General features: G+C 37.6%; 1 non-coding gene across 1 annotated transcript; it reads left to right on the forward strand.

Moving 5' to 3' along the window:
- Positions 1-39,895: 39,895 nt before the first annotated feature.
- On the forward strand, positions 39,896-40,051 carry LOC126947238 (U1 spliceosomal RNA). The gene has a single exon (XR_007722974.1). It is a non-coding gene; the product is annotated as a U1 spliceosomal RNA (small nuclear RNA).
- Positions 40,052-72,089: the final 32,038 nt, after the last annotated feature.

Consider the following 72,089-nt stretch of genomic DNA (forward strand, 5'->3'; position numbering starts at 1 on the left):
GCCAGCCTTCTTGCTTCTTCAGCGAATGTTTACAAAAGCAAAATCAAAATAGCAACTCATGATAAACTTGGAAGGTACATAAAGTAAGCTCTGTCTTATATTTTGCCCGTCTGTGTAGTCGGTAACAGCACTGTCATGCACTTGTTCTTTGAGTTCCCTTCTGTCTGTCCTCCTGCTGAATGAGCTCCATGCTGCTTCCCCATTTGTGACTTTTCATATAGGGGTGAGTGTGGGGATGCATGTTATCTCCCTCACAAACACACGGACAAATCCAGACCCACACCCACACCCACACCCACACACGCGTGCGCGAACCACCCACACCAAAATGCACACACACACATTTGCGCCACCCTTTTTTTGGTGCTGCTGCTGCCTCAATGTTTGTGCTGAACAAAGTAACAATCACTTCTTTTGGCAAACTTGAGCTGTGAAACTTAGCCTAGCTATAATTCATGATATTATTATTTACTTTATTCAATTTTCAACAGCCGATGCTTTCTCCTGTCACCTTCTCTGGAGAATTATTGCCAGTGCATCTAGTTTTTCACAGCTTTCATATCATTCCTCCTTGACTTTGTTATCCAGTTTTTCTATCTGAATCTGTTTCGCATCTCTTTGCTAAAGCGGGATCAAATATTATCTTCGGAAGACTAGATAGTGAATCTTGTTGGCTCTGTGGGATATCCTAGTTGCAGATACTTAACTCTGCCATTGAAGAGTGAGAGCAGCTTAGATGGTAGTGCGAAAGAGGGCAAGGCTATAGTCCCCCACCTCACATGATATTTTAAATTCTACATCAGGCCCAGAGTACTCTATCTGCCATCCTTCCACACCCATAACCCTCCAATTCTAAAGTTAAACCCGTGAGCTGGGCTTTGATTTTCTTTATAAAATGTGTCATTCATTAGCAGGTACACATCATGTTTCTTCCAATTTCATTCTGTGTATGTGAATCAGCAGAAGGCCCAGTGAGGCTTGATGAGACTTGCCTTCTAACCCACCTCAGATATATCTTCCAGGAGTTAAAGTAACTCCTTGTTTACTCGGTTTCCACCCCATGTTGAGAATTTTACTAGTCACCACATCTCAGATTGCATTTGGCCCTCCACGTTATTCTAGATTATATTAATTGAGCATGTCCTGTCAGTCAGATGGCTGTGCTGGGTTCTTTACCTTAATGTGCTACAAAGTTACCACTCTTCCATAAAGGAGAAAACCAATAATAGAGTAAGGGCTCCCTCTGGTCACATTGGAAGTAAGTAGCAGAGCTCCATGGAACCTAACTTCCTTTGATTTCAAATCTTTTATGTTAAAAACACACACTTGGCTGGGCGCGGTGGCTCAAGCCTGTAATCCCAGCACTTTGGGAGGCCGAGACGGGAGGATCACGAGGTCAGGAGATCGAGACTATCCTGGCTAACCCGGTGAAACCCTGTCTCTACTGAAAAGAAAAGAAAACACACACACACACACACACACACACACACAGACACACACACACTGGGGAGTTACCATTGAGTATATCCATCCACATTCCCAACCATCCACTATTCATCTATATTGCAATTCTCTGTGTTAGAAGCCATGGAATCGCTTATATTTTTCCCCAGTTTCTCAAAGGTTCATTTCTTTTTTGAATTTGTCAAAGTTTCCTTTTATTCTTTCTTTCCTATTTTGTTATTCATTTATTTTTTGAGTCAGGATATTTCAGCTTACTGTTGTATGAGGTAATTCTCCCATCTGCCTCTGGAGTAGGTGGGACTACATGCACACACCACCATTCCCAGAAAGTTTTAGTATTTTTGTGGAGATGTATTTTTGTAGAGAAATATTTCTTCTGTCAGTCTGCTGCCTTGGCTGGTCTCAAGCTCCTGAGCTCAAGCAGGTTGACTGCCTCAGTCCTCCAAAGTGCTGGGAATAAAGGCATGAGCCATTACACCTACCCCAATCTATTAAACTTCATTGCAAGATCTCTCAGTGCCTCCGAATGTCTTACTTCATGGATTATTTCTTTCATCTTTTACAGAATACAAGACTTCCTTTCTTATAAATTAGTGTGTCAAGAGTCATATCATAACCTCTTTTATTTGCAAGGAGATATATATATATATATATATATATATATAGAGAGAGAGAGAGAGAGAGAGAGAGAGAGAGAGAGAGAGAGAGAGAGAACAGATAGTTCAGGTAGAAAGAAGACAAATAGAGCACAAAGTGCTACATTGCCTCTCTTTTCTATGTAAGTGACGTGAATGAGAGCTGGTTTTAGCTTCCCCCAATGGATGCCTTGTGGAACTTTCTAAGGCAAGCTAATTAATTTCTTGATCTTCTCACCACTCTGTATGGTTCTTAACTAACCATCTACCTCTATTAGATCTTCTAAGTGTCAGTGCTGGTGCTAACTGCTCCAGTCCAAGTGAAGCCTAGCTTAATCCACCAGACACACAGAGTCCATGGAGTGGAATGTGCCATACTTTCAAATCACGAGAATGGTGTCTGCGATTTTGTGTTGCAGGTCTTCTAGTTTTCTTATGGAAATACATAGGATTCTACAAGAAATATCAGAGTTTTATCATTTGTTTATTCCAGAAGTCACACATCTTCACTAGCATGCGGGAAACCGTGACAAGCTTACTGGCATATTCCAGGTTTAAGTTAGAAAGCAAAGCAAAAGAAGAATGTTACACTTCCCATTAGTCATCTTTGAATTTCAATATTGACTTCTAAAAATATACACTATTTTATATCATTAGGAGCCACATATTGAAGACCATGTCTAGGAGCTTCTGCTTTGTAATTGTTGGCCACCAAGATAATCCAGTTTTTGAGATGGAGTTTTTGCCAGCTGAGAAGGCAGAATCCAAAAGGCATGTGGAAGTTTACATTTCATAAGAATTTTTATTCTATCGTAATAATATTGTGTAATGTGATTTCGTAACTGGAAGACATGGACAGAGGAGGTAAATGAAATCCAACACAATTAAATGAGACTTGCTCTGGAGTCCCAGAGACAGATAGAAGTCAACCAGGGAATAAGCTGGGAGTTGGTTTTTTTATACTTTAATTCAGCCCAGACTAGCATGACCTCGGACTTTCCCATGATATTCAGTATACTGTGTCATCTACCATGAATTGTTGCTGCTTAAGCATTTAAAAACCTAGTCCCCCACCTATAGCAAGTTGCAGTCTTGAAACGTCATCTGTGAGTGTTCAGGCAGTTTTCATGAATCATATTTTTCAATAGGACTAACTGGGTTTCACTCATTAAAACTCAGGCTGTTTTCATGAATCATATTTTTCATCAGGAGTTATGGGGTTAAAAAACGACCCTCAGTGACCCTCAGCGGCACTTCCTGGCTGGCTCATACATGCATGCTTTCCTGCCCAGTGAGCAGCTTGGCAATCCACAGGAAGTTCAAAAGCAGCGCCAGAGGTGACCACACCCAAATTTCTTGACAAGAATGTTTCCAGAAACCAGGCTTGGCTGTAGAACATGTTGTCATTCAGAGTAAACAGGCCCACAGATTTTTGATATGAGAAGAGCCCAGTCCATTCCAATTTACATTTCTAATATATTGCTGGCACATTTGCACTATTTCTCTCAAGCACCCAAGTCAGCTTTAATCATCTTTGAGGAATTGATAATTGTAAGTTATTTGCAAAGTATAATGTTTACGTGTGGGATATTTTTTAACTATTCAGGACTTGTCACCAAAATATGATAGACAGGATTATGTGCCAGGTGTTGTTGTGACATTATTTTTTCATATTATGAGAATACTACTGATTAAAACTTATTTTGAGTACTTGTAGCAGTCTTGCTTTTTGGGATGCATCTACTTGTATATAATTTCTGTGCACTCCACTGGCCCTGTGGTGGACAACGGAACACATAAAAATAATTTGTTGCATACAAATTTTAATTATTTGTTGATTTTAATTATTGATTAAAATAATTTGATTTTAATTATTGATTTTAATTATTTCTCCTGGTACAATTCACTTTGCCAAGGCATTTTCACAATTTGCTCCAAATCTTTCAGGATTGATCATCATTGTAAAAGAAACCACTGCTTGATCAAGACAAAAAAATCCATTTATGTAATGATTCATTTAGGTTTATCATGACTACATGAGTGAAGTAAAACATGCTTTAGATGTCTGAGGGATTTTCGAGCAATGGGCCACATTCCTCCAGCCCAGGATTGGGAACAGCTTCCTCGGCAAGGGAGGACATCTGTTTTCTGTGGTCGTTGTAATGAAGTATCAAAAATTTAGTGGCTTTGGACAGCAAAAATTTATTTCCACGTTAATGAGGGCCACTTTCTAAAATCAGGTGTCAGTGGTGCCATGCTTCCTATGCCAGTCTTAAGGAATGAATCTGTTCAGATTCTCTCCCAGCTTCTGGAAGTGGCCTGGCTTATTGCAGTGTAACTACAGTCTTCCTATGTCATGTTTCTCCCTGTGTGCATCTCCAAATGTTCCTTTCTTTTCTAAATACACAAGTGGTTTTATTAGGTGCCTACCCTCTTCTAAAATGACCTCATCTGAAATAACTACATCTACATGCAACCTCTCTTTCCAAATGAGGCCACATTCTGTGATACTGTCACCTAGGTTATCAACAAAGGAATTCTGGAAAGAATACACTTCAACCCGTACCTGAGGTGTTATTTTAAAACTTAATTTTTAAAGAAAATTATGCATAATGTGAAAAGAGATCTGTTGTATATCTCTTGAAAATTAGAAACAAAGCAAAGTCAAACTTTTTTTTTTTTTTTTTCCTGCACAAGGAAACCATCTAGAGAGTTTACAGAATGAAATGTCGGCATTTTTCATGCCATGTGGATATGTTAATCTGTTGTTGCTCACAATGTCCTTTATGACAACTGTCCTCATCTGCACCAGTCCATAGCTCATACTGCTCTCAACCTCATAGATGAGAACATGTGGCTTTTAAATCACATGTACTTGAAAAGCGTGGCCAAGTCCAAGTGTTTTGTGTCAGTATTGATTACTGCAAGGCATACCTTTACCTTTTTAGTAAAGATAATTAACTAAAGTTCAGGTTCACCAACTAGAAAAACATAGGACATAGAGGCCAGGCTCTGAGACTGTACAGGTCATAATTTGTATGAATGTAAAGGTTTCCATTTATGGGGCTACTTTTGCTTTATTAGGGGAGAAAATATTTTGTTGAACAGCTGATTTTTACCCTAAGTCTCATACACACCAAAAAGTTTATATGAATCATGTCACGGATAGTTTTACTTTATTTTGTAGTTATATTTTCACTTAGAATGCTTATGTATTCTTTCTGATAAAACTAAGCTATTTTAAGTCCAGTTAATGTATTCAACTCTTCCATCACAAATACACCATGTGTGACTAATGTAAACAATATTGTATTAATGAATTGGTTGCTTTTTGTTTTTTATTTCTAAGAATAATACTGCCTTAATTATGTCACATATGAGGTTTATTATGCTTCATGGCATAAGGCAAGAAGATGGAATGAATCACTTCTTTACAGATGTTTATGATTTACACATACAAGTCAGGCATGTTCTAAAATTTTTAAAATCTGGTGGTAGAAAAAAGATTTGATCTTTGTCAGGAAACTGGCCTTTTGAAGTAACTCCCTTAGGCTGCACAGTTTACCTTTCAGATCGCCTTTTCTCAGCAGAACTATCCCTGTCAACTCCCTTGGCAAGAAGTCTTCACAGCCAGTTGAATAGGTATTTAGGAACACAACTTACAATAGTAATTTGTAGACTATTGTGAAGGCAAATTGTTTTTATGTTTTTCCCCTTAGTGTTCTAGTTGATTTTATTAGGGAACCCTAAAAAGAGAAAGGAAGCAGCCCATATAAGCGAAAACTAATTAAAAATGTAATTTGAAATGGTTCCATCAACTTTCAAATGAGTTGCTTTGATATTAATAGAGATCATGAATTAGCTGGAATTGAATTTTCTATGATCAAATGGTCTTTCAAGAAGACTGATGCCACTCCTTTATTTGGTTTGCTTATTTGTGATTTTATTGTTGTTACTGTTGTTGTTGTTGTTGTTGTTGTTGTTGTTATGAAGTCTCGCCCTGTTGCCCAGACTGGAGTGCAATGGCATGATCTTGGCTCACTGCAACATTTTCCTCCCAGGTTCAAATGACTCTCCTCCCTCAGAGTCTGGAGTAGCTGGGTCTACAGGCCACAACACCTTGTGTGCTAGATTTTTGTATTTTTAGTAGAGATGGGGTTTCACCAGTGTTAGCCATACTGCTTTTAATTCCTGATCTCAGGTTATTTACCTGCCTCTGCTTTCCAAAGCCCTCAGATTACAGGTGTGAGCCATGTTGACTGTCTCAGGTAGTTGATTTTAATGTGACAATCCAAAAATAAATGTCAGAGTCAAGATTTGGTCAATAGATTTAAAACTAGCATATTCTGCATTTGGGACTGAAACATACATTCACATTAATTCATGTATACATTTAAAGATGTTTGCAAAGTGTATGGGCAGTATACATGGCTTACTAAAGAAGTCAAGAAAACACTTGTGCAGTGCTGAATGTCGCGTATATGCTTCTGCCAGTGGCTAGGAGTAGTGGTCCTGCTGATTACTTCCTTTCCCTCAGAGAGTAAGCCGTTGAAACTCATACTTGTAAAAAGTTGTAAGGCAGTTTTTAGAGTTTTCAAAGAAAAGCCAGGATTACATTAACATTTGTGTTCAGCCTTTCAGATGTGTCAAATACTTTTTTTTTTTTTTTTTTTGACAGAAGCTTCCTCAGTCACCCAGGCTGGAGTGCAGTGGCTCAATGTCACTCACTGCAAGCTCCACCTCCCAGATTCATGCCATTCTCCTGCCTCAGCCTCCCGTTTAGCTGGGACAACAGGCTCCTGCCACCACACCTGTCTAATTTGTATTTTTAAATTTTTGTGTTTTTAGTAGAAATAGGATTTCACCATGTTGGTCAGGATGATCTCAGTCTCCTGACCTCATGATCCACCCGCCTTGGCTTCCTAAAGTTCTGGGAATAGAGGCATGAGCCACTGCACCTAATCCAAAGGCACCTATTTAGAGCAATAAAAATATTCTGCAGACCACGAATACACATTCAAATCAGTGTAGGTACTTTGGTCACAGCAGTTGCTTTACTTTTATTATATACTGGAATTCTCAGTCATACTTGTTTTGTGGGTGAAGGGAAGGTGGAGGAAGTCACAGAACTTTTATAAAATGTCTGGAATTGGCCCGGGCATGGTGGCTCATACCTGTAATCTCAGCATTTGGGGAGGCCAAGGTGATACACCAGAGGAGGCTGGGAATACTCTCTTTGTTTCTGTAATAAGATCTTACTGTAAAATAGTAAATTGAAAATCAGGTTATACAACCTGTGCTAATGGTGAACACTTGAACAATTTTGTTTCAATCTGAATTAACTTTAAGCAAGTCCTTCTAAGTTTTGTCTTGTGTCCTTGTGTGAAATAGCTCCCATCATTTTTACCCCATTTATTTGATTTTTAACATAAAGATGTTTGGTCCAGATTGTGGTACTTTAATATTCATTTTTAAAATGCTACCCACCACAGCTGTGTTTGTTCTATTTCTCCGATTGGTAGTGTGCAAACCAATAGGATGTCTCAACCTATTATACAGCACTCATATTGAAACAAACTAAATCCCAGAGCCATGGGTGCAGAAAAAGGTAAGGTTCATATAGAAATCTGGGGGTAATTTCCGTAAGCATGTTTTTTTTTTTCAATGTGGTTGTTCCTGCCCTCGATAAGCATATAACCCAAGGGTTATGATGAAATCCAGCCAAGAACAGCATGGTAAGTGACAGCAGGAATACATGGCTCAACAGCACAGCAGTGGAATGTTGAAAATAGCCCTTTCTCCAGGCTAAAGAAAGTGAGGTAAGAACTAGTAATCCACATCCTGGGTGTATATTAGTGAAGTTCAGTGCCAAATTTCATGTGTGACCAATTCTTTGAAGGAGTTGGAAGGAAAGTGGTGCATTAAGTGGGACCTCCAATATGGGCTGAAGAGCAAAGTATTGCAGACGTGATGTGAAGAAGAGCACTGGGGCACATGGACAGAACTGTCATCTTGAAGATGAGCACCGCGGCACATGGGTAGAACTCTCAGCTGACAGATACAAGCTGATCACAAGGAAAGACAAGCTGGCAAAGTTAGATGTGGTAGGTGATGTCCCTTGAAGGCTCTTTAATATAAGAGCAATGAAATGAAATCAGGCTCCCCTGAACACATGAATGGTAGCGCTAAGTTGATTATGTGCTTTGGTGCTCCAAAAGTGATCCAGGAAAATGTGCATATGGAGTTTCATCTTCTTGTTATAGCTGGAAACTTCCTAGAATCCTTCCTTTGCCATGGACATAGATACTCTCAACCTCTGTTTTGCCCATGCTGTACTTGTGATCTTTAACTTTTCAGTCACTTCAACACTTCCTGGCTGTCAGTCCAGAGTTTCAGAAAACGGGTGGTCCAGACACCACCTTTCACTGGGTAGCACACTGGTGTGTTGCTCTACTTATCCCTTTACTACTCTACATGACATGTTTATTGTGAGAAAATTTACATGGTGGTGTCATAATATACAAGTGAAAACAGGTTTGTAGAGAAATGTAAATAGTTTTCTTCTAAGACAAGAGATGGTAGGAATGTCTATCTTTAACTAGGAAACTTTCCCCAAAGAAGAAATTTACCAAAAATATTTATTTGATTGGAATGGAATTGTCATTTTGTATCCTCTAGTCAGCACATTGTAATTGTTACATAAGTTATTAAATGCACGCTTATCTATTCGACAAGTTCTGTAGTTAGCCTTTTTCTATAAACTGAAATCACTCTATGGAAAAGCTTCCCATTCATAGCTTGAATCTAGGTGGATATATGACAGACTGTATGGAGCAACTTCTGGGTGGGAACCACCCTTCCTTCAAACACGGAGCACCAACAATGGTTCTTCTGTCCACGGTGTCTCTGCAGCTGCTTCTAACTGCTCCTGATGCCACACTCACCACCTGCTTTGTTCTCCTATCATTTTTATCAAATGTTTCCAGATTTCAATATTGGGTGCAGGCAGGAAGAGAAACGTTTTGCTGTAATTTTTCAAAACTCACCTCCCTATATGATATCCACCACCCCTCACCCAGCATGTCCTTTGATATCCACATCACTCCCCAATTGTGGGTCTAATCCACGTCCAGTCCTAGCTCCAGTCAGCTTCTGTATTATCAGATAGTCACCAACTGCACAGAATATGAACATCCACAAGAGGCCACAATTTGCTTTATCAAGTCTAAGAATTGTGCAAGGATTTTTTTGACACACACATAAAAAATCTTGAGAGCAAATCTCTAAACAATGTTCGTAGTGGAGACACTAAGTAAATACACAGCCTAATAAAGATATCTGTATTTACCCTCTGACAAAGTACAATCCTTAGTATTTCTTCTGAGAGTGACAAAGTTAGCTTGTGTCTTGTGTCAGAAAGGAATGGCTTAACTTCAACTCAGAGACTTTCTACAAGAGTGAAGAAAGTAACACAATTATTAACTATCCCATTAGTGGAATTGTAATTTTGTATCCTCCACAGATTCATTATCCTTGTTAATGCTGTTATCAAATGCAGATTTGTCTTTTCTCCAACTTCAGTAGTTGATCATTTTCTGAAAACTGAACTCTGTCTATGGAAAGACTTTTTCTTCATGGACAGCTCAAATTTAACTGAATGTGTGACAGACTGTATGAAGCAATTCTTGTACTACTGTTGGCCCTCCATCCTGCTGGCACTTGAGAAACATGACCTGTGGTGGTAGAAGTTCGTTAATGGCATAAAAATGATGAGTAGTTATTAGTGAGAATATTTCTAATGATATGTAGAATGAAAATAAAAAGTTTAAGTCATTTTGAAAAGGAAGTAAATTAGATAAGAATGCACTGCAAATACATTATATTCTAATCTTTCATGTCTAATTTTATTGTTTTAGGAAATCATTTTATTTCACCAAGAATACAATGTTAATTGAGCAAAAATCATCTTTATATAAAAAGTAGTTCCCCATTTTTCCCGGAAAAGAAATACAAGTATAAATTCTAGAGTAGTCAAGTTTCTTATTTTACTTCAATTAATTTGTTTATTTATTATACTTTATGCTCTAGGGAACACGTGCACAACATGCAGGTGTTTACAGATGTATACATGTGCTGTGTTGGTGTGTTCCCCCTACTAACTTGTCATTTACATTAGGCATGTCTCCTAATGCTATCCCTCCCTCTACTCCCACCCCAGAACAGACCCCAGTGTGTGATGTTCCCCTTCCTGTATCCATGTGGTCTCACTGTTCAATTCCCACCTATGAGTGAGAACATGTGGTGTTTTGTTGTCTGTTCTTGTGATAGTTTGCTGGCAATGATGGTTTCTAGCTTCATCCATGTCCCTACAAAGGACATGAACTCATCCTTTTTTATGACTGCATAGTATTCTATGGTGTATATGTGCAACATTTTCTTAGTCCAGTCTGTCATTGATGGACATTTGGGTTAGTTCCAAGTCTTTGCTATTGTGAATAGTGCCACAAGAAATATATGGGTGCATGTGTCTTTATAGCAGCATGATTTATAATCCTTTGGGTATATATCCAGTACTGGGATGGCTGGGTCAAATGGTAATTCTAGTTCTAGATTCTTGAGGAATTGCCACACTGTCTTCCACAATGGTTGAACTAGTTTACAGTCACACTAACAGTGTAAAAGTGTACCTGTTTCTCCACATCCTCTCCAGCACCTGTTGTTTCCTGACTTTTCAATGATCACCAATCTAACTGGTGTGAGATGATATCTCATTGTGGTTTTGATTTACATTTCTCTGATGGCTAGTGTTGATGAGCATTTTTTTCATGTCTGTTGGCTTGCATAAAGGTCTTCTTTTGAGAAGTGTCTGTTCATATACTTTGCCCACTTTTTGATGGGGTTGTTTGTTTTTTTCTTGTAAACTTGTTTGAGTTCTTTGTAGGTTCTGGATATTAGTCCTTTGACAGGTAAGTAGATTGCAAGAATTTTCTCCCATTGTGTAGCTTGCCTGTTCACTCTGATGGTAGTTTCTTTTGCTATGCAGAAGCCCCACACTTTTGCTGTGCAGAAGATCCCATTTGTCAATTTTGGCTTTTGTTGACATTGCTTTTGGTGCTTTAGACATGAAGTCCTTGTTCATGCCTATGCTCTGAATGGTATGGCCTAGATATTCTTCTAAGGTTTTTATGGTTTTAGGTCTAACATTTAAATCTCTAATCCATCTTGAATTAATTTTTGTATAAGGTGTAAGGAAGGGACCCAATTTCAGCTTTCTACATATGGCTAACCTGTTTTCCCAGCACCATATATTAAATAGCGAATCTTTCCCCATTTCTTTTTTTATCAGGTTTGTCAAAGATGATGGTTGCAGATGTGTGGCATAACTTCTGAGGGCTCTGTTCTGTTGCATTGCTGTTATCTCTGTTTTGGTACCAGTACCATGCTGTTTTGGTTACTACAGCCTTGTAGTATAGTTTGAAGCCAGGTAGCGTGATATCTCCAGTTTTGTTCTGTTGGCTTAGGATTGTCTTGGCAATGTGAGCTCTTTTTCCTTCCATACGAACTTTAAAGCAGTTTATTCCAGTTCTGTGAAGAAAATCATTGGTAGCTTAATGGGGATGACATTGAATCTATAAATTACCTTGGGCAGTATGGCCGTTTTCATGATATTGATTCTTCCTATCCATGAGCATGGAATGTTCTTCCATTTTTTTGTGTCCTCTTTTACTTCATTGAGCAGTGGTTTGTAGTTCTCCTTGAAGAGGTCCTTCACATCCCTTGTTAGTTGGATTCCTAGGTATTTTATTCTCTTTGAAGCAATTGTGAATGGAAGTTCACTCATGACTTGACTCTCTGTTTGTCTGTTATTGGTTTACAAAAATGCTTGTGATTTTTGCACATTGATTTTGTATCCTGAGACTTTGCTGAAGTTGCTTCTCAGCTTAAGGAGATGTGGCCCTGAGACAATGGAGTTTTCTAAATATACAATCATGTCATCTGCAAACAGGGGCAATTTGACTTCCTCTTTTCCTAATGGAATACAATTTATTTCTTTCTCTTTCGTGATTGCCCTGGCCAGAACTTCCAACACTATGTGGAATACAAATGATGAGAGAGGGTATCCCTGTCTTGTGCCAGTTTTTAAGGGGAATGCTTCCAATTTTTGCCCATTGAGTATGTTATTGGCTGTGGGTTTGACATAAATAGCTCTTATTATTTTGAGAAACATTCCATCTATACCAAATTTATTGAGAGTTTTTAGCATGAAAGGCTGTTGAATTTTGTCCAAGGCCTTTTCTGCATCTATTGAGATAATCATGTGGTTTTTTTCTTTGGTTCTGTTTATAAGCTGGATTACGTTTATTGATTTGAACCAGACTTGCAACCCAGGGATGAAGCCCACTTAATCATGGTGGATAAGCTTTTCTTTTTTCTTTTTTTCATTATATTTTAAGTTCTACAGTACATGGGTACAACGTGCAGGTTTGTTACATGTGTATACTTGTGCCATGTTGGTGTGCTGCACCCATTAACTCATAATTTACATTAGGTATATCTCCTAATGCTATCCGCCCCCCCGCCCAAAAATAGGACCTGGTATGTGATGATCCCCTTCCTGTGTCCAAGTGATCTCATTGTTTGATTCCCACCTATGAGTGAGAACATGAGGTATTTGGTTTTCTGTTCTTGTGATAGTTTGCTGAGAATAATGGTTTCCAGCTGCATCCATGTCTCTACAAAGGACACAAACTCATCCTTTTTTATGGCTGCATGGTATTCCATGGTGTATATGAGGCACATTTTCTTAATCCAGTCTGTCACTGATGGACATTTAGGTTGATTCCAAGTTTTTGCTCTTGTGAAAAGTGCCACAACAAATATATGTGTGCACGTGTCTTTATAGCAGCATGACTTATAAGCCTCTGGGTATGTCCCCAGTAATGAGATGGCTGGGTCAAATGGAATTTCTAGTTCTAGATCCTTGAGGAATTGCCACACTGTTTCCCACAATGGTTGAACTAGTTTACAGTCACACCAACAATGTAAAAATGTTTCTATTTCTCCATATCCTCTCCAGCACCTGTTATTTCCTGATTTTTTAATGATTGCCATTCTAACTGGTGTGAGATGGTATCTCATTGTGGTTTTGATTTGCATTTCTCTGATCGCGAGTGATGATGAGCTTTTTTTTCATGTGTCTGTTGGCTGTATGAATGTCTTCTTTTGAGAAGTTTCTGTTCATGGCCTTTGCCCACTTTTTGATGCTGTTGTTTGTTTTCTTCTTGTAAATTTGATTGAGTTCTTTATAGGTTCTGGATATTAGATTTTGTCAGATGAGTAGATTGCAAAAATTTTCTCCCATTCTGTAGGTTGCCTGTTCACTCTGACGGTAGTTTCTTTTGCTGTCCAGAAGCTCTTTAGTTTAATTAGATCCCATTTGTCAATTTTGGTTTTTGTTGTCATTGTTTTTGCTGTTTTAGACATGAAGTCCTTGCTCATGCCTATGTCCTGAATGGTATACCTAGGTTTTCTTCTAGGGTTTTCATGGTTTTAGGTCTAACATTTAAGTCTCCAATCCATCTTGAATTAATTTTTGTATAAGGATTAAGGAAAGGATCCAATTTCAGCTTTCTACTTGTGGCTAGCCAATTTTCCCAGCACCATTTATTAAATAAGGACTCCTTTCCCCATTTCTTGTTTTTGTCAGGTTTTTCAAAGATCACATATCTGTAGATGTGTGGTATTATTTCTGAGGACTCTGTTCTGTTCCATTGGTCTATATCTCTGTTTTGGTACCAGTACCATGCTGTTTTGGTTACTACAGCCTTGTAGGATAGTTTGAAGTCAGGTAGCATGATGCCTCCAGCTTTGTTCTTTTGGCTTAGGATTGTCTTCGAAATGTAGGGTCATTTGTGGTTCCATATGAACTTTAAAGCAGTTTTTTTTTTTTTTTTTTTTTTTTTTTTCCAATTCTGTGAAGAAAGTCGTTGGTAATTTAATGGGGATGGCACTGAATTTATAAATTACCTTAGGCAGTATGGACATTTTCACAATATTGATTCTTCCTATCCATGAGCATGGTATGTTATTCCATTTGTTTGTGTCCTCTTTTATTTCACTGAGCAGTGGTCTGTAGTTCTCTTTGAAGAGGTCTTTTACATCCCTTGTAGGTTGGATTTCTAGGTATTTTATTCTTTTTGAAGCAATTGTGAATGTGAGTTCATTCATCATTTGGCTCTCTGTTACTGGTGTATAAGAATGCTTGTGATTTTTTCACATTGATTTTGTATCCTGAGACTTTGCTGAAGTTGTTTCTCAGTTTGAGGAGACTTTGGGCTGAGACAATGGGATTATCTAAATATACAATCATGTCATCTGCAAACAGGGACAATTTGAATTCTTCTTATCCTAACTGAATACGCTTTATTTCTTTCTCTTGCCTGATTGCCCTAGCCAGAACATCCAACACTATTGTTGAATAGGAGTAGAGAGAGAGCGTGTCCCTCTCTTGTGCCAGTTTTCCAAGGGAATGCTTCCAGTTTTTCCCCATTCAGTGTGATATTAGCTGTGGGTTTGTCATAAATAGCTCTTATTATATTGAGATATGTTCCATCAATACCAAATTTATTGAGTGTTTTTAGCATTAAGGGCTATTGAATTTTGTTGAAGGGCTTTTCTGCCTCTATTGATATAATCATGTGATTTTTGTCTTTCGTTCTGTTTATTTGCTGGATTATGTTTATTGACCTGCGTATGTTGAACCAGCATTGCATCCCACCAATGAAGCCCACTTGATCATGGTGGATAAGCTTTTTGATGTGCTGCTGGATTTGGTTTGCCAGTATTTTATGTAGGATTTTTGCATCGATGTTCATCAGGGGTATTGGTCTAAAATGCTCTTTTTTTCTTGTATCTCTATCAGGCTTTGGTATCAGGATGATGTTGGCCTCATAAAATGAGTTAGGGAGGATTCCCTCTTTTTCTATTGTTTGGAATAGTTTCAGAAGGAAAGGTATCAACTCCTCCATGTACCTCTGATAGAATTCATCTGTGAATCTGTCTGCTCCTGGACTTTTTTTTGTTGGTAGGCTATTAATTATTGCCTCAATCTCAGGGGCTGCTATTGGTCTATTCAGGGATTCAACTTCTTCCTTGTTTAGTCTTGGGAGAGTGTAGGTGTCCAGGAATTTATCCATTTCTTCTAGGTTTTCTAGTTCATTTGTGTGCGGTTTTTGTAGTATTCTCTGATGATAATTTGTACTTCTGTGGGGTCAGTGGTGATATCCCCTTTTTCATTTTTTCTTGCATCTATTTGATTCTTGTCTCTTTTTTTCTTTGTTAGTCTTGCTAGTGGTCTATCAATTTTGTTGATCTTTTCAAAAATCCAGTTCCTGGACTCACTGAATTTTTGAAGGGATGTTGTATCTCTATTTCCTTCAATTCTGCTCTGATCTTAGTTATTTCTTGCCTTCTGCTAGCTTTTGAATGTGTTTGCTCTTGCTTCTCTAGTTCTTTTAATTGTGATGTTAGGGTGTTAATCTTAGATCATTCCTGCTTTCTCTTGTGAGCATTCAGTGCTATAATTTCCATCTACACACTGCTTTAAACGTGTCCCAGAGATTCTGGTATGTTGTATCTTTTTCTTGTTGGTTTTATAGAACATCGTTATTTTTGCCTTAATTTTGTTATATACCCAGTAGTCATTCAGGAGTAGGTTGTTCAGTTTCCATGTATTTGAGTGGTTTTGATTGAGTTTCTTAATTCTGAGTTCTACTTAGATTTCAGTGTGGTCTGAGAGACACCTTGTTATAATTTCTGTTTTTTTTTTTTTTTACAATTGCTCAGGAGTGCTTTATTTCCAACTCTGTGGTCAGTTTTCGAATAATTACAGTATGGTGCTGAGAAGAATGTATATTCTGTTGATTTGAAGTGGAGAGTTCTGCAGATATCTATTAGGTCCACTTGGTGCAGAATTTGAGTTCAATTCCTATATATCCTTGTTAACATTCTGTCTCATTGAGCTGTCTAATGTTGAGAGTTGGGTATTCAAGTCTCCCATTATTATTGTGTGGGAGTATAAGTGTATTGTAAATCTCTAAGGACTTGCTTTATGTATGTGGGTGCTCCTCTATTGGGTGCATATATATTTAGGATAGTTAGCTCTTCTTGTTGAATTGATCCCTTTACCATTATATAATGGCCTTGTCTTTTTTGATCTTTGTTGGTTTTAAGTGTGTTTTATCAGAGACTAGGATTAAAAACCCTGCCTTTTTTTGTTTTCCATTTGCTTGGTAGATCTTCCTCCATCCCTTTATTTTGAGCCTGTGTGTGTCTCTGAATTAATTTTTGTATAAGGTGTAAGGAAGGGATCCAGTTTCAGCTTTCTACGTATGGCTAACCAGTTTTCCCAGCACCATTTATTAAATAGGGAATCTTTCCCCATTTCTTTTTTTGTCAGGTTTGTCAAAGATGATGGTTGCAGATGTGTGGCATAATTTCTGAGAGCTCTGTTCCGTTGCATTGCTGTTATCTCTGTTTTGGTACCAGTACCATGCTGTTTTGCTTACTGTAACCTTGTAATATAGTTTGAAGTCAGGTAGCATGATATCCCCAGCTTTGTTCTGTTGGCTTAGGATTGTCTTGGCAATGTGAGCTCTTTTTCCTTCCATATGAACTTTAAAGCATTTTTTTTTTTTTTTTTTTTTTTTTTTTTTCCAATTCTGTGAAGAAAACCATTGGTAGCTTAATGGGGATGACATTGAATCTATAAATTACTTTGGGCAGTATGGCCATTTTCATGATATTGATTCTTCCTATCCATGAGCATGAAATGTTCTTCCATATTTTTGTGTCCTCTTTTACTTCGTTGAGCAGTGGTTTGTAGTTCTCCTTGAAGAGGTCCTTCACATCCCTTGTAAGTTGGATTCCTATGTATTTTATTCTCTTTGAAGCAATTGTGAATGGGAGTTCACTCTTCATTTGACTCTCTGTTTGTCTGTTATTGGTTTATAAAAATGCTTGTGATTTTTGCACATTGATTTTGTATCCTGAGACTTTGCTGAAGTTGCTTCTCAGCTTAAGGACATTTGGCCCTGAGATAATGGGATTTTCTAAATACAATCACATATCTACAAACCAGGACAATTTGACTTCCCTTTTTCCTAATGGAATACAATTTATTTCTTTCTCTTTCATGATTGCTCCAGCCAGAACTTCCAACACTATGTGAAATATGAGTGGTGAGAGAGGTATCCCTGTCTTGTGCCAGTTTTTAAGGGGAATGCTTCCAGTTTTTGTCCATTGAGTATGTTATTGGCTGTGGGTTTGACATAAATAGCTCTTACTATTTTGAGAAACATTCCATCAATACTAAATTTATTGAGAGTTTTTAGCATGAAGTGTTGTTGAATTTTGTCCAAGGCCTTTTCTGCATCTATTGAGATAATCATGTGGTTTTCATCTTTGGTTCTCTTTATATGCTGGATAACGTTTACTGATTTCAACCAGACTTGCATCCCAGGGATGAAACCCACTTGATCCTGGTGGGTAAGCTCTTTGATGTGCTGCTGGATTTGGTTTGCCAGTATTTTACTGAGGATGTTTGCATCGATGTTCATCAGGGATATGTTCATCAGGTCTAATATTCTCTTTTTTTGTTGTATCTCTGTCAGGCGTTGGTATCAGGATGATGTTGGCCTCATAAAATGAGTTAGGGTGGATTCCCTCTTTTTTGTTGATTTTAAGATTTTCAGAACAAATGGTACCAGCTACTTCTTGTACCTCTGGAAGAAGTCGGCTGTGAATCCGTCTGGTCTTGGACTTTTTTTGGTTGGTAGGCTACTAATTATTGCCTCAATTTCAGAGCTTATTATTGGTCTATTCAGGGATTGGTCTATTCAGGGATTCAACTTCTTTCTGGTTTAGTCTTGGGAGATTGTATGTGTCAAGGAATTTATCCATTTCTTCTAGGTTTTCTAGTTTATTTTTGTGAGGTGTTTGTAGTATTCTCTGATGACAATTTGTATTTCTGTGAGGTGGGTGGTGATATCTCCTTTATCATTTTTTCTTGCATTTATTTGATTCTTGTCTCTTTTCTTCTTTGTTAGTCTTGCTAGCAGTCTATCAATTTTGTTGATCTTTTCAAAAAACTAACTCCTGGACTCACTGAATTTTTGAAGGGTATTTTGTGTCTCTATCTCCTTCAGTTCTGCTCTGATCTTAGTTATTTCTTGCCTTCTGCTAGCTTTTGAATGTGTTTGCTCTTGCTTCTCTAGTTCTTTTAATTGTGATGGTACTCTGTCAATCTTGGATCATTCCTGCTTTCTCTTGTGGGCATTTAGTGCTATAAATTTCCGTCTACACACTGATTTAAATGTGTCCCAGAGATTCTGGTATGTTGTGTCTTTGTTCTCATTGGTTTCCAAGAACGTCTTTATTTCTGCTTTAATTTCACTTTAATTTCGTTATGTACCCAGTAGTCATTCAGGAGTAGGTTGTTCAGTTTCCATATAGTTGACCAGTTTTGATTGAGTTTCTTAATCCTGAGTTCTAGTTTGATTTCAGTGTGGTCTGAGAGACAGTTTGTTATAATTTCTGTTCTTGTACATTTGCTGAGGAGTGCTTTAGTTCCAACCCTGTGGTCAATTTTCAAATAATTGCCCTATGGTGCTGAGAAGAATGTACATTCTGTTGATTTTGGGTGGAGAGTTCTGCAGACATCTATTAGGTCCACTTAGTGCAGAGTTGAGTTCAATTCCTGTATAACCTTGTTAACATTCTGTCTCACTGAGCTGTCTAATATTGACAGTTGCGTGTTTAGGTCTCCCATCATTATTGTGTGGGAGTCTAAGTCTATTTGTAAGTCTCTAAGGCCATGCTTTATGAATGTGGGTGTTCCTCTATTGGGTGCATATATATTTAGGATAGTTAGCTCTTCTTGTTGCATTGATCCCTTTACCACTATGGAATGGCCTTATTTGTCTCTTTTGATATTTGTTGGTTTAAGGTCTGTTTTATTAGAGGCTAGGATTGCAACCCCTGCCTTTTTTGTTTTCCATTTGCTTGGTTGATCTTCCTCCATCCCCTTATTTTGAGGCTATGTGTCTCTCAGCGTGTGAGATGGGTCTCTGGAACACAGCAAACTGATGGGTCTTGACTCTTTATCCACTTTGTCAGTCTGTGTCTTTTAATTGGAGCATTTATCTTAGTTACATTCAAGGTTAATATTGTCATGTGTGAACCTGATCCTGTCATTATGATGTTAACTGGTTATTTTGCTCATTAGGTGATGCAGTTTCTTCCTTGCATTAATGGTCTTTACATTTTGTCACGTTTTTGCAGTGGCTCGTACTGGTTGTCCTTTCCATGTTTAGTGCTTCCTTCAGGAGCTCTTGTAGAGCAGGCCTGGTGGTGATAAAATCTTTCAACATTGGCTTGTCTGTAAAGGATTTTATTTCTCCTTCACATATGAAACTTAGTTTGGCCGGACGTGAAATTCTGGGTTTAAAATTCTTTTCTTTAAGAATGTTGAATATAGGTCACCACTCTCTTCTGGCTTGTAGTTTCTGCTGAGAGATTCTCTGTTAGTCTGATGGGCTTCCCTTTGTGGGTAACCTGACCTTTCTCTCTGGCTGCCCTTAAGATTTTTTCCTTCATTTCCGCTTTGGTGAATCTGACAATTGTGTGTCCTGGAGTTGCTCTTCTCGAGGAGAATCTTTGTGGCATTCTCTGTATTTCCTGAATATTAATATTGGCCTTCCTTGATAGGTTGGGGAAGTTCTTGTGGACAATATCCCGCTGAGTGTTTTCCAACTTGGTTCCATTCTTCCCGTCACTTTCAGGTACACCAATCTGATGTAGATTTGGTCTTTTCACATATGTCTTGGAGGGTTTGTTCATTTCTTTTTTGTTTGGGTGAAGGAAAAAGGACAAGATGGAGGAAGGTAAACAAGAAGGCACAATCCATGTTGCTTCCGGGTTCTTCCTCACCAACATTCCCGCACGCGGGAAAATGCAGCCCGCCCCGGGAAGATGCAGATCAACCGAGCATGCGCCAGGTGATGTCAATCCGAAGAGATCGAAACTTACCCAGCCAAGGCCAACAGAACGCCCCTATCACGCCCTTATCCTGCCCACTGCCCTCCCCCTTCCAGTACCAATGCATAAAAGTCTGCCACTGGCAGGAGCCAGTGTGACTTCTTCGGCCCCCGCATTTTTGGACCAGAGAACATCACCCGAGAGCGCCGGCGCGACTTCCCTGGCCCCCCACACCTGAGGACCAGAGAACCTCGTCCGAGAGTGTATGCATATTTGCAATAAAAGACTGCCACTTTCTTACGTACTTTGGCCTCATGTTTAATTACTTAGCTCTCCTAAATTAAGTTACATTAAATCAAATTAAAACAGTTGGTGCCGAAACGGGTAAATCAAAACATTTTTACTCTTTTTTTTTTCCTAAACTAATCTTCTCAATTAATTTCATTCATGTGATCTTCAATCATTGATACCCTTTCTTCCAGTTGATCGACTCAGTTACTGAAGCTTGTGCATTTGTCACATAGTTCTTGTGTCACAGTTTTGAGCTCTATCAGATCATTTAAGGACTTCCCTATAACAGTTATTCTAGTTAGCCATCCATCAAATCTTTTTTCAAGGTTTTTAGCTTCTTTGTGTTGGGTTTGAATTTCCTCCTTTAACTTAGACAAGTTTGATTATCTGAAGCCTTCTTCTCTCAACTCATCCAAGTCATTCTCCATCCAGCTTTGTTCCATTGCTGGAAAGGAGCTGCATTCCTTTGGAGGAGGAGAGGCACCTGAGTTTTAGAATTGTCAGCTTTTCTGCATTGCTTTTTCTCCATCTTTGTGGTTTCATCTACCTTTGGTCTTTGGTAATGGTGACATAGAGATGGGGTTTTGGTGTGGATGTCCTTTCTGTTTGTTACTTTTCCTTTTAACCATCGGGACCCTCAGCTGCAGGTCTGTTGGAGTTTCCTGGAGGTCCATTTCAGACCCTCTTTACCTGAGTATCAACACCAGAGGCTGCAGAAGAGTGAATAATGCTGAACAGAAAATGTTGCTGCTTGATCACTCCTGTGGAAACTTCATCTCAGAAGGTATGTGGCCATGTGAAGTGTGAGGTGTCAGTCTGTCCCTACAGGGGGGTGTCTCCCAGTTAGGCTACTTGGGGTCAGGTACCCACCTGAGCAGGTGGTCTGTCCTTTCCCACATCTCAAATTCCATGTTGAGAGAACCACTACTGTCTTCAAAGTTATCAGATAGAGACATTTAAATCTGCAGATGTTTCTAGTGTCTTTCATTTGGCTATGCCCTATCCCTAGAAGTGAAGTCTAAAAAGGCAGGCAGGCTTCATTGAGCTGCAGTGGTCTCCACCCAGTTTGAGCTTCCTGGCCACTTTGTTTACCTACTCAAGCCTCAGCAATGGTGGGTGCCCCACCCCTAGCCTCGCTGCCACTTTGCAGTTAGATCTCAGACTGCTGTGCTAGAAATAAGGGAGACTCCATGGGTGTGGGTCACTCTGAGTCAGGCACTGGATATGATCTCCCAATGTGCCATTCTCTAAGACCTTTGGAAAGCCCAGTATTAGGGTGGGAGTCACCTGATTTTCCAGGTGTTTTGTGTCACAGTTTCCCTTGACTAGGAAAGGGAATTCCCTTCCTCTTTGCACTTCCCAGGTGAGGTGATGCCTCACCCTGCTTTGGTTCTCACTCAGTGGGTTGCACCCACTGTTCCACGTCCACTCTCCAACATGCCCCAGTGAGATGAACCCAGTACCTCTGTTGGAAATGCAGAAATCACCCATCTTCTGTGCCACTCACGCTGGGAGCTGGAGGCTGGAGCTGCTCCTACTTGGCCATCTTGGAACCACCCCCAAGTTTCTTATTTTAATTATAATTAAAGTCTTGATCATCTCATTTATTAGGTCTCTAATTTGTGTATGCAAATCTAAGAAACGTTTTCAGACAACCATTACAATTTATAAATATACGTAGCCATTACTGAGAAAATATATTCCCCCATGAGTGGATGTGTCCCTTCTCCCTCCCACTAATAACACAGTAATATACATTCGTTGAATTTTATTTGTAAGTAACACACTGCCACAAACAATAATTCTCTTCTCCATGTCCTTGTTGATTTTGTGGACATGTGTGAGTTGGTTAGAATTCATCTGCCTTATCATTCAACAGCCAGATGGGCTAGGCTTGGGTTTTCAGTGAAGATTGACCATGCCTTTATGCATCAAGTGATCTGACATATCCTCAGGTGCAAGTATTCTTTGAACCACTTCCTTAAAGCCTGCTGTCACATTTGTGTTATCTTTTACACTGGTCACAAAGGATAGTCACTGTTCTCCCTGCAAAAGCTTCACTTGTTCTCTAAACACCTGCGTTCACTCATGTCAATCTTGGAATCCACAATCACGAAAGGAAAGCTCTAGTGTTCTTCCACGTCTGAATAGTAAATGAACTCTTTCTTCCCGTTACTTGTGTGCTGGAAGCTTTGTGAATTGTTGATACTAAAAGTAAGCAGACAACTGTCAGAAACTCTGTAAAATGTCATCCTCAGGCTTCGGAATCTCTCCTGACCTGCCATGTCACAAATCTGCATGATAAGAAAATGTCAATCCCTTTCAAATACGATTTAAAAATTCCACATCTATTGTATAGAACAGCTGAGTATCAAATTTATTAGTTAGTTATATATCTGCTCATTAGTGAACCCCTCCCAACCCCACCATCTCCAAGGAGAATTACTTTAAAAAGTGATGAATTTTCTGTCACTATTTATCTCAAGAGCTTCAAGAACCCTGGAAAATACAAAAAGTTACCATAACATTCATTTTTAGCTACCTATTCTTCTATATGAGTCCATGAATATCAGCATTTAGCTGAAATAAAACACAAAGCCCCAGGAAATACCTAATAATAAGACTGGGTGTTTACTGGGCACAGAGCCATATGCCAGCTGCTATACTTCCATGATTCTCTAAAACAACTACAAAGGACTCACTCTTCCCCATCCTTAGGTTACATTTGACTGTGAAGCTGGCACTTTAGCTGAAATGTGACATCAAAACTCTTGTTATGATCAGTGAATCTCTGATACACCCCTTTCTGCTCATAGCAAGCTCCCCTAGAGTTTGGTTAGAGATGGAAAGGAGACCAAAGTTTGCATGTTTCTGATACAGCAATATTCATACTTTAGGGAGTATGTTTATGACCAATGTAATGGAAGTTAGTGCTGAGAGAGTAGAAAACTTTATAGTTATATCCAGGACAAAAAGAAGAGCCAGGTTTAGGCTGCACATGTTGGTTAATGCCTGTAATCCCAGCACTTGGGGAGGCCGAGATGGGTGGATTATGAGGTCAGGAGATGGAGACCTACATGAAAAATATGTTTCTATTAAAAATAAAAAATTAGCCAGGTGTGGTGGCATGTGCCTGTAAACCCAGCTACTCAGGAGGCTGAGGCAGGAGAAAACCTTGAACTCAGGAGGAGGAGGTTGCACTGAGCCGAGATCACACCCCTGCAGTCCAATTTGGGTGACAGAGTGAGACTCCATCACAAAGTAGGTTTAGTCTTTTCACATGGTCCTATATTTGTTGGAGACTTTGTTTATTCATTTTTATTAATTTTTCTCTAATCTTTTCTTCATGCTCTATTTCATTAAGTTGATCATCAGTCTCTGACACTCTGTCTTCCACTTGATCGATTTGGCTATTGATACTTGTTTATGTTTCACACAGTCTTTGTTCTATGTTTTTCAGCTCCATTCTGTTATTTATGTTTTTCTTGAAACTGGTTATTTCAGCTAGCAATTTCCCTGATCTTTTTTTTTTTTTTTTTTTTTTTTTTTTTTTTTTTTTTTTTTTTTTTTTTTTTTTTTTTTTTTTTGGAGGTTCTTGTTTTTGGAATTTTCAGCCTGCTTACAGTGCTTCTTTTTTTTATTTTTATTTTTTCCTCTTTGTGCATTTATATACCTTTGCTCTTTGATGTTGGTGACCTTTGATTAGGTTTTGTTTATTTATCTAGTTTGGAAATCCTTTTAGAAGATGCTGATATTATGCTTTTCTTTTATTAGTTTTCCTTGCAACAGTCAGACTCCTCTGCTGCAAGTGTGCTGGAATTTGCTGGAGGTCCACTTCTGACTGTTTTTCCTGTGCATCACTATCAGAAGATGCAGAAAAGCAAAGACTGCTGCCTGTTCCTTCCTCCGAAAGCTTCATCCCAGAGGGGCGCCCACCAGGTGCCAGCCAGAGCACTCCTGTTTGAAGTGTCTGTCGATCCCTGGTGGTAGGAGTTCCCCAGTCAAGAAGCATGGGAATCATTTATCCAGTTGAGGAGGCAGTCCTCTGGAGATCTGCAGCATTCTTCAACAGGCAGGAAGGATTATGTCTGTTGAAGCTACGCCTGGAGTCAGCCTTTCCGCCAGGTGCTTGTTTCATGGAGATGGAAGTTTTATCGGTAAGCCCCTAAGTGGAGCTGCTGCCATTCTTTGAGAGATGCCCTGACAAGAGAGGAGGAATCTAGGCAGACAGTCTGTCTACAGCAGCTTTGCTGAGCTGTGGTGACTTCCCAGTGGCTTTGTTTACACTGTGAAGGGAAAACCACTTAGTCAAGCCTTAGTATTGGTGAGTTCCCTTGTCCCCAACAACCTCAAGCATCCCAAGTTGACTTCAAACTACTGTGCTGGCAACCAGAGTTTCAAGGCAGTGGATTTTAGCTTGTTGGGCTTCATGGGAGTGACATCCACTGTGCTAGACAACTTGGCACTCTGGCTTCTCCCCCCTTTCGAGGGAGTGAATGGTTCTTTCTTTCTGGCATTTCAGGTGCCACTGGGGAAAGAAAATAAAAAATAATCTTTTCAAGCTGGCTCTGTGTCTTCCCAAACCAATTTTTACATTTTTAATCAAAATGTATGTATTTATGTCTTCTTACAATTTTTAATTTTTCCTGTTTTTGTACACTTTACATGAAAATATATGTTTACCACTTTCAATTATGTGTAATAATGTAACTTTTAGCAATTTTTAATGTTAATGTAAAACATATTAATTTTTTTGTTTTACTGTAAATGACAGTAACTCAAAACCTTTCCCTTGGATACAAGTGTGTGATATATTTGTACATTCATGTACTTAATGATTAGCATTTCTAGGAAGTTGGACTTGCTATACAGGTATTTGCAAAACCTCTCTTTTGTTCTAGATGTCCCAAGACAATAGCCAGAGACCTAGAATCCTCTTTCTGAAAGAGGACACTTATGCAGAGAAAGCACTGTATGTCCCCAAGGTTTCCTCTGGCTTAGTCCCATTAGGTATTCAAGGAATTAATTGGAGAGTAGGCCGGACATTCTGTGGTACCAGGAGAAAGCCAGGAAAAGGTAGATTTTACCAGAGGGCTGAATTAGTGTTGTATATTGGATGTTCCAGTTGGAATTGGCAAAGGGACTCAAAGACTGGAGTCACGTGAAGAAGAGAGAGCAAGAGAATGTGTGTGTATTTATGTGTGAGTTTGTGTGTGTGTGTGTGTGTGTGTGTGTGTGTGTCAGAGAGAGAGAGAGAGAGAAAGAGAATGAGAGAAGAGGAAAGAGGGAATCAGTGTTAGGAAGTGAAATATCTATTACTGGTGGTTACAGGTGAATTTCTGAGACTTGAGGTTTTAGAGCCCTGGCCTGAGCCTTCCAGTTCCCTCAGGTCAGTTGTCCTTCTCACATAAATCGCTTGAAGGGTAAAAATGAGAGAAAAGATGGTGCAGATGGCCAGGGACACTCAGGATCCATGAGTTAACTTAGGATAAGCTGCCATTGCTCACAGCTTCCTTGGATCCAAGGGGGCCTATGCCGCCAACACCAGTCCTGGGTTTCAGCACCAGATGTAAGAATTAAAGAAAGAGGAGAGGAACCTGAAGGACGGCTTGACAGGCAACAGGGACAATGAGCCGAGATCATACTTATTTTGAATCAATGTGAGAGAAGTGGCTGGCCAGGTTAAGTCAGAGCCACATTCTGTGAACAGACTAAGAGTTTTTCAGGATTTCGTCTCACAGAGTTTATCAGAGGCTTGGACTGCTTCTGTGTCTCTTTGTTGTGGTTATCTGACAGAGAGGGTTATATGTCTGTTTTCATACATCTTTCTGGAGTTGCAGGCATATCCCCCATGTCTGCATCTAGCTTCCCTATCTTAGTGTACCTGAAAGGAAAGGAATGTGCTTATTATTTGTAGTTAGAAGAGAAGGGAGTTCCTTGAAATGCATGAGGCTAAAAAGAGAACTGGAAGTTAAAGAGGTGTTATTTGTTCAAGATGAAAGTGCTCCTGCGCTCTCGCTTTCTAGTCAGGTAATTGTACAGCTATTAGATTTGTTTTGTTTTGTTTGGAGTAATTATATACTTAGAAGTAAATTCTGTTTGTAAGTTCAAATCAGCAAATTTATATGACTCTACTTGATGTATTTGACAAACACACATGTGTGCTTACATACATTATAACACCTGTGAGTTTTAAAAATTATTTTGTGGTAAGGAAGTGTGGTTTCTCAGCCCTCTGAAAAACAAGATTAAATTATTTTGTGCATTGACTCTTCACAGTTATTTAGGAAGTCCCTAGGTATATGTATTTTTAAATCTACTTTTCTAATGGCTAAATTGAAAGATATTTTAGTAAAAAACTGTAGGATAAAATTAAAATTAGTGATAATATAAATAACTAAATGGCTTATTCTGAAGTTGTAGAAGAGTTGTTGTTGTTTTTGTTGTTTTAATTAGAGCTGCCTACAAAATCCACAACAAAATTTACCACAGCTCTTTATTTTCTCTCTGAAGGAGTAATTGTATTTCATAATTTTCTTTGTGAAATGTTTGCTCTTTATAAGAACAGCTCTCTTTATATTCAAATAGAAGCTGTTTTGTAATGTTGATTCTATTACACCAATGAATACTTATTTTTCACAGAAACGTAACAACTTGAGCAAGAGTGGTCAGTTACTAACGGGAGTACTGAATCGCCTGACTCAGAGCATGGAGATACTGCCACAGGAGGTGAGGCATCTGAAGCTTTAGAGAGGAATGATCCTAGAGAGGAACATATTTATGCCCCGGTTGTTGAGGACAAGGAATTTGAAAAAGAGCTAATGCCTCCTTTATCTGAAGGAAATTCTGATTTGCAGCACATTTTAGAGATGTTACAACAGTTGTTAAAATTGCAAGATACCGCTGCTCCTGTTTCTCCTATCTCTCTGCCATGAGCCTTCCCTGTTACCTTCCCTTCTGCTAAAAGGATTTCCCTTTGCCTCCACCTCCAACCTCTTTGTCTATGTCAGGTCAGGTTTTCTCTGTGCCTCTTCCTCCTGTAGGAGAAAAGAAGGAATCGAAGGAAAAGGATGATTTCGAGGAATTAGATTTATTCCCAATAACACGGGCTGCTTTCAGCCCCAATGCTCAGTTCCCAAACGGTGGCCAGAATGTGACTTTTACAGCCCTACAATTTAAATTTTTGAAAGAAATACTAATTATGGACCTCAGTCACCATTTATTCTTGGCCTTCTCAATTCCTTCTCTTTAGAACATATGATGATTCCTATTGACTGGGAAACATTGGAACAGGCTGTCCTTGATCGCTCGCAATGGCTTCAATTAAAAAGTTGGTGGTGGGAGGAAGCAAGAGTACAAGCTAGAAAAAATGCTACCCGAAATCCCCCAGGACCTACTGAAGAGCAGCTTACAGGTTCAGGACAATACGCCACTCTTAATGCTCAGGCAGGCCTAGATGATATTGCTCTCACTCAGATTAAAGCCTTGTTTATAAAAGCATGGACTAAGGTTGAAATAGCGGGTAAAACTTCTTTGTCTTTTGTAAAGATCCTACAAGGAGCCACTGAGCCATATCCAGATTTTGTAGCCCATCCTCAAGATGCTGTATTAAAGACTGGACATTCAGGCCCTGCTGCTAAAATTCTTTAGGATACTCTGGCTTTTGCAAGTGCTAATCCTGAGTGCTAAAATTGCTGCGTCCTCTAAAAGCTAGTGGAGCTGATTTAGCTGAATACATTTGGGCTTGTGCAGGTGTTGGAGGAGCTATTTACAATGCTCAATTGTTTGCTGGGGCACTTTCTAAGGCTTTAAAATGCAATTCTAAACAAGGTATATGCTATCATTGTGGGAAACTCGGTCATTTTAAAAAGAAATGCTGGAAAAAATTAGGCTCTTCTGCTCTAAAAGAAAAAAGGTTACCATCTGATATGTGTAAACCATGTGGCAAGGGTCAACATTGGACCAAAGAATGCTGTTCAAAAACTGATAAAAGTGGGAATATATTGTCACCCCTCTCGGGAAATGGGAGCTGGGGCCTGCAGTCTTGGGGCCCCAACAACTACAATGCAGGCCTACCCCAATACCCAGTGAGCAGTGGCTTACAACATCAAGGAATGACCTCGAGTCCTCCTTAAAGACATCTTACCCTACCCCAGTTTCTCAGCTTTATGCTGCCACTAAGCAGAGTGCCGCTGCTAACCTAGCTATTGTCCAAACTTATACTTTATCTCCTAATGGAGGATTATATAAGTTGGCTACCGGAGTGCGTGGTCCTTTGCCAAAGGGACATGTAGGACTTTTACTAGGTTGAAGCAGCAGTGCTATGCAGGGGTTAATGGTGGTCCCAGGAATTATTGATCCTGATTTTACTGATGAAATCCTTATTATGGTACAAGTCTCACAATTTATGTGCCTAGAGGCAGGGAAATGTATTGCACAATTGCTTTTATTGTCTTTTTTTTTTCCTTTCTTATCTAGAGATGTGTCTCGTCAACTAGGTTTTGGTAGTACTGGGAAAACTGTTTTCTGGGAAACTTTAGTTTCTAATAAAAAACCTTTATGTTCATTTCAAATTAATGGGATACTTTTTGAGGGATTAGTCGACACAGGAACGGATGTATCTATTATATGTTTGGCTCAATGGCCTGATCATTGGAAAAAGAAACAAGTATCACTTACTCTATCTGGCCTAGGTACTGCTTCTATAGTCTACCAAAGTGTCAAGCCCCTGAGCTGTCTAGGACCTGAAGGACAACAAGGAAAAGTGTTCTTTTATATTGTTCCCATTAATATTAACCTTTGGAACCATGATATTTTACAACAATTTGGTGCCTTCTTAAGCATTCCTCATATTTCCTCAGCTGCCAAAAATATGATGTTCAAAATGGGCTACAAACCTTTAAACTCTTAGCCACTGTCCACAAGCCTCAAATTTTACAATTGAAGTGCAAAACTACAACTGCTGTTTGGGTGGAATACTGGCCATTATCTAAAGAAAAACTTAAGGCTTTAAAGAATTTAGTTAAGGAACAATTGGCCGAGGGGCATATTAAACCAAGTACTTCTGCATGGAATTCCCGTGTTTGTCTCGTCAAAAAAAAAAAAAAAAAAAAAAAAAAAAAAAGGAAAATGGCACTTATTAACTGATCTTAGAACTGTAAATACTTGTATTCAACCTATTGGGACTTTATCCCCTGTAGCAGAAGAAGAATTGTCATTTGTAGAAAATAGAATTAGTGAAGCTCACCTTGATTACATTGCTCCCAATCTTCCACTTTCGTTGTGTCTTTTTCATACTCTCCATTCGCCAACGGCCATTTTACACCAAGATAATAATATTCTAGAGTGGCTGTTTTTGGCTAATAAAGCCATTAAGAAAATTCACCCATATATTGATAAATTGGCTGAATTAATTGTTAAAGGATGACATCGAGCTCGTCAGTTGCTTGGTGCTGACCCTATAAAAATTATTACCCGATTATCTAATCAATACATTGAATCTCTGTTGGAAATTCATAACGGTTGACAAGTGGCTTATGCTGAGTATACTGGTTCTTTTTCTCAGCATTATCCTGGTAATAAATTATTTGCTTTTCTGCAACAATATTCTTTACTGCCATATAATCCTATCTCTTACACTCCAGTTAAAGGTCCCACCTTTTTTACTGATGCTTCAGGCAATGGAAAGGCTGGATACTGGACTTCATACAATTCAAAAATTTCTCACTATCCATTCGAATCAGTACAACAAGGAGAACTTTTTGCCATTCTTATGGTTCTACAAGACTGGCCTCAAACCCCTTGTAATATAGTTAGTAATTCCCATTATGCTGTATATGTAACTAAATATATTTCTCAGATTTCTTTACCATTATTTCCTCAAACTCCTTTACAAAAATTATTTTCTTTATTATTTGTAACTCTTACTTCCCGCACTGCCCCTCTTTTTAACACTCATATTCGTTGTCATTCAGCTTTGCCAGGACCTTTATCTTTTGGCAATAGATTGATTCTTTACTTATTGGCAGTGTCCAGTGGGCTCAGGATGAGCACCAACTACATCATATTAATAGTTTAGGATTACAACGGTGATTTTCTATAACACGCCGTCAAGCCCAAGCTATTGTCAGAGCCTGCCCATCTTGTGCTCCTATTATTGCACCTTTTTTAAGTCCAGGTATTAATCCTCGAGGCATTCAACAAAAATCACATTTGGCAAATGGATGTAACTTATGTTCCTTCCTTTGGTCGTTTAAAATATGTTCATCATACTATTGATACGTGGTCACATTTCCAGTGGGCTACGCCATTACCCTCTGAAAAGGCTAACTCTGTTATTACTCATTTATTTACTTGCTTTGCAGTTATGGGTGTCCCTGCTGAATTAAAAACTGATAATGCCCCTGCTTATTGCTCTCGCAAATTGGCTGCCTTCCTCTCTTTATACCATATTCATCATTCCACTGGTATTCCATTTAACAGTCAAGGTCAAGCAATTATTGAAAGAGCCAATGCTACCTTAAAATTACAACTTTTAAAACTAAAAGGGGGAGATGGGCGAGATTCCCCAAAACATCAAATTCTGAAAGCCCTTTTTACTTTAAATTTTCTCAACCATTGGCGCCAATTACAGCAGTCTGCAGTGGTGAAACATTTTCAACAGCCTTTAGAAAAGCCTCAAAACAGTAATCTATGGGTGTATTATCCTTCATTACAAGGGAAACATTTAAAAGGAAAAGGTTTACAATGGGGCCAAGGCTATGCTCTTGTCTGTAGAGGTACGGAGATGAGTGGTTTCCATCTTGATGGTTGAAACAGTGCCATGGCGAAGAGAAGCCGATCCAAAGAGTTCCTGAAGGAATTCCAGGAGCTAAATCTGAGTGCTCAGAGAACATTCACCTTCGGAACTCGACGTGCGGAGCCACGGACATGGGGACAACTGAAAAGGTAAAGAAGCTGAAGGGGTTGTTCAACAAGCTGGGCAGCCCAAAACCCCACTGACTTTATTCCTGGCTATGCTGGCCATAGTAAATTGTCAGGTAACAGCTGGAGAATTTACATACTGGGCTTATATTCCTTTTCCACCCTTATATCAAGGTGTGGCCTGGGGAGACAGAGAAGTCCCAGTATTTACTAATGATACTGCTTGGATGCCATCACCTTTTTTAAACCAGGATCCTGAATTAAACACTGGGACAGTAAATAGTTCATATCAATTTGGGGTTGAAGGGTTATCTATATGTCTTGGGAGTAGTCCACATTGTCAGCATCTTTCTCATGAGGCTTGGACTGTTCACTATAACCATAGTCACATCTCTGCCTTTGCTATGTTTATTGTGGCTCAAAGTTTTAAGTATAATCATACTGCAGTACTTAATGAAACTCTGCCAAGTACATTATCTTTATGCCCTATCCCTGATGTGTCCAGAGGTGTTTCCCAACTAGAGTGGACTAGATGTAGAAGTAGTGGGCCACGATTTTTGTTAGAAGTATAAGGGAAGAGTAGTAAATACCTTGTTACAGATTGGAGTGTACATGGAGATTTTCAGACTAAATTCAGCCATGTCAACCTTCGTTGGCATAAAGGTAATCACAGCATTTCTGCAGATGACAATGAAACTATTATTTGGCATGATGGTGGTCTATCACCCCCTATGCCACATTGGCTAATACCTCACAAATACAAGGTCATATTTGGAAGTTGCTAGCTGCTGGTTAACCAATGTTCACTTTCACAGGAAACAAGTCCTTAAATCTTACTAATATTGCTAACTATTTCCATATATCTTTGCATCAAAATAGTTCTAGATATGTTATTGCATGTGTAAGAAAGCCTTACTTGTTGTTGACAGGAATTTTTAAATGGGATAATAATACAGCGGTAGTTAACTGTACAAACAATTGTACATTCTTAAGTTGTATAAATACTACTTGGTTGAATGATAATTGGAATGAGTCTCACCGATTTATATATACTAAGAGCCAGAAAAGAAACCTGGCTACCTGTAAACTTAACATGTACTTGGAGTGAATCTACTGGGGTTACTCAAATTTACAAGGTTATGTAAGATCTTATGCACCGCAGTTGGAGGATGGTTGGAATCGTCGTGACCACGGTGATAGGACTTGTAGCAATTGCTTCCACTGCCGCTGTTGCTGGATTAGCTCTACACCAGAGTATACAAAATGCAGAATTTGTGCAGCAATGGCAAGAACAATCATATTTGTTGTGGCAGCAGCAACGAGACATAGATGCTCATTTGACTGAATGAGTGGATAATCTGGAGCAAGTGGTTTCTTGGTTGGGAGATCAGCTAACAGTGTTGAATACCCAAGCTTTGTTGAAATGTGATTGGAACACTACCCAATTTTGTATTACTCCTGTTCCTTTTAAAAGCACTGTACATAATTGGACTGAGATAAAGAGACTTTGAATTGGTCATAATAATCTTTCCGTAGAAATACAAGAATTAACGCAGAACATTTCTGAAACTTTTTGCAATCAGTTACTGTTGCTGACTGGTGCAGATTTGATGACTGGTACTGCACAAAGTTTGACGTCTTTGAACCCTATGAACGCTGTAAAAACTTTGCTGACCTGTTTCTAGTAATGTATTGATTGTTGTTCTTGCCTTTGTCATTTTCACAGTCTGCTGGAGACGGTGCCAAAGGGCAAACACCAAATCCCAGTGAGCCCAACATGTAATGATGGTTTTAAAAGAAATTCAAACTTGTAAATAAGGAAAGGGGAAATGTAGAGGACTACGTGCTCACAAACAGAGTGTTACCGATAAGTCCTGCTCTCGCAAACGAAGCAAGGCATTCCCCAAAAGTCCTGCTCTTGCAAACGAAGCAGGGCATTCCCAATAAGTCCTGCTCTCGCAAATGAAGCAGGGTGTTCCCAATAAGTCCTGCTCTTGCAAACGAAGCAGGGCCTTGGGGGCTTGTTTATGTGTAAACATCCTGAAAATCCAGACAGTCAGGGAAAGGTCAGAAAACCAACAATGTGTCTTGTGACTTGGCAACATTCCACAAACGACTGTATAAAATAAAGCAGAGCGTGCCATTCGAGGCGGCTGCCATGTTTGTCTTGTCTTGTGTTGTCTTGTGTGTTCATTCCTTTGTTTAGGAAACACGCAGACCCCAACACTAAAGTATCAGCGATATTCCATATACATACATAAATATACACCTATATATGTAAATGCATTGCAAATCTGTGTAACTTTAATGTGTTTCATGTATTCTCAAGTTATTGATGCACTTGTTTCATTTTTCTGGTAATCTTTAAGATTAGATATTGTGCCTGATTGAGGTTATTTTTCATTTCATTTTATTTTATTTTTACTTATTTTTATTTTTGAGTTAGAGTCTAGCTCTGTGGCCAGGCTGGCGTACATGGGCATGATCTCAGCTCACTGCAACCCCTGCCTCCTGTGTTCAAATGATTCCTCAGCCTCAGCCTTCCTAGAAGGTGGGACTACAGGTGCACCACCATACTTGATTAATATATATTCGTACTTTACTAGAGATGGGTTTTCGTCATGTTGGCCAAAATGGTCTTCATCTTCTGACCTTGTGTTCTTTGCATCTCAGCCTCCCAAAGTGCTGTGATTACAGACTTGAGTCACCGTGCCCAGCTGATGCTATCTCTTAATGTTGCTTTTGAAAAGTACTGGATGCCAGATCATATCCTACTCTATCTAAATCAGAATTTCTAGAACTTGGAAAAGGAATCCATATCCTTAAGGAATCCCAATTGGTTGTTTTGGTTGCCAGGTTTAAAAATGACTTCTATTAGAAACTCAACATGCATGTATGTTTTTGTTAAAATCAAGTAAAATAAATAAATAAATAAAATCAAGTAAAATAAATTTAGTGATAATGTAAATAAATAATTCATTTAAACTTTTTGTTGATGTTAGCATAAATTAAGAAATGTGACTTTCAGTAAATCTCCCTTAGGGTAGCCTGATTTTTCACACATCAACCTGTTGCACAGTAGTACTAAAGACATTGTCAGAAATGTACAACAAAAATATTTGTAGTGTTTTCAGTCTTAAGGCAACATTTTGAAATTAGTAATTTATGGATATAGTTAAAATTTACTGGTTAAGATCTCAATGATATTGATAAATATTAGGTCATATTTACAATGATTAATTCAGACAATTAGCAGATCATTTTAAGTAACTGGTTAATATCACAAATATTTTACTATCAAAACTATTTTAATTGACAAAGTCCATTATACGTTTATACATTTTAAGGAATACAGACAGTGTGTTTAGGTTTTAGGAATTTCTGAAATTTGAGGAAACTGAGTCAAGATATTTGTATCACATTGTGTACGATTCCCTGTGAGGCCCAGACATTAGCCAAGAATCAAACATACTAATGTTTCTCTGAAGATAAATGAATATTCCCTCTAAGGGTGAAAGGTATCTGAAAGAAGACTAAAATAGTTTCCTTCAATTAAGTCTTTATTACATCAGAAATTGAGTTACATACCAATCTTGTTTTAAAAAGCCTGGCTTAATTGACCTTTTTGATTTCAGATAATGTATTTTTTAAATTATACTTTAAGTTCTATGATACATGTGCACAACATGCAGGTTTGTTATACATGTATACATGTGCCATGTAGGTGTGATGCACCCATTAACTCATCATTTACATTAGGTATATCTCCTAATGCTATCCCTCTCCACTCACACCTCCCCCACCCCCCTCCCCACAATAGGCCCTGGTGTGTGATGTTCCCCTTCCTGTATCCAAGTGGTTTCATTGTTCAATTCCAACCTGTGAGTGAGAACATACAGTGTTCGGTTTTCCTTTCTTGCAAAAGTTTGCTGAGAATGATGGTTTCCAGCTGCATCTGTGTCCCTACAAAGGACACGAACTCATCCTTTTTTATGGTTCCATAGCATTCCATGGTGTATATGTGCCACATTTCCTTAATGCAGTCTGTCACTGATAGACATTTGGTTTGATTCCAAGTCTTTGCTATCATGAATAGTGCTGCAATAAACATATGTATGCCTATGTCTTTATAGCAGAATGATTTATAATCCTTTGGTATATACCCAGTAATGGGATGGCTGGGTTGAAGGGTATTTTGAGTTCTAGATCTTTGAGGAATTGCCACATTGTTTTCCACAATGGTTGAACTAGTTTACAGTCACACCAACAGTGCAAAAGTGTTCCTATTTCTCCACATCCTCTCCAGCACCTGTTGTTTCCTGATTTTAATGATTGCCATTCTAACAGGTGTGAGGTGGCATCTCATTGTGGTTTACATTTGCATTTCTCTGACGATGAGTGATGATGAGCATTTGTTCATGTGTCTGTTGGCTGTATGAATGTCTTCTTTCGAGAAGCGTCTTTTCATATCATTTGCCCACTTTTTGATGATGTTGTTTCTTTCCTTCCTGTAAATTTGTTTGAGTTCTTTGTATGTTCTGGATATTAGACTTTGTCAGATGAGTAGATTGCAAAACATTTCTCACATTCTGTAGGTTGCCTGTTCACTCTGATGGTAGTTTCTTTTGCTGTGCAGAAGCTCTTTAGTTTAATTAAATCCCATTTGTCAATTTTGGCTTCTGTTACCATTGCTTTTGGTGTTTTAGACATGAAGTCCTTGCCCATGCCTGGGTCCTGAATGGTATTACCTAGGTTTTCTTCTAGGGTTTTTATGGTTTTAGGTCTAGGATGCCCTCTCTCACCACTCTTATTCAACTTAGTGTTGAATATTCTGGCTGGGGCAATCAGACAAGAGAAAAAAATAAAGGGTATTCAGTTAGGAAAAGAAGAAGTCAAATTGTCTCTGTTTGCAGATGACATGATTGTATATTTACAAAACCCCATCATCTCAACCCACAATCTCCTTAAGCTGATAAGCAACTTCAGCAAAGTCTCAGGGTACAAAATTAATGTACAAAAATCGCAAGCATTCTTATACACCAGTAGCAGACAAACAGAGAGTCAAATCATGAATGATCTCCCGTTCACAATTCCTTCAAAGAGAATAAAATACCTAGGAATCCAACTTACAAGGGATGTAAAGGACCTCTTCAAGGAGAACTGCAAACCACTGCTCAGTGAAATAAAACAGGACACAAACATATGTAAGAACATACCATGCTCATGGATAGGAAGAATCAATATTGTGAAAATGGCCATGCTGCCCAAGGTAATTTACAGATTCAGTGCCATCCCCATTAAGCTACCAATGACTTTCTTCACAGAATTGGAAAAAAACTGCTTTAAAGTTCATATGGAACCAAAAAAGAGCCTGCATTTCCAAGACAATCCTAAGCCAAAAGAACAAAGCTGGAGGCATCATGGTACCTAACTTCAAACTATACTACAAGGCTACAGTAACCAAAAACGGCATGGTACTGGTACCAAAACAGAGATGTAGACCAATGGAACAGAACAGAGCCCTCAGAAATAATACCACACATCTACGGCCATCTGATCTTTGACAAACCTGACAAAAGCAAGAAATGGGGAAAAGATTCCCTATTTAATAAATGGTGCTGGGAAAATTGGCTAGCCATAAGTGGAAAGCTGAACCTAGATCTTTTCCTTACTCCTTATATGAAAATTAATTCAAGATAAAGTATTTTGAATCTGTCTTAATTACGATTTTGAAAATACAGTACTGAATAAACAGCCCAGGTGTGATACAAAGCCTTGTAATAAAAAAGAAAAAACACAAAGTGCTCTCATGCCTATTTTAGGGAGTACGTGACTTAGATTTGGAAAGGAAAAAGCATCTTGCAGTAGGAAACATGTGCTTTGTTCATTTTTTTTAAAGTAGCTAGTGGGTACAAACTTAATATTGACCTAACTTGGCTTTTTAGCAGTTATGTGAAATATTCAGTGTGACTTAATAAATCATTAGAGGATCACAAAAGGACCCTCTAGTTACATAAATTAGGATTACATAAATTAGTAACATCTCACTGGCTATGACATAGAAAGTTTCACAATAGAACCCAGTAAGGAAGCATTCAAAACTATCTGTGGAAGAAGATAGTAGATAACATTAAGTTATCAGAAACCAATCTGTAGCCTCCAAGTAGATGGTTTAATAAATATGTAAGAAGAGGTTTTTTATTTTTTATTATTTGTTTGTGTGTGTGTGAGAGAGACAGAGAGACAGAGAGAGAGGGAGTCTTGCCCTGTCAACCAGACTGGAGGGCAGGAGTGCAATCTTGGCTCACTGAAACCTCTACCTCCTGGGTTCAAGCAGTTCTCTGTGCCAGCCTTCTGAGTAGCTGGGATTACAAGCGTCCACTACCATGCCTGGCTAATTTTCATATTTTTAGAAGAGATGGGGTTTCACCAGCTTGGCCACAATGGATTTGAGAAAAATGATAGTTTTTTTTTTTAAAATGTGGTTATGTGGTTACAGATTTTTAGCATTCTTCTAGAATTCTTAGTTGTGTCAACTGCAGTAAAATAAGCCTAAGAATTGCACCAGGATTTGTTGCCCAACTCTGCCAGGAGATTCAAAGTTTTATTGCTATGGGATTTTAGAAACAAATCATACTATATATCTGGAAACTCTATACACACATGCCCCCACTACACACACATGCACACAAACACACAAACACAAAGAATTTTCACTCAATAGACATTATAATAAGCACACTGAAAACTTGAAAATACATGAAAGTTAGTATAAAGCTGTAGAACAGAATGATTGAAGGCAAATGATAATGTCAAATTTTAAACAACTGAATATATTTGATTTTAACAATTAAAATTTTCTAATTGCTCTTTCGTCCACCATCCTATATTTCAAGCCAATTAATTAATATTGTACAAATGGCATTGCGTTCCTATCAACGGTATTTAATTTACAACATTTTAAAAATAGTTTGCAGTCATATATTGTTTACTATGCAACTTCTTGTATTTGCTCTAAAGTAAGGCTACATCACATCTAAGCCTCATCTCATCCAAAGAAGTGATTAGAGTTATACAAGTTGGGTTAATGTGAAAAATAGTGGATGTGGCTTAACGTTGGATTTATGTATGAATTTAGTATTCTCCTTGTAAACTTGAAATGTTTTGTGTAACAAACATTTAGCCTATTCAGTGGGCAGTATTCTACAGATATATATCAACATCTGCTGTATACCAAGCACTGTTCAAGGCCTACAGAGCCAAAGATCATATTTATACAAATTATACATGAAAACATTTGATACTATTAATAACGTGACAAATGCCATGATATTCACTTTATTATAATGTTTAAGACAAGAAGATAATGAAATGTGTACTGTGTCACTTCTTTACCTGAAATAATTAGATTAGAAAAATCACCTTTCTCAAATAAATTTATATTATAAATGCTCCTATGGCAGAAACAAAAAAACCTGGTCTCTGATTTGGAATATAATATTATTATATTAAGTAATATTCATGGCACACAGGAAAAAATGTTTACTTGTAATGGTAATGACAAAAAAGACAGAAGTCTTTTTTTTTTTTTTTTTTTTTTTTTTTTTTTTTTCAATTTTTAACATTGACTCCTAAGGACAAAAAACAGTTAGCAGTGTAAATATATTGCAATTTAGCCAATCCTGAAAGGAAATGACTGATCATTATCAAATCAGACAAATTTGATGGTTGTCATTTTAGATTGTTTTACCCATCATGTGGGTTTTCTTACGCTATTCAAATTGAAATAAATTTTGTACCGCCAGTTTATAACACTGTTTTGTAATCACAGGATTCTTGCTTTACATTCTAAAATGTTGTCTGTGAAAAATAAGTGAACACGAAGTAAGTTTGTTTTTCTTTAAAAATTTAGTCTTAAAATGATACTCATCTTTAGTAAAAATAATGAGGAGAGTTGGACATGGTGGTGCATTTCTGCAATCTCAGGTCGTTGGAAGGCTGAAATAGGAGTGTTCCTTGAACCCTGGAGTGTGAGGCCTCATTAAGCTATGAGCTATCATCATGCCGCTGTCCAACCTGGGCCACAGAGCATCACCTTAAGTTTAGAATAAAAAATGGAACTATGCAAAGTAGTATACCATTACTGTTTTTAATTCACTTGTAGTAATACATGGATAGTATATTTAGTCAAAACTTTTAAAGCTCATAGTGCACATAGTAAAATCCCAGAAGACCAAGAATGGGTGTCAGATACAATAGAACGCTCAGAGTCACTATCAAAAATGAGCAATCAGTGCATAAAATGTATGGTAGTTTTATTTAGCAGTTGTTTCATTGTTTGCCGTTGTGTTTTTTCTTAAAATTTTGTAGAAGACTGTCTCAGAATTAAAAAATTTTTTTAGAAAAGAATAATCATGGATGATTGAAATTAACATTTCAAGCGATACTGAAAATTATTCTAAATACCATTGTACTGATAGTTGTATTTAATTTCAAAGGATAATGGAAATCTTTTTTTTTTTTTTTAGAAAAAAAAAAAAAAAAGGATACTTGCCTGCCAGAGGAGACACTGTGATCACGAAGACTTTCCCATGGCAAGGTTGATTTATTGCACTCTGATGTGCTGACCCCTGCGATTTCCCCAAATGTGGGAAACCCAATTGCATAATTTGTGGAAGTGAAGGATTGTGTTTGTGCTTTCACGTGGAAAAAAAAAAAAAGGAAAGAAAAGGAAATTGACTTGTTTAGTGGATATAGAAACTTGAAAGAAGACCACATACTGGAAATAATTCAGTAGGCCTACAAAAATCGGTCTCTTCCAGTACAAAACAATAAAACATCAAATGGTTATTTCTTAGACAGATCAAATAGTGCTAGGGTGACACTTGCAAATGTCTGTGAATTTTGTCTAGAAGAGGGGGCATGGGGAAGTCCCCAAAGGGCAGCAGATAAATCTGGGGAAAAGATAAGTAATTTTTAAATGTGTAAGCCAATGTTTATGCATTAATATTGCCTTTTAAAACACTTATTTTATTAAATGGTTAGCATTGGTTTGTTTGGTCTTAAAAAGTAAGTTTCCTTTTGGAAGTGACCTGTGTGAAATGGTCCAGAAAATATGCAGCTAAAATAATTCAGCTTTATTCCCTGAATTATAAATCATTTGTAGGAATTGTAAAGATGTTAAAGATGCCAACTTTTTTGCATTTGTTCAAAGTTTATTCTAAATGAAGAAAATTATACATATAAGGTATAAAGTTAGTTTTATCATCAAATTATCAATCATTTTAAATATTTAGAATTGAAAGCCAGATGGCCAAGATGCCTTAAATGAGCATAAGTCCTCTCCAATAGATGATGCTCCATTATATCCTCATCCAACAGGCTTTATGTATCAACAGGTAAAAATAAATAAATAAATAAATAAATAAATAAAGCTTTTATTTTTATTTTTCAAACTTATTTTAGTCTTTTCTTTATGGTCTTCAATTATCATTTTCTTATATATTTTGTAATACATCAGCTGTGACTGCAAATAAAGAAAAAATTACCTAGGACAGCTTTGGGAAGATGATCAGAAGAATAGTTTCAGTGTGGTCAGCCTCAGCCTCTCAAAGTGCTGGGATTATAAGTGGTGAGCCATGGCACCCAGTCAGACTAATCATTTGAAAGCTTTACTTGTGCTGTAATACTTAGTATGATTTCTCACCAAATTCATGTAGCCAAGGGATGGAATTACCTAAATTAGAGCAGTTGCCCAGAGTAACAGCTGTATTGCTCAGAAACCTTATTTTTATAATCAGAAAAAATATAAAACAGGGGAAAAATGTACAAAACAAGCAGATTTTAATTCTATATGTTCTTCACTTTTAATGTTTGATAGTTTAATTTCTTGTTGAGATAGAGAATACTTACATATTTTTAATAGAAATTTTAAAATATTAAAACCAATATACACAACTTTTGTATGTCACAAGGTGTGGAGCATGATCGATTGTAGTTATTGTGCTGGGGGCAGTTCTGTGGTAGAATTTATTAAGTGATAATTCTAAAACTTGGCTTCATCTAATTCTCATGAAGTGCATATTATCAGAATCCACAGCACTTTGAAGTACCATTGCACCAATATTTCTGACTACTTTGCTAGCCCATCAAAATGTTCCTTGAAAGCAGTAAGTCTCCTAGTTTATTTCTATATTATTTTAAAGCTTTTGTTCTCAGATGCCGGGCTTACTGAAGATATAAGTGCCTTCTGATTTTAAATAATTGATATATATTTTTTTCATTTGATGTAACATCTCTATGCCCATTGTTGGAAACAATAGGATATGAAGTGCATTGCACAGTGTGAGGAGCAGGAATTCATTTGTTTGAACTGGTTAGAATATGTTTTTATCTTTTTATAGTATGTAAGATTTAGCATTGAACAGTATGAATGCAAAATGCAGTCAAGTTCGATAAATACACTCTCAGGGCTACTGATATTGGTACATTGTAATGCAACTATGTTATGGGGCTTCCTATTTGACCTATTATTATTTGCAGTCTAATTTCTCTTCTGGCTTAGACTTAGATTTTTTAATTTCTGTTCCACAGAAAGTAAAAGAGAAATATGTGTTCCATAGAAAGTATAAGAGAACATCCTAGCTAACACAGTGAAACCTCGTCTCTACTAAGAAATACAAAAAACTAGAGGGGCGAGGTGGCCGGCGCCTGTAGTCCCAGCTACTTAGGAGGCTGAGGCAGGAGAATGGCATAAACCCAGGAGGTGGAGCTTGCTGTGAGCTGAGATCCGGCCACTGCACTCCAGCCTGGGCGACAGAGCAAGACTCTGACTCAAAAAATAAATAAATAAATAAATTAACAAAAAGAAAGTATAAGAGAAGGGAGCGGAGCAAGATGGCCAAATAGGAACAGCTCCAGTCTCCAACTCCCAGCCTGAGCGACACAGAAGACAGGTGATTTCTGCATTTTCAACTGAGGTACTGGGTTCATCTCAGTAGGGAGTGCGGGACAATCGGTGCTGGTCAGCTGCTGCAGCCCGACCAGCCAGAGCTGAAGCAGGGGGAGGCATGGCCTCACCTGGGAAGCCCAAGGGCGAACGGAATCCCTTTTCCTTGCCAGGGGAACTGAGATACACAACACCTGGAAAATCGGGTAACTCCCACCCCAATACTGCGCTCTACCAAGGATCTTAGCAAACAGGCACACCAGGAGATTATATCCCACACCTGGCCAGGAGGGTCCCATGCCCAGGGAGCCTCCCTCATTGCTAGCACAGCAGTCTGCGATCTCAGGCAAGGCAGCAGCGAGGCTGGGGGAGGGGTGCCCACCATTGCTGAGGCCTAAGTAGATAAACAAAGTGGCTAGGAAGCTGGCCCTGAGTGGAGCTCATAGCAGCTCAAGGAGTCCTGCCTGTCTCTGTAGACTCCACCTCTGTGGCCAGGGCACAGCTAAACAACAACAACAACAACAACAACAACAACAGGCAGCTGAAACCTTTGCAGATGCAAACGACTCCGTCTGAAAGCTTTGAAGAGAGCAGTGGATCTCCCAACAGGGAGGTTGAGATCTGAGAAGGGACAGACTGCCTGCTCAATAGGGTCCCTGACCCCTGAGTAGCTTAACTAGGAGACATCCCCCACTAGGGGCAGACTGCACCCCACACCTCACATGGTGGAATACACCCCTGAGAGGAAGCTTTCAAAGCAAGAATCAGACAGGTACACTCGCTGTTCAGCAATATTCTATCTTCTGCAGCCTCTGCTGCTGATACCCAGGCAAACAGCATCTGGAGTGGACCTCAAGCAATCTCCAACAGACCTACAGCTGAGGGTCCTGACTGTTAGAAGGAAAACTAACAAACATGAAGGACACCCACACCAAAACCCCATCAGTACATCTCCATCATCAAAGACCAGAGGCAGATAAAACCACAAAGATGGGGAAAAAGCAGGACCAAAAAGCTGTAAATTCAAAAAATAAGAGCACATCACGCCCTGCAAAGGAACACAGCTGATCGCCAGCAACGGATCAAAGCTGGCTGGAGAATGACTTTGATAAGATGAGAGAAGAAGTCTCCAGTCCATCAAACTTCTCAGAGCTAAAGGAGGAATTACATACCCAGTGCAAAAAAACTAAAAATCTTGAAAAAACAGTGGAAGAATTGATAACTAGAATAATTAATGCAGAAAAGGCCATAAACGAATTGACAGAGATGAAAACCATGACACGAGAAATACGTGACAAACGCACAAGCTTCAGTAACCAACTCAATCAACTGGAAGAAAGAATATCAGCAATTGAGGATCAAATGAATGAAATGAAGTGAGAAGAGAAATCTAAAGAAAAAAGAAGAAAAAGAAATGAACAAAGCCTGCAAGAAGTATGGGAATATGTAAAAAGACCAAATCTATGTCTGATTGGGGTGCCTAAAAGTGAGGGGGAAAATGGAACCAAGTTGGAAAACACTCTTCAGGATATCATCCAGGAGAACTTCTCCAACCTACTAGGGCAGGCCAACATTCAAATTCAGGAAATACAGAAAACGCCACATAGATACTCCTCGAGAAGAGCAACTCCAAGACACATAATTGCCAGATTCACCAAAGTTGAAATGAAGGAAAAAATCTTAAGGACAGCCAGAGAGAAAGGTTGGGTTATCCACAAAGGGAAGCCCATCAGACTAACAGCAGATCTCTCGGCAGAAACTATGCAAGCCAGAAGAGAGTGGGGGCGAATATTCAACATTCTTAAAGAAAAGAATTTTAAACCCAGAATTTCATATCCAGCCAAACTAAGTTTCATAAGTGAAGGAGAAATAAAATCCTTTACAGATAAGCAAATGCTTAGAGATTTTTTCACCACCAGGCCTGCCCTACAAGAGACCCTGAAGGAAGCACTAAACATGGAAAGGAACAACCGGTACCAGCCACTGCAAAATCATGCCAAAATGTAAAGACCATCGAGGCTAGGAAGAAACTGCATCAACTAACGAGCAAAATAACCAGTTAATATCATAATGGCAGGATCAAGTTCACACATAAAAATATTAACCTTAAATATAAATGGACTAAATGGTCCAATTAAAAGACATCGAATGGCAAACTGGATAAAGAGTCAAGACCCATCAGTTTGCTGTATTCAGGAGACCCATCTCACATGCAGAGACATACATAGGCTCAAAATAAAGGGATGGAGCAAGATCTACCAAGCAAATGGAGAATTAAAAAAAGCAGGGATTGCAATACTAGTCTCTGATAAAACAGACTTTAAACCATCAAAGATCAAAAGACACAAAGAAGGCCATTAAAAATGGTAAAGGGATCAATTCAACAGAAAGAGCTAACTATCCTAAATATATATGCACCCAATACAGGAGCACCCAGATTCATAAAGCAAGTCCTTAGAGACTTACAAAGAGACTTAGACTCCCTTACAATATTAATGGGAGACTTCAACACCCCACTGTCAACATTAGACAGATCAACGCGACAGAAAGTTAATAAGGATATCCAGGAATTGAACTCATCTCTGCAGCAAGCAGACCTAATAGACATCTACAGAACTCTCCACCCCAAATCAACAGATTATACATTCTACACAGCACCACAACACACTTACTCCAAAATTGACCACAAAATTGGAAGTAAACCACTCCTCAGCAAATGTACAAGAACAGAAAATATAACAGACAAACTGTCTCTCAGACCACAGCGCAATCAAACTAGAACTCAGGACTAAGAAACTTAATCAAAACCGCTCAACTACATGGAAACTGAATAACCTGCTCCTAAATGACTACTGGGTACATAACGAAATGAACGGTACATAACGAAATGAAGGCAGAAATAAAGATGTTCTTTGAAACCAATGAGAACAAAGATACAACATACCAGAATCTCCGGGACACATTTAAAGTAGTGTTTAGAGGGAAATTTATAGCATTAAATGACCACAAGAGAAAGCTGGAAAGATCTAAAATTGACACTCTAACATCGCAATTAAAGGAACTAGAGAAGCAAGAGCAAACCATTCCAAAGCTAGCAGAAGGCAAGAAATAGCTAAGATCAGAGCAGAACTGAAGGAGATAGAGACACAAAAATCCCTCCAAAAATTCAATGAATCCAGGAGTTGGTTTTTTGAAAAGATCAACAAAATTGATAGACCGCTAGCAAGACTAATAAAGAAGAAAAGAGAGAAGAATCAAATAGATGCAATAAAAAATGATAAAGGGAATATCACCACCGACCCCACAGAAATACAAACTACCATCAGAGAATACTATAAACACCTCTACACAAATGAACTGGAAAATCTAGAAGAAATGGATAATTTCCTGGACACTTACACTCTCCCAAGACTAAACCAGGAAGAAGCTGAATTTCTGAATAGACCAATAGCAGGCTCTGAAATTGAGGCAATAATTAATAGCCTACCAACTAAAAAAAGTCCAGGATCAGATGGATCCACAGCTGAATCCTACCAGAGGTACAAGGAGGAGCTGGTACCATTCATTCTGAAACTATTCCAATCAATAGAAAAAGAAGGAATCCTCCCTAACTCATTTTATGAGGCCAACATCATCCTGATACCAAAGCCTGGCAGAGACACAACACAAAAGAAAAATTTTAGACCAATATTCCTGATGAACATTGATGCAAAAATCCTCCATAAAATACTGGCAAACCGGAACCAGCAGCACATCAAAAACCTTATCCACCATGATCAAGTGTGCTTCATCCCTGGGACGCAAGGCAGGTTCAACATATGCAAATCAATAAACATAATCCAGCATATAAACAGAACCAAAGACAAGAACCACAAGATTAACTCAATAGATGCAGAAAAGGTCTTTGACAAAATTCAACAGCCCTTCATGCTAAAAAAGTTCAATAAATTTGGTATTGATGGAACATATCTCAAAATAATAAGAGCTTTTTATGACAAACCCACAGCCAATATCATACTGAATGGGAAAAAACTGGAAGCATTCCCTTGGAAAACTGGCACAAGACAGGGATGCCCTCTCTCACCACTCCTATTCAACATAGTGTTGGAAGTTCTGGCTAGGGCAATCAGGCAAGAGAAAGATATCAAGGGTATTCAGTTAGGAAAAGAAGAAGTCAAATTGTCTCTCTTTGCAGATGACATGATTGTATATTTAGAAAACCCCATTGCCTCAGCCCAAAATCTCTTTAAGCTGATAAGCAACTTCAGCAAAGTCTCAGGATACAAAATCAATGTGCAAAAATCACAAGCATTCTTGTACACCAGTAACAAACAAACATAGAGCCAAATCATGAATGAACTCCCATTCTCAACAGCTTCAAAGCAAATGAAATACCTAGGAATCCAACTTACAAGGGATGTAATGGAACTCTTCAAGGAGAACTACAAGCCACTGCTAAGTGAAATAAAAGAGGACACAAACAAATGGAAGAACATTCCATGCTCATGGACAGGAAGAATCAATATCGTGAAAATGGCCATACTGCCCAAGGTAATTTACAGATTCAATGCCATCCCCATCAAGCTACCAATGACTTGCTTCACAGAATTGGAAAAAACTGCTTTAAAGTTCTTATGGAACCAAAAAAGAGCCTGCATTGTCAGGATAATCCTAAGTCAAAAGAACAAAGCTGGAGGCATCACGCTACCTGACTTCCAACTATGCTACAAGGCTACAGTAACCAAATCAGCATGGTACTGGTACCAAAACAGAGATATAGACCAATGGAACAGAACAGAGCCCTCAGAAATAAGACCACACATCTACAGCCATCTGAACTTTGACACAACCTGACAAAAACAAGAAATGGGGAAAGGAGTCCCTATTTAATAAATGGTGCTGGGAAAATTGACTAGCCATAAGTAGAAAGCTGAAACTGGATCCTTTCCTTACTCCTTATACAAAAATTAATTCAAGATGGATTAGAGACTTAAATGTTAGACCTAATACCATAAAAACCCTAGAGGAAAACCTAGGTAGTACCATTCAGGACATAGGCATGTGCAAGGACTTCATGTCTAAAACACCAAAAGCAACGGCAGCAAAAGCCGAAATTGACAAATGGGATCTAATTAAACTAAAGAGCTTCTGTACAGTGAAAGAAACTACCATCAGAGTGAACAGGCAACCTACAGAATGGGAGAAAATTTTTGCAATCTATTCATCAGACAAAGAGCTAATATCCAGAACCTACAAAGAACTCAAACAAATTTACAAGAAAAAAACAAACAACCCCATCAAAAAGTGGGCAAAGGATATGAACAGACAGTTCTCAAAAGAAGATATTCATACAGCCAACAGATGCATGAAAAAATGCTCATCATCACTGGCCATCAGAGAAATGCAAATCAAAACCATAATGAGATACCATCTCACACCAGTTAGAATGGCGATCATTAAAAAGTCAGGAAGCCGGGCGCGGTGGCTGAAGCCTGTAATCCCAGCACTTTGGGAGGCCGAGACGGGCGGATCACGAGCTCAGGAGATCGAGACCATCCTGGCTAACATGGTGAAACCCCGTCTCTACTAAAAAATACAAAAAACTAGCCGGGCGAGGTGGCGGGCGCTTGTAGTCCCAGCTACTCGGGAGGCTGAGGCAGGAGAATGGCCTAAACCTGGGAGGCGGAGCTTGCAGTGAGCTGAGATCCGGCTACTGCACTCCAGCCTGGGTGACAGAGCGAGACTCCGTCTCAAAAAAAAAAAAAAAAAAAAGTCAGGAAACAACAAGTGCTGGAGAGGATGTGGAGAAGTAGGAACACTTTCACACTGTTGGTGGGATTGTAAACTAGTTCAACCATTATGGAAAACAGTATGGCGATTCCTCAAGGATCTAGAACTAGATGTACCAATATGACCCAGCCATCCCATTACTGGGCATATACCCAAAAGATTATAAATCATGCTGCTATAAAGACACATGCACACGTATGTTTATTGCGGCACTATTCACAATAGCAAAGACTTGGAATCAACCCAAATGTCCATCAGTGACAGACTGGATTAAGAAAATGTGGCACGTATACACCATGGAATACTATGCAGCCATAAGAAAGGATGAGTTTGTGTCCTTTGTAGGACATGGATGCAGCTGGAAACCATCATTCTCAGCAAACTATCGCAAGAACAGAAAACCAAACACCGCATGTTCTCACTCATAGGTGGGAACTGAACAATGAGATCACTTGGACTCGGGAAGGGGAACATCACACACCGGGGCCTATCATGGGGAGGGGGGAGGGACTGCATTGGGAGTTATACCTGATGTAAATGACTAGGTGATGGGTGCTGATGAGTTGATGGGTGCAACACGCCAACATGGCACAAGTATACATATGTAACAAACCTGCACATTATGCACATGTACCCTAGAACTTAAAGTATAATAATAATAATAATAATAGTAATAATAATAATAAAGAAAGTATAAGAGAAATATACGTTAATCCTATCTCTGCATTAGTGTTGCACCTCTATTAGGATGCCACCTCAAATGAATACATCATGATGTCTGTTTTAATAACCTCCTAATCATCCTGGAGATGATTCTTCAAATTGGAATCAACATGCCCTTCTTTAATGTACCTTTTATGTTTTTATTATTAAGCAGATGCCAGGATGTGACTCAGCCTATTGAAAGCCCCTGTGTCACATGCTGGAATCTGCTTGAAAGTGCAGTTTTCTATTGCTCATGTGGCTGGGACATTCATTACTTTTTACTACTCATGAATTAAAACAATTGCCTTCATAAAATAATGGTTCAATGTTTTTATTTTATTTTTTCTATTAAAAATAGAAAAAAATAGCATGCAGTTTAATCATTGTGCTAATTTGCTCATTATATCTTCAACTGGTCTTTTCTCTTCTAGTCTCTATGAAAGTCTGCCAACAGGACAGTGTTCATCCACCTTGAAACTGCCGTTCGTCAACCATGGAGGTTGCTGTTGTCATTGCCCACACTAGGATCCAGTAATTCCTGAGGTGGTTCCAAACTTGAGGCGGGAAAATACGAGAGTACCAGCTCTTGAACAGGATGAGCACCTCCTTGCAATTCCTTGGTAATATTTTACTCTATAAAGCCATTTTTTAGGTTATTTTGGAAGTCTTCTGAGCACTTCCTCATTAGACTGTTTCCTTAATTTTCTCAACACATTATAGATATTGCGAGTTTTGTAATTATTTTATCACCTTCAGCCAAAGAAGCTGTCACAACACGAAGGCAAGACAAGCTAGTAATTATCATCCTAATGGCACACATTGTTTCATGGCATCCAGGCGTGCCCTGGACCACAATTTCCAGCTAATGCTGAAGAGGGGCATGTGTGGGTTTTCTGCCATGGCCTCTGTTGGCCCAAGAACATGTTGCAAGTACTTCTAAAGTCAGAATGTGGATCACAAAGTCCCAATATGCAAAGAGAAAGAGCTTTTTACAATTCAAAAATGACCAGCTGTAGTGAAATTTAATATCATTTACATGATAAAATCAGAATTAGTAACACTCAGTAAATACACCTATTAACCATAGTTGTGGAAGGAAGGCGAGCATAGACAGAAGCTCCAAAAGTCAAAACATGATTGTAGCCATAGAGCAAAATACAGTTGGTTTACCCATTTCTAAGGGGTTTGTGTATGCTTTTCATTGTGTCTTAAGTTTGTCATGAAGAAATAAACAATACCCAGTTCCTGTCCTGGAGAAGTTCATTGTATGGAAAAAAGAACTATGCAGATATACATGCCACAGTACGGTGCCGAGACAACATAAAGCACAAGCAACCAAGTACAAAGTTAAGGTACCTAATTTGAAATTTTATATTCTGTCTGTTTCATTTGCTTCCTGCTGTTGCAATTAATCATCTCTATATGTGCTAAATTCAACACCCTGTGAGTAACATGGGTTATAGTACCGGAACTTACATTCCAATTTTTTTCTCTTCCAATAGTGTCTGTTAACCAAGTATTGGTGAACATCCTGTCTGAAGACTCCACTAAAAGTAATGCCACTCCGACTGCGATGCTTGGATGCCCTAATATACTGGATCTAGGAAAGAGAAAGAAAGTGTGGGTTTTGTAATGTCTGTAAACGATAACTGCTGAGACTCTAGTAGCTGAAAGACAAACTATTTCTGTCCACTGAAAGGAAAAAAATGAAGAAATTGTAGGAAAATCATTTACTACAGTTAAACTATTCTGATTTTTAAATTTAGCTTCTGTCAATATCTATACAAAAAATGTAAAATAATAATAAAGAGCTTGAGTGTAAACATTACCAAAATTTAGGTATTCCACATTCCCTTATTTTGAGGTATATCCTAAATAGGTGATCTACCACTGTAAGTTAACTTATTTACTGCTTTATTTTCAAACGAATACTTTTCATAGGCAGTTTGGTGATAATTGTTAACTAATTTTTTACAAGTTCACTTAACATAATTTGAAGAACAAATTTGTTTATTTAGCAGAAAAAGCTCTCATTTGAGAAAAATATAAAGAGAATTTTAAAAATGAGCACAGTTTATGAAACACAGATAATATAAATATGTCAGTCACAGTATCTCAGAGATTTTAGCCATATTGTGAAAATGTACTTCCCACATAATTCTTTTAAAGTGCAATAATTTCAGAGAGAAAAACAGTAGCTGCTATCAGAAACTTCAAAGTAACAGTAATTAATAATTAGAATTTACCTCACTATTCTGCTTCTCATCTTCAAAAAATCATTGTCTATATTTTTACCTATGCATTTAATTGCAAGAATACTGTTTCTGGCAGGGAGAAAAAAAAAAATATATATATATATACACACACACACACACAGCTGCTGGATCAGAGAATTCATGTGATAAGTAGCACCAGTATTTCTGAGTCCCACAAATCTTTCTGGTGGGTGAGATCTAACACAGAGCAGATATTTCCACTCAAAAAGTGCTTCACAACCTGAGATAAAAGAAAAAAATAATGCTTGTACTATGAAAATTCTGCCCACTCTTATTTCCAGGAAATGACAAATTAATATTAACAACAACTCATTTATCCACACAGTTATTTTGAAAGAGTACTTTAAGTTTTCGTATTAACAACAAATTGAGTGACCATTACAGATTTGTAACTTCAGAACCCTTAGGTCCATATTTTAATGACATTACATCTGTTTGTTTAATTAAAGTGTTTAAAAATCTCATTTGAATACAAATATTAACTATGTCAATTCAATTGTTAAATAATCATAAAAGGTATTTTTAAAAAGGAGCTCTTCTAGCTAGATAGATCGCACCAGACAAATAAAGTTCTGACCTTGTAAGCAGTGAGTTTAGCTAGAAACTCCTACAATGTACTAGAAAATATACTCACACAGAGAAAAACATAAACAAATATAATTTCACATTTATCAGTTAAAGATCGATACAGGATGCAGTTGATACTTGCATTCTTAACCCAAAGTTTTCTCTTGAAATAAACTAAATATTGTTATCATTTTTAATTTCCTTATATTACCTCCCAACCTGCGTTTCAGTTCTGCGTAAGATTTGAATATTGGTAATTACTCTGTTGGACTGATATGAATATTGAGAAGTAATAAAATGCACTCAAAAGTTCTCCTCTCACATTACGATTTTTAAAGTCATACCACTCTTAGAATGTAACTACAATAACATTAAGCAGCTTCAAGGTTTGGGTTATAAAAGTCCTTTTATTGTATACATGCTAAATACATACTTTTTGTGCCATTAAATTTGGCTTCTTGTTACTCTGAGGTTTCAGTATTTTTTACCATGTGATTCAATAAAACCTACTTTGGTTACCAAGACAAAATATAGGGGAGTACTTAAGAAATGCATGTTTTTTTAAGCTAGTATTTTCTGACATAAATGGTTTTAAATATATACTGGACAGCTACAAAAATGTTAAACTAGTTGATCAAAAACAAACAAAAGAAGAGTCAATTCTTTCTAAATGATAAAGCAGACTTTCAAAGTAAACTACTATTAGTGAAGAAAAACAGCTTTACAATTTAAAAAACTCACTAGTTACTGCTTTTTCTATGAAATATATTGCATTCAAACAGTCTACTATCTTTTTGAGGTTCTCTGCACAGCCAATAGCTGGTGCTAAAAGTAGATCAAAACCAGGATTGATGGTAATGGGAGAGCTATAGACTGGAAGAGCAGTCTCTGCTAGCAGTTCTTTACTTCTTATAAATTACAGATAAACTTTTGATTCAGGGAAGATAACAACATCAATTAATTCATAGTAAGTTAGAAAAAGAATTCACATATTATTAGCAGAAAACGTGTTAAGAAAAATATGTCTTTTCAAGAAAACACTTTTATGTTTATTTGACATAATTAAACATCTCATTGTATCTTGAAGCAATTTTGCATTTTGTTCCAAAGAAAAATCATTAAAAAAACCTGAGAACAATCAATAAACATAATTCATTTCCAAAATTAGATTTTTGAAGAAAAGTTTAAAACCTGAGAACATTACCCAAGAGAAAAATAACATTCTAAATTAATATACTTTTAGTTACATACTAATGGAAATAAATTTATCTTCAATAAAAAGAAAATATAATAAAATTATGTTGTTTTATTGAATTATGAAACATATAAAGAAGCTCATCAAAAATATGATATAAACATAGGTTTTTGCAAGATGGATTTTTTTAAATTAGAAATTCAATTAAGGGGCAGGGATGGTGCCTCACCCTTGTAATTCCAACACTGTTGGAGGGCAAGGCACGCAGTAAACTTGAAGCCAGGAACTTGAGACAGGCCTGGACAATATGGTGAAACCCCATCAGGTGTGGTGGTACTCACCTGTAGTTTCAGCTAATCAAGAAGCTGAGGCAGAATAATCACTTGAAACTGGAAAGCAGGGGGTTGCTGTGTGCCAAGGCTGCACTGCTGTACCCAATTCAAAGAGACAGCATGAGATTCCTTTATAAAAATAAAATAAATTTAATCAATTAAGAATTGATATGTACTACTTACTTATTTTTCAATGCAGTTTGTGCAACTCTGAATTGTAATTACAAAAATGTTTTAAAGTGCAGCATACGTTTCAAAGTTAGTATAACCTCAATTTTACACAAAGAAAGCTTTTTATTGTCACTTAATGTATTCAGTTTTGTTTTATATTAAGTTAGGGTACATACGCAGGACATACCAGTTTATTTCATAGGTAAAATTGTTCCGTGATTGTTCACGGCATCTAGGAACCCATCACTTACGCATTCAGTCCCACATAGATTGGCTATTTACCCTGAAGCTCTTTTGTTTCCCTGCCCCCTGACAGACGAAGTTGAATGCTGTTCCTCTCCCTGTGTCTATGTGTCTTTAATGTTCAGTGTGAACATCTAATGATTGTGAACATGCAGTATTTGTTTTTTTTGTTTGTTTGTTTCTGCATTAGTTTGCTAATGATGGCTTCCAGCTTCATCCATCTCCTGTCAGAGAACATGATCTCCTTCCTTTGAATGACTGCATGTTATTTCATTATGTATAGGTGCCTTGCTTTCTTTATCCAGTCTGTTACTGAAGGGCATTTGACTTAATTCCATGTCTTTGCTACTGTGATTAGTGCTATAATAAACACACACATGCATGTATTATTAAAATAGATTGACTTATTTTGAAGGGGAGCTATATACGCAGGAATGAAATTGCTGAGTCCAATAGTATTTCTTGTTCTCAATATCTGATGAATTACTACACACTTTTCCACAATGTCTGTACTGATTTACATTCCAAACAACAGTGTAAAGCATTCCTAGGGCTGAACTAACTCACCACCATCTGTCGTACCCTGGATTTTTAGTAATCTGCATTTTGACTGGCCTCAGATGATATCTCATTGTGGTTTGGGTTTACATTTCCCTAAAAATTAGTGATGTTGACCTTTTTGAGATGAACGGTTTCTGAAATGAAAGACCCATAACACTTTTCTTACCTCACTGTGGCCTCTTTATATCTGCTAATCAGCATGCATTTCACGTGTGTTTTAACATTACCCTGCAAAAGAAAATGTATTATAGGCTCGACTTATTAGATAGAGAAAATGACAGGATGTTAGAACAGCAGAAAGTTAGAGAAAAAATGAGATCTCATATAAAATTTCTGCAATCTTTTCTTTGAGATGCAGTTACACTTTTGTCATGCAAGCTGGAGTGCAATGGTGCAATCTCAGCTCACTGCAACCTCTGCCTCCCGGATTCAAGCAGTTCTCCTACCTCAGCCTCCCGAGTATCTGAGATTACTGGTGCCTGCCACCGAGTATCTGAGATTACTGGTGCCTGCCACCCACACCCAGCTAATTTTTAAAATTATTATTATTGTCACATCCAATCTAGAGCTAAGCATATGAAAAGATAATTAGGTATCAGAAAAATGAAAATCAAACCACAATAAGATACAAACTTTTATTGAATAGGATGTCCTGTAATCAGAATGAAATGACAGATATTTGTGAATACATGGAAAAATTGAGAACCTCATCCATTTGCTAGTGGGAACATAAAGTGAGGTTGTTTCTTTAGAAAACATTCTAGGAGTTTCTCAAATAATTGGATGCACATTTAGCATATTTCCCCAAAATTAAGGTGTGTTTATGAGAATTTGTAGAGGAATATTTGTAGTAGCATTACTCACAACATAAATGTTTCCATCTGCTCCTGATGTGGAGGTGGACCTAGGCCAATGGTAACCTTGTAGTTCATTTGCATCATACATTCCCTTACCATATATCTGACATAATTGATGCAAATCCATATATTCTACAATGAAACTACCAAGATAAAGAATTTGGAGAAAATTCTGAAACTTTTTTGCCTCAGTATGCTTGGCTTAATAATAGAACATAGTAGCAAGCCTTTTACAGAAATCTCAAGCTTAGGAAATTCCAGCATTTTAAAGAAAATAACCTCTGCCTCAGAAGGAAGCATTAGTTTTATCTTTCATAGGTGTTTGTTATACATTTTCCCTTGAAGATAATCTACAACAGAAGGCTGGAAGTCACAAGGAGCTTCACATTGTATGAGTCCATTTGTATTAAGTGTCTGTAATAGACAAATCTATAGTGACAGAAAATGGCATATTGGATGTCAAGGGCTCTAGGAAATGGGGAAGCAGGAATTGAATGGTAATGTGTGCAGAAGTGTTTTTTTTTTAAGTGATGGATATCTTCTGCATTTAAAAAGTGGTGATGTCTGTACATCTTTGTGAACACCTTGAAAATCACGGAGTGTGTATGTTAAAACTGCTAATTGTGATAGTTTGTGAGTTATCTCTCAATTAAAAAGCTGTTGAAACCTTGGTCAAAATTTTGAGCCCTGCAAGCCTTAGCGGGAATGTATATGCAAGTTAAACACACAGACAAAAGTACTGAATGGACCCCAGTTACATAAAGTGGCAGGGAAGTGAAAAACTGAAAAACAATACAAGCTAAACTCAAAATTGGAATTCAGCATGAAAGAATGCTTTCTCTATTCTACATAGCGAAACTGCGGAAATGACGATGTAGTTGGGATGATGCTTTACTTATAAATAATGCCTATAAATGTGCCCCTAAAATTAAACATTTTTTTATAAGGAAGCAAAACTCAGAATCTAGAAAGAAGGTGGCAATACCAGCATTAAATTATAAATTGTTCAGCGTACACCTGAAGAATTTAATTTACCTTTTAATTATTGTTATATATAAATAGAAGCAGACAGAATTATCTAGTTTGATTTAAAAAAACCACCAGGATAAATAATTTAGACTAATTACTTAACCATTTACTGCTTCAGTCTTCACAGTTTAATAAGAAGACTGAATAATAAGTCTGTTATAGAAATCATGTCTGTGAACCTTTTAGAATGAAGATCACACCAGGTATCATTTTAACTTCAGCAATTAGGGTGACACTGATGACCTTTGAGAAAGGAATATGACTTCAGTGTTTTGGGATAAAACCTGAGACAGAATATGGAAAGGAAATAGATAATAGAAATTCTCTGTGGAAATTAAAAGCAGAGAAAAAGATTAATACCAAAAGACACAGTTTTGTTGTGGATCGTAAAATATGGAGTTTTTCATACATGTGTGATTAGGAAATCAGAGCAGTGTAAAAGAGAATAAAATAAATTACATGAAAGAGGAAAGGATGATCAATCATATTGATGGGTTGGGTACAGAAGGATGCATTTTAAAATATGATAAAAGTTTTGTCTTTGAATAAATAAGTGCATATAGATAAATGTGTGATTTAGATCTGACTAACAACAGAATTTGAGAAATATAATACTCTGTCGGATAAAACTTAACAAATAGGAGGAAAGGATATTTATGGTAAGTTATGAGAATAAAAGCACTCCAAATAAGTTCAGGAAATGAACATCTTATCAAATGAAAATAGCATAGGTAACTTCTTGATTCCTAACCTCCACTTTTTTAAACTACTACTTCTATTTTCCAATTGATATATTTTAACAAACAACCAACATCTCCTGGGGAAATATTATGTTTTCTCTCTGGTAATTTGCATTAGATTCTTATATATTTCATGCCCTTTTATTATATTAACAGTAGTTGTAGTCAGAAAAGGTTTCTGTCTAATTATTTTCCAATATTTACTTGATTTAAAAATAGCGTTGCCTTTTATCTTCCTTCTTATTCATTTTTGTTGAATATTGCTTTCCACACATTGACCTTCATAGTATATCAGTAATTTTCTCTGGCAGTTTGTCTAGAAAGAACCTAATGTGAGCTATTTCATGCCCACCTCCCCCAGCAAAGTGGAATTTAGATCTTCTATAACCATGCAAAGTCTGGATTTCATATCTTTTTAAATTGAAACTTTACTTATTAATAACTTTATAGCATTAAATCAAGCCAAGAAACTACTTTAAATGCAAAACGACCAATATCTAACCATAAGCAGAACTTAAAGGGTTCTCCATTTTGTATTCCTTTCTCAATCAGAAACACCTGAGAGAGAGTTTTTTTAGTGTCATCATGGTTAGACTTGGCTTAGACCTTCTACTGTTTTGTTTTACTTGATGTCAGCAGCAGACATCAGCTGAAGGGCACAAAAAGAAAACTTATGAGAAATAGACACCTTTTTTCATGCTGCTTGAAGACAGGACTATCCTGTTGGTGTTAAGACGTACTTAATGCCTCATAGAAGTTTTATTGTTTATTTCCTTAAAACAATATTTGCTGAAGAAATAAAATGTCAAGCTATTTGACATACTGACTAAATTATGTCAAATGCTTTAATTGACTAAATTCTGTCAAGTGGTGGTTCAATATTTCCTAAACAAGACATAGATTTGTGTGTGTGTGTGATTAGTGATCCATATTTACATTTTTACATTTTCCATGAATAGTGAATTATACAGAATCTTGTTTTCTTCTGTTTGGATTTGATACCAAACTATACTGGATTCACTGACAAGAAGAGTTTGAATTAGGAGCATGCTGAGAATGGACACAGCGTTTGAAGAGATTGATAAATAAAGTACAGGGGGAGTTTTCTCTTTGGAAGAACAAATGGTCCTTGGGCACAGACCCCATAGGAGCTTTCCTTTCAGCATTCCCTGCTCAACTGTTCTCGACTGTGGTGAAGCCACCTATGCTTTGTATATGTTTGAAAGTAATTGAAAAGCTAGTGACAGATTCTGATGTTATTTGGCAGGAGATTTGCTGTTGTGGAGGTAATTTTGGATCAAAATACCCCCATGTTTTTTCAACAAAGACTTGAGGAGACATAAAGCTGCATTACTTTTTTTGGTGCATTCTTCCTTTAGGCCCTATGTTGAGGTAAGGGACAGAAATATCTCTCATTCTCTGTCTCCAACAAGTAAATAGAATATAAATAGCTCCCAAACAAGATTAAGGATGTGATAATCATCGTTCCTCTAACAGAAATGTGTCCCTGTTTAGATTTATTTAGTTTTTACGCTTCTGAAAATGTTCCTACGAAATTTTTACCAGTCATAATAAGGTAATGATAGTTTTTCAAAAATGCAAATGGCATTAAGAAAGTAATTTTTTCTATTCATTTTAATATTGTTCTCATTCAGCCTAAAGAGCATTCTAAATAGTTATGAGGGATAGAAATATAACCTTAAATTAAGGAATGAGAGCAGAGTGAGTTAGAGGAGTGTATGGCTTGAAAATAATCTCATAAATTTTATTTGTCAACTGACATGATTTAATATATTAGTGGTAGATTTAAGACAACCTTAAATTTGTAACTGTGATTTGGAATATCAAAACATAGCTAATCATTTCATTTCCATATGACTCCTGTCTGTTACTATACTGATTTTCACAAGTACTCGAAATTTTGTAAGAACTAATTTCATTCAGATATGCATTTAGAGTTCCAAGATAGTAAAATGTATGAAAAATTATATAAATTTTTTAGAATTAGAAGTTGATGGAGATAAGCATTAACTGTCATAAAGGTAAGTGCAGAAGTTTGTAAATACATGCAAAAATACGTAACCTCACGATTTAATCTTCTACGCAAATAAAAATTAGTAATAGCAAGGGCAAAGTAACACTAGCAGGGCAATAACCACTCCTGCAAAGCCAAAGAGTTAATCCTCGTGACAATGCATGAAGTGATTTTGGGCCATACTCTGGAACTATTTTAAGTTTAATTGACTGAATCTCCTGAAAGAAAAGGACTTAGGCAGAAACAACAAAAAAATGCACCACATATCAGCCAGAAAACTTAACAAATAAGCAAAGCTCCTGACAATATTAGAACCACTAAAACTCTGTATAGTAAAAACATACCTAATTTTGTGGCTGTAGTTGTGGTTTGGAGACAGTATCTCGCTCTCTCACCCATGCTGGAGTGCAGTGGCTTGATCTCAGCTCCCAGCAACCTCCAACTCCCAGGTTCAAGGGATTCTCCCGACTCTGCCTGCGGAGTAGCGGGGACTACAGGTGCACAACACTACGCCCAGCTAATTTTTGTGTTTTTAGAAGAGATGGAGTTTCCCTGTATTGGCCTGGCTGGTCTCAAGCTCCTGAACTCATGATCCACCCACCTTCACCTCCCAAAGTGTTGGGATTACAGGTATGTGCCATCGTGCCTGGCCAACTTTTTCGTTTTTGCAAGGTTGATTTAAGAAATTTTATAAATTTTGTGCAATAGCCCAAGCGTGGTGGCTCACACCTCTAATCCCAGCACTTTGAAAGGCCGAGGTGGGCAGGTCACCTGAGGTTGGCAGTTAGAGGCCAGCTTAGCTAACATGGTAAAATCCTATCTCCATTAAAAATACAAAACTAGCTGGACGTGTTGGCACACGCCTACAATCCCGGCTACTTAGGAGGCTGAGGCAGTGGAATCGTTTGAAACTGGAAGGTAGAGGTTGAAATTCTGTGATGATGAGAAACGTTTTACACACACACATACATATGCATACACACAGCCACAGCCACCCCCACACACGCACCTGTTAGCTGTGTATATATATTATTTTGAAAACAGAAGATACTTATTTTTAATTGGGTTATTATTTTCTTATTCTTTTTAATCTGTTTTTAGTTCCTTGTGTATTTTGATTAACCCCTTTTCTGATGTACAGTTTGCAAACACTAGCTCTCAGTCTTTCACTCTGGTGATTCATTTTATTTTATTTTTATTTTTTGCTGTGTGGAAGTTTTCTAGTATGATGTAACCTCATTTTTCTGCTTGTGTGTTTTTGTGTGTTTTTGAAGTCTTATCCAAAAAATATTCTTGCCCAGACCAAGGTCATTAAATGTGTTTTGTGATTTATTCTGCTAATTTGACAGTTTGATGTTTTCATTACTTCTTTATTTTTAAATGTTTTAAAAAATATATTCATTTAGGTGATGTCTCACTCTATTGCCTAGTGTGGAGTGCAGGGGCATAAATGTTTCATGCTACAGCTTTGAACACCTAGATTCAGGTGATCCTCCTGTCTAAGACCCCTGAGTATCTGCAACTATAGGTGCACAGCACTGCTCTAGGCTTTTTAATCCATTTGAGTTAATTTTTCTATGTGGTGAGAGATAGGGTTCAAATTGTATTCTTCTGCATGTAGCTCTCTTGCTTTCTCAGCACCGCTTATTGAAGAGACGGATGTTTCCTCATACTGTGTTCTTGGCACCTCTGCAGAATATCAGTTGGCTCTACAGGTGAAAATTTATTTTTGTTCACTGTATTCTGTTGTATTGGTTTATAGCATTGAGACATCTCCAGTTTTGTGGATTCACTCCCAAACCGCATTGCCATCTTCAGGATTGCTTTGGCTATTCAGGGTTTTCTAGTGTTTGATTGTTTTTGTGATGTCGTATTAATTTTTTATTTTTTTCACCTTCTGTGAAAAATGACATTGGTGTTTTGACAGAGATTGCAATCAATCTGTGCACCACTTTGGATCATATGAACATTTTAACCATATGACTTTCTCCAGACAATGAACATAGATATCTTTCCATTTATTTATGTCATTTTAACATTTGATTAAGGTTTCATAGTTTTCAGAATGCAGATGTTTATTACTTCCTTCATTAAATTTACTCCTTTTAATCCCCCACAGCTGTTGTAAATGACAGTGTTTTCTTAAGTTTGTTTGTTTGTGTGTTTGTTTGTTTGTTTGTTTTGGTATTTTGCTATTAGTGTATGGAAACGCTACGGAAATGTATATGTTGATTTTGTAAAGTGAAACTTTACTGACTTTCTGAAATAGTTCTAACTACTTTTTAATGGTGAGTTTAGGGATTTCCATATGATGTCATTAGCATATATGGACAATTTTACTTCTTCCTTTCCAATTCAGGTACCTTTTCTTACTTTCTCTTGTCTAACTGCTCTGGCTAAGGACTTTTAGTTTTATGTTAACATAAGTAGTGAAAGTGAACATCCCAGCCTTCTTTCAGATCTTCACAGCAAAGCTTTCAACTTTTAACTTTCATTGAGTGTGATATTAGCTAACAGTTTATCATATATTGCATTAGCTGGTTATTTGGGTCTAAACTATTCCCACATCCCTGTAATCTCACTTCATCGTGGTGCATGATTTTCTAAATGTGCATTGTAAGTTATTTTCTCAATATTTTGTTGAGGATTTTTACATTATGTTTACGGATATATTGACCCATAGTTTTCTCTTTTTTCTGCATCCTTGTTTGGTTTTGTAATCAACATAATGCCTTCCCAATGGAATGAGTTGGAACCATTCCCATATCTTCCTTTTTTGCTTTATGTTTTTGTTTTGACTAAGTTAAAAAAAAAAAAGTGGCAGTAGTTGCTTTTTTTGTGTTAGGTAGAATGCAACAGTGACTACATCAGGTTTTGGGTTCTTCCTTAATAGGTGACTTTTTATTGCTGCTTTGATTTCTTACCTTTAATTTGTTTCTTGGTATCAGTTATTGTATCTCTTTTTTGGCTCTTATTTTCTTTATTAGGGCCTTTTGATTATTATCATGATTTTATTTTATTTTATTATTTTACTTTTGAGTTTAGCTTTTTGTTTTTCTAATTCCTTGATTGAAACATCAAGCTTTGTATTTGATATCTTATTTTAGAGGAAGGCATTTATTGCCATAACTTCCCTCTTAAGTCTGCTTTGGTTGTATCCCGTACGTTTGGTGTCTTGTGTTTCTATTTTTGTCTCAAGAAATACAGCGTTTTCTCTTTAATATCTTCATTGACTCATTGGTTGTTCAAGAGTTAGTTGTTTAATTTTGACGTACTCGTGAGTTAGTGATTTCAGAAGATACACTTGATGTGACTTTGATCTTTTCAAATTCATTAAGATGTGATTTTTTGCATAATGTATGATATATCCTGGAAGATGTTCCCTGTATGCAGTGGAGAAGAATGTTTATTCTATAGCTCTTGGATAGTTGGTTCAGTAACTGTTTTTAGCATTTGTCCTACAGGGCATTTTAATCCAGTGTGTACTTATTGAATTCTGTCTGCATTGTCTATTCATTGCTGAAAGTAAGGTGCTGAAGTTTTTTATCATTATCTTCAACTTTTTTTCTTCCTTTGGATTTATTAACATTTCTGTTATATGCGTGCCGATATTACTTACATGGGTGTGTTCCTGATATAATACTTTCTTTTGTTTCTCCTGCTTAATTCTGTATCGTCTCTTTTTCTTAGACACTTGATGGTTTGATTTTATTAAGTCATGGGAATATTTTTATTGAAACTGAATCTGATTGGAAGACGTCAATATTCCAGTAGTAAAATATTTATATATTTTTTAAGTTTGGAAAGGTTTCTGTTATTATTTCTCTAAATAAGCCTTCTACTCTACCCTTTTTTTTTTTTTTTTTTTTTTTTTTTTTTTTTTTTTTTTTTTTTTTGGAGATGGAGGTTTGCTCTTGTCTCTCAGGTTGGAGTGCAATAGTATGACTGTGCTTCACTGCATCCTCCATGTCCTGGGTTCCAGTGATTCTCCTGAGTTCCAGTGATTCTCCTGAGTTCCAGTGATTCTCTTGACTCAGGCTTCTGAGTAGCTGGGATTACAGATGTCCACCAATTTCCCTGGCTAATTTTTGTATTTTAATAGAGAAATGGTTTCACCATGTTGGGCAGGCTGCTCTCAAGCCCTTGACAACATGTTATGTACCCACCTTGGCTTCCCCACGTGCTGGGGATACAGGCATGAGCCATCATACCCAGCTTTACCACACTCTTGAATACCAGGGTCTGGTATATTTGCTCTTTGGATGTTATCCCATTAATCTTATGAATCTTCTTTATGTTTTCTCCTCTGACTGTATATTTCAGTTGACCTGTCTTTGAGTTTTTCTGCTTGACCACATTTCTTGTCACTGCTGTCAATTGCATTTTTAATTTTGTTGTGCTTTATTCTTCAAGATTTCTGTTTCTTTTTTTTCTCCCATTATTTTAATCTCTCGAGTAAGTTTGTGATACATTTTGGAACTGTTTGTGTTTTCCAGAAGTCCACTGCATTGTCTTAAAATAACTATTTTGAATTCCTTGTCACACTATATGTCCATGCCCATCTCTTTTGGCTCAGTCACCACTAGTACCTTATTTTGACCACTTGATGCCATCATGTTTCTCCCATCGATCCTAATCCTTGTGACTATACATCCATGTCTGTGCTGTGAGGTAGGTGTGTAATTCAGTGTTCATGGTTTGGCTTCGTTTGGAAGCTTTTTTTCCACAGTAAGCCTGTCCAGAGATTCAGGGCAATGAGAAGAAGGAAATTACAATCTTTAAGTCTATGATAGCTTCAGCCCTGGTAGCACTAGGGGAGAGCCTAATGAGCAGCCTTTCATGGCTAGAGTAATTAGACAGCCAAAGCTGGCTCAGTGCCTGGTTTCACCTGCAACACATAATTGAACACTGGGTGCACTCAAGGCCTGTAGGTTCCATGGTCTTCCCTCTGACCTTTCTTACTGTAGTCAATCAGCAGGAATATTGACTGGAACTCAAGTCCATTCTGCTGAGGTCATAGTTTGTAATCTTTTGCTGGGGTTGGTCTACAAGATTACTCCTGGGAATCAGCCTCCCAAAGAGCTTGGGTCAGGATACAGAGAAATAAAAGTCCCAAGGCAAAAAAGTCCTATGCCTAATTCCTTTGCCCAAGCTATCCTCCCACCTCTATCTCCTGAATAGTTGAGACTATAGGCGTGTACCACCATGCCTGGCTAACATTTTGTGTGTGTGCATGTTGTTGTTGTTGCTGTTGTTGTTGGGCTCTAGTGATCTACTCATTTCAGCCTCCTAAACTACTGGGATTACAGGTATGAGTCACTACACCCCAGCTAAAATTTAATTTCTAAAATTTAATTTTAAGTCATTTATTTTTATTTAGTCTTATTTCTCATAGATGCAGTTAAGAATGTTATTGCTTTAGAGTTTCTCTTTGGGTATTGCTGAAGGAATGAAAGGACTCTAGATACTCATTTTCTACATGGTGTCAGAAAATGAGTAATTATTTTAGGTGAGCAGTGACTATTTGGCCTCTTTGTCTTTCCTGGCTTCATTAAATTGTGTATGAAGAGTGTATTTTTTTTAACACGCCTGTATATGTGAAATGAATTTTTACTCTTTCAACGGAATGTAGTACAAAATTGTTTAATCCTATTATTCAACTACTTCATAATTTTGGTTTTCTTCCTTGTGCATATTAGTCTAATTATTGGGAGAACAATGCCAAAATTAATTTAATTTTCTTAATTTAATTTTAGTTCCAGCAAGTATACACAGGCCATTCTACTGCATTGTTGTAATTTTCAGTCCCTTAAAGATATTTGAGTTTGACCATCTTTTGTATCTTTTGTTTACTTGCCATCTATGTATTTTCATTAGTGAGTTCAGCTCTTTAGCCATTGTTAATTGGGTAGTCTCTCTTAATTTTGAGTTTCAGGACCTATGTATTTTCAGTGCAAGCCCATGCTTAGGTCTGTATTATGCAGCTATTTCTTTTCAGTCTGTCGCTGATCTATTTCCTGAACAAGATTTTACTCAGAGTATAAACTTGTACTATGAGAAAACGTAGATTATTATTTTTTACCATTACTGATTGGCTTTGGTGTCAGTTTTTAACTCTTATGACCAAACCCAAGATCACATAAATTTCTTTGTGCCCTTTCTTCTAGAATGTGCATAGTTTTACATTTCCAGTTAATGCCTCCTTCATCAAAAATAAGGAAAAAAGAAAAGAAACAGGCTGAATTGCTGGCAAGACGGCTGAATAAGAACAGCTCCAGACTGCAGCTCCCAGAGAGACTGACACAGAAGGTGAGTGATTCCTGCGTTGAGGTACGCTGCCAGAACAGCAGCAGTCTCACATAGACCTGGGACAGTGGAGCTTGGTGGGGGGAGGAGCATCTGCCATTGCTGAATCTTGAGTAGGCTGTTTTACCCTCATGGTGTAAACAAAGCTGCAGGAAACTTTCAACTGAGTGGAGCCAACTACAGCTCTGCAAGGCAGATGTGGTCAGAGTGCCAGATTTTTCCTCTCCGGGTAGGGTGTTTTTGAAAATCGGGAATAGCCCCAGTCAGGGGCTCACAAATAAAACCTCCATCTCCTTGGGACACAGCAGGTGGGTGAAGGGGCAGCCATGAATACAGCTTCCGCGGGCTTCAACATTCCTGCTTGATGGCTCTGCTTGATGGCTGCCGCTTGAGAAGCAGACCTCCCATGGGAGCCTTCCGGCTCTGCTAATGGTCAGACTACCTTCTCATGTGGACCCCTGACCTCTGTATATTCTGACTTGGAGACACCTCCCAGTAGGTGCTGAGAGACACCTCATACAGCAGAGCACTGACTGGCATCTGAGAGGTGCCTCTGGGGGATGAAGCATCCAGAGAAAAGAACAGGCAGCAATCAATGAGGCAGGAAAGTAACAGGGATATTCAGGACTTGAACTCAGCTGTGAACTAAGTAAACCTGATAGACAACCTGACAGAACTATCCACCCCAAATCAACAGAATATACATTCTTCTTGGTGTCACATAACATGTATTCAAACTTTGACCATACAATTGGAAGTAAAACACTATTCAGCAAATGCAAAAGAATGGAAATTGTAACAAAGAGTCTCTCAGACCACAGTGCAATCAAATTAGAACCCAAGATCAAGAAATGTACTCAAAATGGCACAACTACATAGAAACTGCACACCCTGTTCCTAAGTCACTGCTGGGTAAATAAAGAAGGCTGAAATAAAAATGTTCTTTGAAACCAATGAGAATGAAGACACAACATATCACAATCTCTGGGACACATTGAAAGCAGTGTGTAGAGAAAAATGTATAGCTCTAAATGTCCACAAGAGAAAGCAGGAAAGATCTAAAATTGACTCCCTAACATCAAAATTAAAAGAACCAGTGAAGCGACAGCAAATGAATTCAAAACCTACCAGAAGACAAGAAATAACTAAGATCAGAACAGAACAGAAGATGATAGAGACAAAAAGTCATTTTAAAAATCAATAAATCCATGAGCTGGTTTTTTGAAAGATCAACAAATAAATAGACCACCAGCCAGATTAATAAAGAAGAAAAGAGATAAAAATCAAATAGATGCAATAAAAATGGCATAGGGATTATCACCACTGATCCCACAGAAATAAACTACCATCAGATACTTTAAATGGCTCTATGCAAACAAACTAGAAGGTCTAAAGAAATGGATATATTTCTGAACACATACACCCACCCAAGTCTAAACCAGGAGGAAGTTAAATCCATGAATAAACCATTAACAAGTTCTGAAATTGAGGCAGTTACTAATAGACTATCAACAAAGAAAATCCAGGACCAGACAGGACAAGACAGATTCATAGCTGAATTCTACCAGAGATGCAAAGAGGAGCAGGTACCATTCCTTCTGATATTATTACAAACAATATGAAAAGAAGAAATCCTTCCTAAAACATTTTACAAGGGCGGCATCATCCTGATGCTAAAACCTGGCAGAGACACACCAAAAAATAAAATTTCAGGTCAATATCCCTGAATAACATTGATGTGAAAATCCTCAATAAAATAGTGGCAAACTGAATCCAGCAGCACATCATCATGCTTATCCACCACGATCATTTCAGCTTTATCCCTGGCATGGTTCAAACTGATGGCTTGGCTAAGGGATAGTGTTAGCTTTTTGTTAAGTTGAGGTTGGAATATGGATAGGGTTAGGGTTAGTATTAGTGTTAGTGTTAGTGTTAGTGTTAGTGTTACTGTTAAGGATAGGGCTATGTTTAGTGATTAGGCTTAGGGTTAGAAATTTAGGGTTATGGCATTGGGTTAACTTTTGAATTGGGGTTAGGGTTAGGCTTAGATTTAGGCTTTGATTAGTGTTAGGGTCAGTGTCTGGATTCAGCATAAGACATTAGAGTTTAGGTTTAGGGTTTATTGTTATGGGTTAGCCTTTAGGGTTTTATATTATGTTTAGGGTTTTGGGATTAGTGGTGGTGTTTAGTTTGTGGTTGGTGTTGTGTTTGCAGTTAGGGTCAAGGTCAGGGTTAGATCTTATGTTTAGGTTTAGCATTAGGGTTAGGGTTGGATTAAGGTTTAAGTTTACAGATAATTATTTACGATTAGGGTTTGGAGTGGGTTAGTGATAGTGTTTGGTTTCAGTGCTTAGAGTTACAGTGTCAAATGTAGATGGTTTAGTGTTAGAGTTAACTATTTAGAGTTGGGGTTAGAAATAGCGTTTACCATTAGGGGTATGGTTAAGGGGTAGGATTGTGGTTAGGGTTGTGGTAGGGTTGGCATAGGTTATGGTTAGGATTATGGTTTATTACTAAGATTCAGGTTAGAATTTTTGAGTTTGGGTTAAGTTTAGAGTTTGGCTTAATGTTATAGTGTTGGGGTTAGAATTATAGGGCTAGTTTTAGGGTTAGGGTTTTGGTGAGCCATTGTGGAAGTGGTAGGGTTAGAGTTTAGCAATAGGGTTTTTGTGTTAGGGTTCAAGTTTATTTTTGTGCTGGGTTAGGGTTGGCTCAGGGTAATGTTCACCATCAGTTTCTGTGTCAGGTTTAGGGTTATGGGTTACAGTTGAGTTTAGGGTTATGGTTTAAGGTCTGGGTTGGTTTTCTTCTTTGAGTCGAAGTCTCACTCTGTCACCCAGGCTGGAGTGCAGTGGCTCCATCTCGACTCACTGCAAGCTCCGCCTCCCGGGTTTACGCCATTCTCCTGCCTCAGCCTCCCGAGTAGCTGGGACTACAGGTATCTGCCACCTCATCCGGCTAGTTTTTTGTACTTTTTAGTAGAGACGGGGTTTCACCGTGTTAACCAGGATGGTCTCAATCTCCTGACCTGTGATCTGCCTATCTCGGCCTCCAAAAGTGCCAGGATTACAGGCTTGAGCCACTGCGACTGGCCAAGACTGGGTTGGTTTTGACATTGCAGTAAAAGTTAGCGTTATGGTTGGGTTTGCATTTGAGTTTGTGTATTAGAGTTAGGAATAGTGTTAGTGTCAGGGTTTTAAGGTTAGGGGTATGGTCAATGTTCGGTTAGAAAGGTTGGTGGTAGAAATTTGGATTAGGGATATTGGTTAGATGTTAGGGTTATATTTTTAAGGTTAGAGTTTTAGTTTTAGGGTTAAAGTTAAGGTTGCTTTTAGGGTAAGGTTTCAACGTAGCTTTAGGGGTTAGAGTTAGAGTTAGGGGTTAAGTTTCAGTGTTTAGATTTAGTGTTAGATTTAGGGTTGGGTTTAGTATTTAGGTTAGGGATTGGTGAGTGTCAGGGTTTAGGGTAGATTTAGGATTTTGGTTAGGTTTAGTGTTGGGGTAGGTGTAGGCGTATGTTTAGGATTATTGGTAGGGGTAGATTTATATGTAGGGTTAGGGATGTGTTTTGTTAATGGTGCAGGTTGAGTTTATTTGAGGATTAGGATTACGGCTTGAGGGTTATTGTTTGCCTTTCAGCGTTAGTAGCATTAGGCATTATTTTTAGGGTTAGACATCTTTATGTTTTTCACCCATCTCCAGCCATTGACCAGTCAGCACACTCTTTCTGCCCTCTGAATCCCATATTCACTGTATACTTATTTACAATTATCTATTTATTTTTATTTACTTATTTATTTTTTTGAAGACAGGATATGAGAACATTTGTACATGTTCTCTGTTTATGGTATGTTAACACAACTAAACACATGCTATTTAAATAATTTTCTTTTGTTTTTTGTGGCCATCACAAATGATTTGAGTGTGACTAAAAAACATGCAATTACATTCAGTAATTATTTCGAATTTCCTTTGGAGCTGGATATGGGACGTTACACAGTAGCAGGCATTGCAAATATGGAACAGAGCAATGTTAAATCAGAAAATCAATTGGGTCAACAGAAAGTGTAACCTGAAAATAAAACTACAAAGATCACAAAATACAGACTTGCAGGTGTGCTTGCCTGTACACGGTGGTCAGGCAGGCAATGGACATTATTATTCTTATATTATTCAGAAAAGATAGGATGTTGACCAAGATTCCTAGTATAAATTTGGTGATAATGATTTAGCAGAATTTAAAATGAATAATGAAAAATAAAATTTTAAAATCAGTGTTTTGGTGGAGAGTACATAAATGTATTTGATCACACACTGAATTGCATGTCATATAGATGGCAGAAGAAGTGGTAAAATGCTTATATACTTTTTAAACTATAAACAAATGAACATGATAGATAAAGATAATGAGATGATAAGATATATACGATGGCTAACTCTTACAAGACCACATCACATCATCATGTCATCAGTCTTTGGGAAAAGTGTATACTAACAAAACATGACATTTATACATAAATTAAAGCAACAAAGTTGAGAGTATTTGCAGTTCGTGAAAGAACTGCTTATATGTAATGGTGTTTATTTAAACCCTGCTCAAGGTAATCTTTTAGGTTAGCTTCTTAATAATAAAAATAACGTGTGTTTGGCTTGTAGGATTCCTTTCAAGTCATCAACATGCGTTTAATACTTTTCTTCAGTTTTCCTTTAGTTTTGCTCATGGAAACATTAGCCTTAATTCATACGAATATATTGCCTTTCTGGTTTGGTTATTATAACGTAAAAAATTTAAGATACCTGTACCTTAGAATAGTGGACCTTAATGTATGGAAATATGAAGAGCTTTCATTTGTTACATAAATTATTATGTTTTACTCAAGCATTAGTTTAAAATATGGGTTAATGAAGTGGCAAGATAATCACTAAAACTAACAAAAATTTTATTAAGAAAGTGAAAGAGAAAGAGGTTGAAACTACAAATGTTTTTGACTGTATATGGACTTTTTATTTAAACAGCAGAATTATTTTTCTGCCTGAATAAAAATAAATGACTCTGTTTAGTGTACAGATTACTTCTATATTCATTACCAGTGGATTTTACTTTGAAAAAAGTAGTTTCTGTTCCTGCCAGGCTGGTATATGCCTTTGGATTTTATTCATAGGGAAGTTATAATTGGTTTGGTTGTCTGTTATACTGCTTTACATTTTCCTAGCCAAAAAAATATTATTTCAAACTGTAAACATTTTTGCAGTAATTGTGAGAAAATTCTTAGAAAACTTAAAATCGTCTATTATAAATGTGTTTATTATTTAAAAATTGGTTCTTTCTCCAATAAATTTGTGTCACACATCATTCCACTTTATCATTAAGTGTGAAGCTTTACCTTTACTAGATAAAATATTAAGTGATAATTAAAAATATACAGCATATTTTAGATGAGGTTTTGTGGCTCATATTCATAATTCCAATAATTTGGGAGTCCAAGGCCAAAGGAATGCTTGAGGTCAGGAATTTTGAACCCGGTTTGACAAAATAGGGAAACATCATCTCTACAAAATGTTTTTAAAAAGTAGGAAGGTATGGTGGCTCACACCAGTAACATTAGAAATTTATAAGTAGAACGTGGGTGAATCACTTCAGGCCTATTATTTGAGGCCTGCCTGAACAACATAGCAAGATTCTGTCTCTACAACAAACATTAAAACAATTAAATAAATAGAATAATTATCTTAGCCTACTGGCCTTTTCATGGAGAAGCAGCTAATTGGGAGGCTGAAGGAGCAAGAACATGGGTATCACAGGCTGTCACTAAGGACATCAGTCAGACGTCTTATTCTTTTACGTAGCTCAGTGGACACAGAATACTTTACATTTATGTTTTTATTAAAAAATTGCTTAGTTTGTTGACTTTTTATGACTAATGGTAGGCTTGCAGTTTGGAGTCAGGGGAAAGCTTTAGATGAACCTTCTCCCCATGAAAACACCAAGGCATTCTTCCTCCCTACACAGTCACCTGTCTTAGCTCCCCTAAACGCTCAGCCACAATTTGACTTAGATTGTCCCACATTTAATATGATTTTCTCTTCTGCTCCTCCCATTAACTCCCTCTTTTCTCCACACTCATGTCCCTTATTTTATCTCTATCAGGAATCACTCATCCCCTTCCATCACAAAAGAAGCCTGTAGTCCCTTCAGATGGAGCAACAAGAAAATTCACCAGAAAAGCAAAAAATTAAAAAAATACTTAAATTTTGCACTTTTTTTAATTTAAAAAATCTGTCAAAATTGAGGAAACACGTGCACCTGGTAGGAGGACGTGATTAGGCAACTTTTGGTGTCACAAGCTAATGGCTGACAAGATTCATCTCTCAGTTTTCTGGGACAGCTGTAATTGCAATGGAGTATGGATTTGGACAGCCAGATTCCTCAGGATGGAAACCTAGTGGTGACATCTTACCATACGCATATATTTTCAAGTTGTGCATAAGTAGGAGAAGTTCAGAATTAATGATCTAAAAAGGGAATGCTGATTTCCTTTCCTGGCAGATCATGACACAAGGCAAAGTTCATTTCACCTACGTCCACATGCTATTAACTTTTTATTTCTCAAACTGGATTTTCAGAGGGTAGTGTCATAGACATAGTTAAATGGTTAATATGAAGATTGCTTTAAAAAAAATTCTGACCATGGATGGTGGCTCATACCTGTAATTCCAGCATTTTGGGAGGCTAAGATATATAGAACACCTGAGGTCAGGGGTTCAAGACCAACATGGTGAAACTCCCTTTATTAAAATTCTAAAATTATGAAGCATGGTGGTGGCTGCCTGTAATTCAAGCTAGTCAGGGTGCTGAGGGAGGAGAATTGATTGAATATAGGAGGTGGAGGTAACAGTAAGCTGAGATCCTAACTTTTCACTTTAGCCTGGATGACAGAGTAAGACTTCATACAGCAATAAAAATTCTAATGCCAAATACAATAAA

Source organism: Macaca thibetana, chromosome Y, assembly GCF_024542745.1.
Source record: "Macaca thibetana thibetana isolate TM-01 chromosome Y, ASM2454274v1, whole genome shotgun sequence".
NCBI classification, from domain to species: Eukaryota; Metazoa; Chordata; class Mammalia; order Primates; family Cercopithecidae; genus Macaca; species Macaca thibetana.